The sequence below is a fragment of the Dermacentor variabilis genome, chromosome 9, assembly GCF_050947875.1.
Source record: "Dermacentor variabilis isolate Ectoservices chromosome 9, ASM5094787v1, whole genome shotgun sequence".
NCBI classification, from domain to species: Eukaryota; Metazoa; Arthropoda; class Arachnida; order Ixodida; family Ixodidae; genus Dermacentor; species Dermacentor variabilis.
Genome location: NC_134576.1, coordinates 36,898,166 through 36,970,254, shown reverse-complemented (window position 1 = coordinate 36,970,254; position 72,089 = coordinate 36,898,166). Strand labels below are relative to the sequence as shown.

Below are 72,089 nucleotides of genomic sequence, written 5' to 3'. Positions count from 1 at the left end.
CGAGTTGCGTCAAGCAGGACCATAGAATGTCCTCGAGCACCTTCGTAAGAAACTGTCTGTCCCACTCGGCTAGAGGTTGCCGAGGGGCCCCATGTTGGAGAATGACTTGTTGAAGCAAGAAATCGGCAACGTCAGTCGCGCAGCTGATGGGAAGAGCACAGGTGTTTGCGAATGGCATAGTCTGTAGCGACGGCGACCCATCTCTTTCCTGAGACAGACAGAGGAAACGGGCAAAGCAAGACAAGGCTGACCTGATAAAACAGCTCATATGGAGCGTCGAGAGGTTGAATATGGCCAGCAGGTTATGTAGTAGCTTTTTCCGGCGCTGGCAAAGGTCACAAGAGGCAACGTAAGACGCGCCGAGCGGGACACGCCTGACCAGTAGAACCGACGGCGTGCACGATCGTATGTGCGCGAAACGCCGAGGTGCCCCTGTGTTGGCGCGTCATGAAGCTCGGCCAGAAGAGTCGAGTGGAGGTGTTGCCGGAATTATAAGAGGTCTGGATCATCAGAAAGCAAACTGCGATGATGCAAAATGTCATCGTGTAACATAAAGCGGCGGAGAGAGGCATGAGGAGCTTGAGAGTTGAGACAGTGGAATAGTCTTGCATAGGACCGCATCACGGCGTTGTTCAGCAGCAATAATGAATAGTTCGGAGATGACAAGCACTCAAGGGCTGCAGTCGCTCGGTGCATGTTCCGGTTGGTTGGCGGAGTGCTGGGAAAGGTACTTGGAATCCCGATGCAAACTGCCGTACCTGCAGGTTACTGTATATGAGTACTCTTGAGGCCGTAATGCTTAGCGTCCAAAGCAACCCGTGGGATCTTTCAGCGAAGATAGTCAGTCGAGAGCGTGATGGTCATCAGTGGCGACGGTAAATTGCCAACTATACAGATAAAGGCGAAATTTCGAGACGGCATAAATAATAGCGAGGCAACCTCTCTTTGTAATCGAATAATTGCGCTCATTGGCGGAAAGGAGGTGGCTGGCATACGCATTGACACAGTCCTGACCACGTAAACCTTGAGCGATCATACAGGGACAATCATACCGTCAAGAGGGTCGTCAAGCGTGGTACTTGTGTCCGGGCTTGCAGGCAACGACTGTGGAGTATCCGTAGACAGGACGAGAGGGTCGCGTTCATCTAGAGGTGATACGCTGCCCAACATGATGCCCTCGGGAAGAAATTGAGTTGTCCCTCCAAAGAGGAGAATACGCAAACACGCCCGTTTTCCACCAACAGTCACAGCAGAGTGAGGGAGCGCAATACACCGCGTCAAAAAATCATCGAGAGAAGAGGGATTACATAGTCATCGTCACAAACAGGGGGCTCTGTGGTTAACGTAACATACATAATGCCGGAGTTGGTCGCAGGCAAACATACTCGAATGAACATAAACGTGGTGGCGACTCGGTGTTGAGGTTGGGTACACAAAGAAGATCCAACTGTATAAGACAATATGATCTGTCAGTGAGGGCAGAATGGGTACTCAGGAAGTCATGGTCGAGGACGACGTGATGGGGACACTGTTGTACAACGGTGAATAGCACTGAGGTGGTTAGCGAAGCTCACACACACAGTGCACATGCCAACGATGGACGGTGTATCCCCGTCGGCAAAATGAACGACAGGTGACGTGGTGGGCATAAAAACCTTGCGAGGATGACAAGAAAGGCTTGCGCTCACGATAGAGTGTTTGTCCCATTGTCTATAAACGCCAAAACAGGCACGCCGTGCACTTCTACGTCCAAACAGTTTTGTCGGGCACTCTTTTATGATGTCGTCGACGATCGAGCAGTCCTTATATATCAAGAAATCAAAGGCGTGATCAGCGACGTCTTTAAGTATGCGACTGAAGTTGTCAGCTGCAGGCATTTTGTCATCAAGCGACCGACACGGAGCTAACACGTCCTGATTTTACACGACGTATGGTTCAGTTGATGTTTGGGTCGGCACCATAGTTCCTTCTTAGCGGCTCGCTAGCGCCCGAGTGGTTCCCGAAGTGCTTCTGCAGTTTTTGCTTGCAGGTGTCCCATATAGTCACTTCTTCCTCGTGTCCTTGGAAGCAAGCACGAGCCGTCCCCTTGAGGTAGTAGGTATCGTTAGCCAGAATGATGGTTGGGACCCACCGGTTTTGCTTGCTGGCTCCAGTTTCTTGCTGGCCCCAGCCAGACTTTGACGTCCACGGTGTTAGTACCTGAGAAGGCACCAGTGTCTCGGAGTCGGCCCAGGACAACTGATGCCGTGGAAGCCGAGGATCAGCCAGTGGACCGCTCAGTCGACAATATCGTATGACTAAAACGATATCCGCTGCCAAGCTTCATGGTGTTCTTCGGATATACCTCCCAGGTAGCACAAAAGAGATACGTAACGTTTTCGTAGCGTTTATCCAAGACGATAAAAACGGGTTGAAGAAGACACGAGCGAGAGAACTTCGGCGGGAAAACGTCGTATATCTCTGCTAATGTCAGGCTTAATTACTTTCTTGAGACGATCTAGAACAGGTCTGCAAGACGTATTCGAAAAGGTGGTTTAGAAATAGGATTGGGAAAGACATAAGTAATCCTTTGCCAAAACTTTTCGTAACCAATTTCTAAACGTTGTTGTGCCATTACCACAAGCCCGGTTTCCGAATCTGCAAGATGGAGAATTTTCCTGCGAGCGCCCTTTGGACAAACCCGGGGCTGCGCCGAAAGGCACAGCGCCCTAATTCTCCCTTGACAAGTCAAGATGCTGAGCCGTCAGGCAGTGGTGTCCTCCGGAGAAGCATCGGCGGGCAACATGTTCAAACGTGTCGCCAAGTGCCAGACAGCCCGGCGCCGTACCTCCCCTTCCCTGGAGGTCACCGCGCCCGCCAACTTTGAACGGGGTGGCCAGCGTGGTCGCTGGTTGGACCTCTTCCGACGACCGTCGAGTGCTCACTTTGTATTGGGCCGTTTGAGTGACAATGGTTTCTGGGGGCTTATAAGCCGCGGCGCGCCGCCTGGAAAACCGGATCCGCCGACCCACCGGGAGCAGAGTGCCGCTCTCGACTGGAGTGAGATGTGTCACGCGTTTTCGCCGGACGTCGCCGTGCGGGAACAGTCGCGTTTGCTGTGAGCTCTCGGCCCCAGTGCCGATCCCTTCATGTCCTGTATAATGACCTGTATATAGTGTATAAAGTCCCTTTTGTTATTCTCACCGACGCCTGACTCGGAGTCTTCGCTACCAATGCTCTGTCACGAAACGGGTGACGAGCGCTACGGGACCACCTCAAAGTCGTAACAGTGGATGGCAGCTACGGGATTGACCGGTATCAGCTACCTCGGCGCGGTGAGTGCCTGAAGTTTACCTCAAACACCAGACTTTCTCTGACACAGGTTATAGTAGCTTAGGGAAGGATTTGGTATTGCATTGTGATAACCTTGTGTGTTTCAAGCCTAGTAAGAGTGTTTTGAAAACCAGGGGATGCTGAGGGGGTAAACAGGGCAGTGTGTGAAATACTTGCATATGTCTTACTAGTAGCATTATAGTAGCGTACGGCAGGCATATTCAAAAAGGGTAAACAGCAGGAGGACAGTGTGAACGATGGAGAAGTACAAGGTGAAGGAACTTCTCGAAATTTGTGAGGAGTTGGGCATTGAGTTGGGCTCAACCAAAAGAAAGAATGCGATCCTTGAGGTCATGAGGACTGGGGACGTAACGGCTGAGGAAGCCGCAGAGGCCTTGGCGGGTATCAATGAACGTCGGGAAAGGGAGGAGAAGGAACGTTGCGAGGAGGAAAGGAAAGAAAAGGAACGTCGCGAGGAGGAAAAGAGGGAGAAGGAACGTTGCGAAGAGGAAAGGAAAGAAAAGGAACGTCGGGAGTGGCAGGCAGAAAAGGAACGTCGGGAGTTGCAGGCAGAAAGGGAACGTCGCGAGCACGAGCTTAAAATGAAAGAGTTGGAGACTCGAAATAGCTCGCCGGCGCCTAGTCTCACTGCTAACGTTCCAAGAATACGCGATCAACTTCCACCCTTTGTCGTCGGAGAGGATATGGCCAAATACCTCGTGAAATTTGAGCACGTGTGCGAACGGAATAGCATTGAGCGATCCCTCTGGGCACAGAATCTGTTAGCCTTGCTTCCTGGGGAGGCATCAGACGTAATAACTTGCTTATCGAAAGAGGCGTTTGATAGCTACAGTGATGTGAAGGAAGCGCTACTGCGGAAGTACAAATTGTCGCCCGAAGCTTTCCGGCAGAGGTTCCGGTATGCAAAAAAGGGCAAGGAGTCGAATGTTGACTTCGCGTTTCGTCTAAAAGCCGATCTGGTGGAATGGCTGAAGGGCGAAGAGGTTTACGACGACCGCGACAAAATCGTCGAATGCATCGCGTTGGAGCAGTTCTACCGTTGCATTGATGAGGATGTCAGGCTCTGGCTGCAAGATAGGCTAAAGGAGGTTAAGCTAAACAAGGCAGCAGAGTTAGCGGAAGAGTATTACACCCGCCGCAGCTTGCACAGCAAGGCAGTGCGCGTAGAAAAAGCAGATAGGAGAGATGGGTTTTCCGGGAAGCCCGACGAACGGAAGCAAATCACGCGTCGCGAGTTTCGGAAAGACGAGTCCCTTACCAAAGAAACTGTAAGGGAAGGACAGAATACGTCTCAGAATGCTAACGATGGTCCCAAGCAGCGAAACGATACGACGCGTTCTTTTGAAAAACGGAAGCCGTTAACTTGCTACAATTGCAAAAAGCAAGGGCACATCGCTGCGAGCTGCCCAGAGAAAATTGCTTTTGCAACAATACGGGAAACTAACAAAAACATACGACTCTTGGAGCCATATATGCGGGAAATTAAGGTAAACGGCAAGAAGTGCCGAGCACTTCGGGACTCTGCAGCAACTATGGACGTTGTTCACCCGTCTTTCGTCTCCTCGAGTGATCTTACGGGAGAGTGCGCTTGGATACGGCAAGTGGCCGAGGAGGAGAGTGTCTGTTTACCGATCGCAACGGTTATCATTGAAGGAGAGTTTGGGAAACTGAACACAGAAGCCGCTGTGTCTGCCGCCCTCCCGGAGCACTTTCCCTACCTCTTCTCAAATAGCTCGGAACAGCTGCTGAAGGATCAGGGCAAATCATTCTTTGCCGACGTGGCGTACATGGCCCTCACGCGATCCAAAGCGCGCCAGCTGTCGAGGGAACTTGACTTTGAGTCGGTGAGCGAACAGAGGTGCGGCACACGGACTGATCAAGGTAACTTGAGTGGCGAGCAGGCACGGGGGAGGCAGAGCGCGGAGGCTAGCCTGGTCGAGCGTGTCCTGGAAGTGACTGGGAGTGACACGTCCCGCGCTAGCCGCGATATGGACACGACGCCGCAGTTAGGCGACGCAGGCTCCATACTCGCTCCGGTTTCCGCCAGCTGGCAGGAGCTAGCTGCAGTTGAAAGAGAAACTCTGATTCGCGAGCAAAAGGAAGACTGTTCAATAGCCGATCTGATGAAGAGCGTCAAACTGGGAGTGAAAAAAAAGAGGGTTTCATTTTACGAGGAGTCTGGCTTATTGTACCGCCGCTACACGGATAAGCAGGGTCGCAAATATGAACAGCTTCTTATTCCTCGGAAATATCGCCGACAGTTACTGGAACTCGCGCACGAAAACGCGTGGGCAGGGCATCTAGGCTTGAAAAAGACCAAGGCTAGAATGGCTCAGCAGTTTTATTGGCCGTATTGTTGGAAGGATGTCGAACAATTCGTGCGCTCTTGCGACACCTGCCAGAGAATCGGCAAATCCACTGACAAGTGGAAGGCACCGATGAAGTTGGTGCCAGTCATATCCGAACCTTTTCGGCGACTAGTAATCGATATTGTAGGCCCTCTGCCAGAATCAACGAACGGTTGTAGGTATGTTCTGACCGCCCTGTGTGTCGCGACCAAATTCCCCGAGGCAGTACCTCTTAAGGAGCTAAATTCCTCCCAGGTCGTGGACGCTCTGCTCTCAATATTCGCACGCGTCGGGTTCCCTTCCGAGATTCAGTGCGACAATGGCAGCGTCTTCACCAGCTGCCTAACTTCTACTTTTTTGGAAAGATGCGGCATTAAGGTAGTGCACAGTTCCATCCATCACCCGCAATCTAACCCAGTAGAGCGTATGCACTCGGTGCTGAAGCGAATATTGAGAGCCCTGTGCTTTGAGCGTCACTGTGACTGGGAGGCCTGCATTCCCGCCGCTATGTTCGCCTTGAGATCGGCTCCCCATGAGAGCACCGGCTTTAGTCCCGCGGAGCTTGTATATGGCCGGAGCCTAAGAACTCCGTTGCGCATGCTGCGAGAGTCTTGGGAAGGCAGTGACGACGACCCAAATGTAGTCTCGTACGTCCTTGACCTCCTCCAGAGGCTCGGGAAAACCAAAGATATTGTAGAGAGCCACATGAAGGCGGCGAAAACCTTGTCAAAGGAATACTACGACAAGTCAGCAAAAAAACGCACCTTCGAAGAAGGTAGCCAAGTGATGTTGCTGCGACCGTCGAAAAAAAACAAGCTCGAGGTTCATTGGGAGGGGCCCGCAAAGGTTGTAACTAAGCTTTCCGATACCAACTACGAAGTTAAATTAGGGAAACGGCACAACAAAATTTACCACAGTAACTTGATGAAACCCTACATTCAGCGTCGCGCGATTATAAGCATGACGATAAATGCTGACGATGAGGAAGGGGCCGAAATCCTGACGACGGCTGATATGAAGGTATGTGGTTTAGAGCTAATGGTGGAACAGCTGACGTTGGAAGCGCGTCTAAAGTGCCGCCCAAAAGGAGGACTTAAAGGGAATCATTTCAGAGTTTAGGGAGGTTTTTTCGAACCGTCCCGGAAGAACAACGGTCCTAGAGCATGACATCGAGTTAACCTCTGATCAACCGATCCGCAGTAAACCGTACCGTTGTTCGCCCGTGCAGAAAAAAATCATGGCTGAGGAGATTCAGCGCATGCGTGACTTGGGGGTTATAGTACCAAGTGAGAGCGACTACACGTCGCCCTTGATACTAGTCCAGGCTCCAGGAAAAGATCCTAGGCCATGTGTCGATTATCGGCGTCTGAACGCCATAACCCGAGATCAGACATATCCGATACCGAACCTGGAAGAAAGGGTAGAGACAGTGTCGAAGGCAAATTATATATCTACCCTGGATCTCGTGCGAGGCTATTGGCAAGTACCCCTTACGGAACGAGCTAGCCGCTATGCCGCCTTCGTTTCCCCGCTTGGAACGTTCCGGCCACTCATGTTGAGCTTCGGCCTCAAAAACGCGTCGTATTGTTTCTCTAGCCTGATGGACAGAGTGCTTCATGGTTTAGGCGAGTTCGCATTGCCGTACCTCGATGATGTTGCCATATTTTCGGACACTTGGGAATCACATCTGGAGCACTTGCGAGTCGTGTTGAGCCGGTTGGAAGAGACAGGTCTTACTGTGAAACCAGCTAAATGTCACCTAGGTTGCGGTGAAGTGACTTATTTGGGCCATGTGGTGGGGCGCGGCCGGCGTAGACCGTCCGACATCGAGGTAGCTGCTATTTTGAACTATCCCCGGCCAACCACGAAGACGGATATACGGGCCTTTTTAGGTTTAGCTGGATATTACCAACACTATGTGAGAGACTACTCTGACCTTGCCAGCCCGCTAACCGACGCACTTCGGAAGTCGGAGCCCGTTAAGGTGACGTGGGACTCAAAGAAAGAAAATGCGTTCCAAATGCTGAAGCGAGCATTAAGCCATAAGCCGGTTCTGACGGCACCAGACTTTTCGAAAGGTTTCATCATTCAATGCGACGCGAGTGATCGCGGCATGGGAGCAGTACTATGCCAAGAAGATGCTAGTGGTCATGAACGACCAATTTTGTATTTAAGTCGCAAACTAAGTTGTAGAGAAGAGGCATACAGTACCTCTGAGAAAGAGTGCGCCTGCGTTGTGTGGGCCGTTCAGAAGCTGGCTTGTTATGTCTCCGGTTCTAAGTTTGTTGTGGAAACAGACCATTGCCCTCTAACTTGCTTAAGTAGCATGTCCTCTAAAAGCGGCCGTTTGCTGAGATGGAGCATGACCCTCCAGCAGCACAGCCTCGTTGTCCGTTATAAGAAGGGAAGGTTGAACGCGAACGCTGACGCTCTAAGTCGTGCATTCTAGGCCTCGCTTCTTTCAGTGGCCTACTCGTTCCTACTCGTTACTTACCTTCTCTTGCTTCGCGACGACCTGTCCTGTTCACAGGGAGATCGGGGGAAAAAATGAATGACCTCATTGGCTTCCTCAGTAGTATGTTTTCGGTCCAAGTGATTTCAAGGGGACCATTCTATTTGTCATTGTTATTGCTGATTATTAATTGTTCCTGATCTTTGGTGTGTTGTTCATTTGAAAAAGGGTTGTTTGAGCCTTGTATACTAGATCGTACACCTGCCTCTTGTTGCAGCGGGAGCAAAAAGGGGGATAGCAATTCAGTTAGGTTGATTTGGATTATAGCCTTGTCTGGTGTTTGACGGGAGACAGAGGGCACTTGTTCGTGTTGGGTGTTGCCTTTTGCCGGTCGGTTTTGCAAGCTGCAGAACGACTAACCGGGACCAGTGGCGAGAAGCAAGGGCTTAGGAACGACCCAAGCGGAGCTGGTTGAGGTGCCTTGGCGACAACGCGGTGAGCCGAGCTCCTGTCCTGGCGAGTGGGACCTGGGCACGTGAAGTGACCTGGCGTCCCGACACTGGACGTAAACTTGGACGAGCCTGACGAACGTGCGCGCCTGGCATCCGAGCCACGTGGAGGCAGCTCGTCTTCCCGGCGCCTTATCTGAGGGCGGGGATGCTGTTGTGCCATTACCACAAGCCCGGATTCCGAATCTGCAAGATGGAGAATTTTCCTGCGAGCGCCCTTTGGACAAACCCGGGGCTGCGCCGAAAGGCACAGCGCCCTAATTCTCCCTTGACAAGTCAAGATGCTGAGCCGTCAGGCAGTGGTGTCCTCCGGAGAAGCATCGGCGGGCAACATGTTCAAACGTGTCGCCAAGTGCCAGACAGCCCGGCGCCGTACCTCCCCTTCCCTGGAGGTCACCGCGCCCGCCAACTTTGAACGGGGTGGCCAGCGTGGTCGCTGGTTGGACCTCTTCCGACGACCGTCGAGTGCTCACTTTGTATTGGGCCGTTTGAGTGACAATGGTTTCTGGGGGCTTATAAGCCGCGGCGCGCCGCCTGGAAAACCGGATCCGCCGACCCACCGGGAGCAGAGTGCCGCTCTCGACTGGAGTGAGATGTGTCACGCGTTGTCGCCGGACGTCGCCGTGCGGGAACAGTCGCGTTTGATGTGAGCTCTCGGCCCCAGTGCCGATCCCTTCATGTCCTGTATAATGACCTGTATATAGTGTATAAAGTCCCTTTTGTTATTCTCACCGACGCCTGACTCGGAGTCTTCGCTACCAACGCTCTGTCACGAAACGGGTGACGAGCGCTACGGGACCACCTCAAAGTCGTAACAACGTTTTTAGGACGTTATCAAAAAGCTGGTCTAGAAGCGGTCTTGAAAGGTTTACGATCATCTGAAGCTAATTTTCGCGGGTGACAGGCGCGATCAGACATCGTTGTTCAAAACACGCGTTTAGTTTAGCCTCCCGCGACTGGCCTATGCCGAGCAGACGTCGTCAGCCGCACCCGTTGGTACGGCCTAGGCCAATCGCGTGAGGTGAAACTGATCGGGCGTTTCGAACAACGATCTCCAATCGCGCCCCAGATGAGTAGAAGCGTCGGTGTTGACTGTAAGAGCCATGGCGCAGTGCCAAGCACTGTTCCCCGCATGGCCGGCGCATCCTCTACGAAGTCGCACGAAAATGAGCCTGTTAGGAATAATAAATCCTTAATACCGCCTTTAGTAAGCTACGATGCTTACAAACACAATGGGAATGACATCCTGCAAAGAACAAATGGCCACGTCTTGGCAGGTGGCCAGACCAAGCCCTTCAAGCCAAGAGTGCATGAAATGAGAGCATTGTGACAAAGCAAAAAAACTTTATTAAAATTTAATGCTTATGCAAGGTTCGAACAAACTGTGTGAGAAATGCAAATAGAAGTAAAGGTACACCAACAATGACAAAAGTCGCAGAAAGGATTCGTAATGAACTCGAAAGTGAACATTCACTAGCACATAAACAAAATTCCAAGTACACATACAAAAATGAACAGAAAAACCTGGAGTGTACTAAAGTGCCTAATTTATCATAGTAAAGTGCCTAATTTATCTTAGTAAAGTGCACGTGCTATTAGATGGACCAGAATTATGCAGAAGTGACATCGGAGCGAATGGAAGAAGTAGACTGAAAAATGCAAGAGTATGAATGGGATGGCAACTGCCTCCAAGCAATGTTACCACTCAGCTAGAAGCTTGAAAAGAGCACAAAAAGAAATACCACCCCATACCATCATAAAACAATCTTGTGACAGAAATAAAAAAAATGGGAACAATGCAAAATTGGAAATATTGCCTTTAGTATATATCAAAGAAGGTAATGGCGAGAAAAAATAACCATACAACAAACAAGGAAAAAGTGAAATTAGTACCTAATACTTAAACGGGGGATTCAGTGTAACAAGTGAACACTACTGTAGTACAGCGAACGATGAGACAGTAGTGCTGCATCTTGCCACTCCAGAACGTGAGAAATGAATATGCAAGCCTCATATTAGAAACTTACATAAACATGGAAATAAATTGGAATGCACTGGAAGCTGCATTTGTGTAACAAGCGAAGCAGTGGTCATAATAAATATTATGTGTTTTATCTAAAAAGCCCTTTACAAGAGGCAAAGTTGTACCTCTCTGGTAAAAACAAAGTTGCAACGAATAATTTGCAAACCAGTAAATACATTAATTAGCACACTGACATGTCACACTTTGCGCACATCTCCAGTCTCCTAAAGTAAAAAAAAAGCACTCTGAATGAGAAAAACGTTTAACACATGTAGCCCAGAGTAAATTCTTTGCCAGTTCACTCACACTTTCACATCCAAAAACATTTGCCACAAAGTCCAGGCACAGTTCCACTGATGTTTACCAATTCACCCCCACTTTCACGTCCAAAAATATTTGGCACACAGTCCAGGCAGAGCTTCATAGATGAACACCTTGAGAGCACCCTACTGATTATTGTGCAGTCCCGCTGCTGGAAATAGAACTGCCGCACATGCTGGTAGTGGTTTCAATGTAGACACACTTGCTGCCCTGGACAGCTATGCTCAGATAATTGCACTGGGGCTCCATTTTGTCGAAGTAGACACATTGACGCACTACGCTGGTAATTGAAATGTTTTGAATGCACAAGTATTGGCTTCACCAGAGAGACTTGCCCACATACCACCACTGGCATATATATGCACTTGCTCTTCACTCAGTAGCATTGAACTTAAAGTGTTCCCTATGTGGAAGCCATGTGTAAAACCGGTGTCGCACGACCACTCTCGATCGCGATCACGCCCGATCCGGATCGAAATTATCAATGCGACTGGCTCACTCTCGTAGCTTGCGCAGAGGAGCCAATCACGACCGAGAAATTCGATTTGTAACGGACTGGATAGCGGCTGAAAGAGCCCCGTGTAAAACCGGTATCAAATAATGCACAGACGTAGGCTAGAAAAATGTGTTGCACAAGGACAAAGAACTGCGACATGCCCTGTTGTGCGAAGCGCGCGAACAGAACACATGTATATATATATAAAAAAAAACTGCGAGAGCGCTTCGCGAACTCCATGTGCACACATGGCACCCGCACGAACTCAGCAGGCCGCCGTAAAGCGCGAAGGGCGCACAGCGTACATTCCGTCACATTTCCCAAACTGCAAACAATCGTACTACCTAAAGCATACAAGTTATTTTACCAAGGGCATACTCGACTCACGTATGCAGTATCCACAAGCGAGTTATGCAGCGTACATGCTGTATCCATTCGCCAAATAGTAAAATTGATAACAAGCGCAAAGCTACAAGGGACTCAATACATTACTACCATTTGAGGCGTCAAATAAAATCGAATTTGGCCGTTTCATATATTGGACACAATATATGGACACATGTGGTACCCGGTAATACCATGAAATACCCATCACGTGGGTAAAGAGGGCGAAAACACAATCGAGAACCTGAAGCGCAAACGATAAAAGCACAGTATGGTACACGCAAAATTCTGTCAGTGCGCTGTAGCGCGAGGGAAGAAAATAGGGCGAGCACTTGACCTCACCTTTTGGGATACCGCACTAGCACTGAATCATTTAAAAGAAAGCCTGTTTGAACCAGTTCCCTTGTCTGCAACACTCTTGCTAAACGGGAGACTAAAATACCACGATGACGGCTCTATTGCGGAGATCGGCAAGGTGCGCATAGACAGAAATTTTGCCGCTTTTCTTCGCATTCTGCAAAATGCTTTCTTGTTAGGATCACGCATAGCGGCCGATACCGACGCTAGGGCCACACAGGCACGATTTCTTCCCTCTAACTTTCGTCCTTATACTGCCCTTAACGCCTTAATTACAGCGTCAGTGAAAAGGCGCCTCACATAACATGACAATGAACTTGAAGAGCTGATTAGTGCCTTCCACTCCGCGCCCTCCAATTGAAAACACTACTGATTTCCAAATTAAACTACACAAACAGATCGCACAACCCAAACTAATCACAGAACGTCGTTTTCTTGACGGCAAAACCCTGCAACACTTACATGGCAAAGGGCAGCGGCAGCACATTCAGAACAGCCGCTATCATACCACAGCGCAATGCAAGTGCGATAACGCTATTATGCCCGGCTCAAATAGATCGCACAACCCAAACTAATCACAGAATGCCGTTTTCTTGACAGCAAAGCACTGCAACACTTACATGACAAAGGGCAGCGGCAGCAAATTCAGAACAGTCGCAAACAGACCATAGTGCCATGCGAGTGCGATAACGCAACTATGCCCGGCTTCACGAATAACGTGGCCGCCTTGGTCACATAACAATTGAAAATACTACTGATTTCCAAATTAAAACTACACAAACATATCGCACAACCCAAACTGACCACAGAATATCGTTTTCTTGACAGCAAAACACTGCAACACTTACATAGCAAAGGGCAGCGGCAGCACGTTCAGAACAGCCGCAAACACACCACAGCGCAATGCGAGTGCGTTGACGCGACGACGCCATGACGACGCGACTACGCCCGGCTCGCCCGGCATCACGAATCACGTGGCCACCTTGGTCACATGATTTGACGATGGTATCGCCACCTTGCGCAAGGTTGGATCGCGTTGATGGGTTGTTGAATATTGTAGAAGCCGCTAAAGAGGCTGACGCGCCGTGGCGTGGCGGTGGCGCCTTGAGTCGTTTTCAAAACGTATTCACCCCTCGTTTTTAAGCTGCTTGGCTTCCAACGTTATCAAAACGTATTCACCCCTCGTTTTTAAGCTATCTTGTTTGGAACGTCTTTGATGCGTCGATTTTGGTCAAAAATCCGTTTCAGACGTTGAATCCCTTAATACGACGTTTTCAAGACTTTGTGTGCTACCTGGGCTATCGCTTCCACCAAAGATGTTACGGGGAGATGTAAAAACTGTTCATGTACAATATAATAGTTTTATACAATATATAGCAGTGAAGGGCTCATTCTCAGCGTTACTACGCACCAGTAAACCACGCATCGCGGAAGCCACGCAAAAGGAGGCGAAATTAGCGCGAACTGCGCCGGCGCGCCGCGGCATGGCACATCATATCCAGAGGGAAGCGTGAGATAGAAGCGCAGCTGCAGTACACATTACCCGTTTCGGTGGTAGCATTATGGTGTGTCGCTGCATTAAATAATTGCTGAACGCAATGCCATCGATACTTATTGCGAAATGGATTCGTCCGGATATTTCTTTGCTTTATGTTCTGTTAGCAATTACGTATGTTTATATTTCACAACATTTTCATTTTGGAAGTTGTGGTATTTGTGTGCAGTCTTATTTAATTAGGCGATGTGCGGCCAGGCTCCACGGTGGGTATGTGCCGCACTTTAAGTATGCAGAAGCAACATATTCAACCCAACAAGGGCCCCAGTGAAGGCATCGAAACAGTATGTGTTTACCATTGTAAACCCACAAAGGCCCCACACATCTTTTTTGCTACGCTGAATTGGATGCCTCAAAATTATGGCTTAAGCATTGCAATGTTAACGCAAGGAGCATAATATTGTTTTGATGCGCGGAATGAGTCATTAGTGGTGGATTGTTTATCGAATTACAGTAAATAACGACACAGTTTATTACTCAGTTGCTATATTTTTCTTATACGAATGCACTCTCAGTGGTAATACATGATGAAATTGTGATATTTTTATGACGATCAAAATGTACTGTGGATCGCAGAAGTCTGCAGGGGATCTGGCATTTGGTGTTTGTAGGAATAGTGTGACGCAGAATGTTTGTCTGGCTCTATTTTTGTTTTATTTGCTGTGTTATGTAACAACCCATGCGATTATCAGTCCCTCGAACGTGAAGCAAATCATTTTGTTTTTTAGTCTATCATTAAGTCTATCATTCGTAACCAAACCGAATAGTATACATAAAAAAATATGCGTGGGTTCGCTTACCACAAACCAACTAAAGGAACAAAGAAAGTGATTGTGGCAAGACTAATCTCCCGGTCATTGTCGATGGTAAGGCGCTTAGAATTCGAGCTATGCAGTGATACACCATATTTCTTAAGGTACGTCTGTGTACTATCTGTAGCGGTCTATAAGACACTGCCGTTGTTTTGGCTATATGGGACATACTCGGGTATCGCCCAATTTTGCTATAGCAATCATTTCCTAAAGTCGCCTATGAGCATGGCGGGATGGCAATGACTGCAGGAGGCCGGCGTAGTCACGACGATGGAATAATTAGGAAATGACGTCATTGTAACAACAAAGGCGTTGCGACAACGGCGACTTGATGACAGTGAGATGACTGCTCCTAGATGATTACGATAATATAACGATGCCATGAAGACAACAAGATGACGGCGATGACGTGACGACGACTGTATAACGACAAACAGACGACAAAGCCGAAATGACAGTGATTGTACAACTATCACATCATCACGAAGGCATCACGACGGATGCAGGATAGCGACTGTCTGACGACGATAGCGCCACGACGGCGGCCTATTCACAATTCATTGAAGACAGCACATGATAGAATGACAAAGGACCGACGTCGTTGAATCGACGAAAGCGATATGACAACAACGTCATGACGGGAATGCGATGACGTTACTGAAGTGATAACAATGGCCAAACGACAGCGTGAGGTTGACGGCATGACGAAAATGGTATGACGACAACTGTGTGACGGAGATGGTGTGATGGCGATTGTTTGACGACAGTCGGATGGTGAAGTTCGAATGACGATGAAACAATGACCCCGATGACATTTTGCCTGCGGTATGAAACGAGTGCATGACAACGACTGCATAAGAACGATGACGTGACAACGGTGTGATGACAATTGGATACTGTGTATAGGAACACAATGGCACGACGATGACTGTATTACGAAGCCTGAATGATGACGATGGTGCGAAGAAGACGACATGACACGTGACGACGCGGCACGACCACACCCCAAGACGACGATGCTATGATAGTGGATATGGCAAATCAGTTCAGAGGAATCCCGCAAGGCGGGTGGATGACATTTCGTTCCCTTTCATAATACTTCCTCCACCTTGCGGGATTCCGCAGAACTGATTTGCTATATTTTGTGTCCCTCTGCTTCGAGTTGTCGGTGAATTCGCCCTCGCGCTGCGAACTGCTGGCATCCTGGTTAGCTCAGATGGTAGAGCGACCGCCCAGGAAAGGCGTTGGTCCCGGGTTCAAATCCGGCACCAGGACAAATTGTTCGTCAACTGCTAAGCGTTTTTTGAGAAAACCTTATGGGTTTCCTTTGTAGCTTCGCGCTACTTTCGGGTGGAGGAAAATTTCTTCCCTTTCATGAAAATTGATGCATGACAGTGGTTGTCTGACGACGACGCTATGACAACGATGACATTGCATGGCGTCATAATTACATTTGAATGACTACAGCTTGATATGAGAGAGTGACGAAGGATTGACAAGGATTCAAAGTCGAAGTCAGTATGACGAAGACGCACGACGAAAGTAAGACGATGAAATTAGAATAATGACCATGGAAACGACCACGACGCCGTCGCAACATCGGAAGAATGAGGACGACACAATGATGACGATGGCATGGCTGCGGTACGAAGACAATGGGATGACAACCAGGGTATGACGACAATGGCGTGATGAATATTTTATCACAAAGCCTATATAATGTCATGGCAATGACATTACGATAATGGGATGATGACTAGTGTATGACGACAATGGCGTGGCGAAGACTATTAGAAACTATATATGATGATGATTCCGTGATGACAATGTCATGACGAATTTCAGGCGAAGAAGCTGGAGCGATGACGATGACACAACCACGGCGCATCACGGCGGTGGTGTGGCAACGAATGCATGATGACTGAATGACAACGATGCTGCGACGACGATGGCATGGCGAGAGTCGGAGGACAAAGTTTGATTGACGACCACGCAATGGACACGGTAGAATCACGACCGCGAGCACATACCTAGTAACCCAAGCTATCAGACAACCTGGGTTACTGGGTTGGCGCAGAAGGCTATGGCGGGTCGAGGTAGCGTTTGGGCCAGGAATCCTCCCGGCAAAGGGATGAGTACGTGTGGTGAACCGCCGTGGTTGCATAGTGGCTATGGTGTTGACCTGTTAAGCTAGATGTCGCGGGATGGAATCCCGGTCCCGGCAGTTCGATGGGGGTGAATTGCAAAAACACTCGCGTGCTTAGATTTAGGTGCACGGTAAAGAACCCGAGGTCGTCCAAGTTATTCCAGAGTCCCCCACTGCGGCGTGCCTCATTATCAGATCGTGGTTGTGGCACGTGAAACCCTATAATTTAATTTTAGTACATGTGTTAGTTGCAATGAAGGAAAACTGGTTTATTTTGCATGACTTGCACTGGCTCCAAACATGGAAGCCCACTCCATGTAGGAGCATATTGAACGACTGAGTTCACGTTAAGACACGTCGGCCACTCTCCCTCTGCACTAAAGGTCTCCACTTTCTGAATAGTCGTCTTTCCTGGGAGACTAAACAAGGCAATCTGATGACTATATCTCGGCTAATAACAATTACCAAATCACTCGCAAAATACCTCCCATGATGCCGCACCGTTCCGCCAGACTCCCCCTCCAATGCTGCACCTTCCCCCCCGCATATGGCGCAAGCACATAGCAATCTGATAAATCGAGGCCGACGCTGTTCCTACGGTAGCCTTAGACATTGGCCCTTTTCATCGACTACTTCAGCTTGTCAGGGTCAGGTTGAGGTAGATAGCGACCTTTGCGGTAGTTGTCACCTCGAAGTGAGCCTCTTTCTTTGAGTATCTAAGTCTATTTCAGGCCCCGCATCGTGTGTGCGCGCGCTGATGAAAGGACTGCCTTGTGGAAAACGTCCAAGGAATGCCCATAACTGCATTGAGACGTAACAAGACGGGACGACGACGGCACTGCGATAGGTCAGATCACGAAGCAGGAATGACGGCAATGGAAAGAACACTACGGCATGACGACCTAGTGGCCCAAGCTGGTAGACAACTTGAGTCACTGTGTCGGTGTAAGAGACTGAGAGAGGGAGATAGGGAGTATAATAAGATACGAATGGCAGGGAGGTTAACCGGAAGATAGCTTGTACCCTGCACTGGAGGAAGGGCAAAAGGGGACAGAGAGCTAATGAAGAAAAACATACACAGTGAAAGTCAGGGAGATGGAGATGAAAAAAAAGAGCCCACCTCACACAAAGGAACCCAGGAATGTCAGAGTCGTTGGAATAGGTTGCTTGACCGGAGGAGCTTCAGTAGTGCCTTCGTCGCCTTCTGGCGTGAAGAGCGCATCAGCCGGCTCTCCAAGACTGTCTGCTCAGAAAACGGCCGATCACCGAGACGCGTCCCGACGGCGTTACGTGCGACTGTTTCTGGGAGCTGTAGCGAGGACAACATCACATAGCTTGAGCATGGTCTGATATATTGAATGCGTAACCTAATAAAAAAAAACGAAAATTCCGGCACGACGCTGCCCGGTGCGCTAGAACAAAAACTGTTACGTGAGGCTTGGATTTAATTCTGACCACGTGCGGTTCTTTAGCACGCGCCTAATATGACGAGCGCTTCTTTTCCATTCCGTCCCGTGGATAAATAAAGCTGCTTCGAAAAAAGAGCCACACAAAATAAGGTAATCGCCACTGAGACGTTGTGGAAGTTACTTAGAAGAAACATATCGTATTGCCAACAAAGCGGTAATTTGAACGCCGTCTGTTCTGACGTTTGTAGTAGTCAGTAACGGAGATATACATATAGAAGGTGCTTTCCACCATAAATTGAGGTGGGTACGCCTGTGTAAGCCGGGGATCGATAACCTCACCTGAAAAACAAAAACGACGTGGTTTCTTAGCAGCGTTTGCAGTTGATGGGTGCCTCCTGCCTTTTCTTGCAATCAATTAAACTGAGGGGTATTTCGGGGCAAAACGACGAAATGGCCATAAAACACGTTGTAGTTTGACACTCATTGATTTTTGACCGCCCGGGGACCTTAAACGAGCACGTCAATCTAGTACACGAGCGCTTTTGCATTTCGTCCACACAAACATGCGTCTGCCGACGCGGCCGGCAATCAGTCGCACGCGCTACCTCGCGCTTTGCAGCACAACACCACAGCCTCTATGCAAGCGTCGCGGGTCGTTTCTAGCACTCTATGTTTGCTGGTTTAAATATAGCCACCGCTTCTTTTGACAACAGTTTAGCATCTCGTACTAAGTATATAATTTCTTGTTCTGTTAAAAGCTTAACCTGGTAGTTAGGTCCTGAGGTGTCCATTCCTCTGTAATATGCGGTTAGTGCGACGAAACTCATCCAGCTTTCCCTGTCAGGCCAGAAAGGTGCGTTGAAAGGCTTCCTAGATGGCATGCCATCGTTCAGAGACCGCTTTCAATTGATCCTAGCATGGCGGAAATATTTGAATGCAACCCGCTTCCGCTGTTAACGCGGTTGATTAAGCGGTGTTGCTCAATTTGATGACCTATTCACCGGCAAAGCGAAGAATGACGAATGCGTAGACCCACGGTAACAGAGGACGACAGAAAGCAGGCGATGCGTAACCGCTAATTATTGACGGACTAAAGAAGGGACCGCCCGGTAACTTGGCGCTATCATCCCCTCTTTGTCAGACTCTCCGAGACAGCCACATCACGTCTTTGTGCATAGCATCCATTCACGAATAGATCACAGCACGTTTGTTTATGTGGATGCAAAAGCGCTTTTGTGTGCGCGTCCCTTTGGGTGCATTATATGGCATCACGTTACCATACACTGGTTGGTTGCGTTTCAAGCACAGAACAGCCACATAACGACGAGTACAGAGTACTTTATCGGTATTCTAAGGGTAAATATATATATAAAAGAACTAGGGCACAATCGCTGTTTCCACTGATTCTGTTCGTATGGAAGCATATAAGATGTTTTGTTTGGATCTGGAGGGAATAACTTAGGTGCCAATGGGGGCCTTTTGGGCACAATGCGCACGTACGTGTTAGCCAGAACGGGCTCTCATAATTGCTTTCAATGGTTCTGCGTTGTCGAAAACGTGCCACCCTGTGACATCCATGCACAGGGCACCACTGTGCACTGAACAGAAAAGGAATCGGGAGCGCTTGTTACGCCGTATGCAGCTCCTTTTGCCGGTTTCGTAAGCGAATGAGATTTGGCTGGCCGCTCCTGGCGTGTAACGCCGTAAGGGCTGCCGGGATCTTACCTTTTTAGACGGGAATGGGCAATTAAGAGACCGCAACGACGGTTTAAAAGGGCGTCCGAATGTTTTGCTGATCCGACTTTGAGCAGCTTAAATTGTAACCGGAGGGACATATATCAGAAAACAATTTTCTTCGAAATGCCGTTCCCGTGAAGTTTTTATTCATGGAATGTTTTCAGCCTTTTCTATACGTAAGTATCATTACGATGACGAAGGTTCGTGTTCGCTTAAATCAGCTCGTTTTGTAATTTACTTGATACAAAACACAGCGTGCCGTCTTCGTTATATAAACGTCTTATAATTTGATGGTGTTTATCTTTAGTTCTTCGGTATCCATTCTGTTTATTAATGAGTATATTTCACTGTGAATGCTTGAAAAAATGTTACAAGGTTGCGTTAAAGGGGGAAAACAAAAAAACAAGAGCACTAAAATGCTGCCAATAGAGCAACGTATCTTGTTAGCTCCTTTAAGCATTGCCGTTATGAACTAAAACCCAGATGTCATAATGATTTTTTTACACGCGGTAAAAGCCATGCTCTTTTCACAATCAGCTAAGTGTGCACGAATGCAGAGTGGCCAATTAAATGGCGATGTGCTGTTGAATAACATCAACTATTTCTGCACACAATTTACCTTCGAATTATGTCAAATTATAGATCATGGTCTCCCCAAAGTATGTCATGGACTGCGGAAGAAGCTGTAGTAATTTTATTATTATTTATTCATTAGTACCTCAAAGGCCCCATTGAAGGGGTATTACATGAGGGGGTGGAATTTCAGCAGTACATTGCTTCTATGGACGATCTGAATGACGATGAGTCGATCTGATCAACGATGGCGTTTGGTAGGTCATTCCAGTCCCCTGCTGTATGGACGAAAAATGATGACAGATGCGCAGAAGTGCGGGTAGGGGTAGGGTAGACGGCCTTCCCGTGGCTTGTGCGATTGGAAATGCAATGTGCGGAGCTGAGAATGGAGTTCAGAGATGGATGATAAAAGAATTTATGAGACAGACACAGTCTGGAAATTTTTCGGCGGTTCGCTAAAGTTGCGAGCGGAGCATTACGTTTTAGCTCGGTTACACTTACATGATAGGAATAGGCTGAGAAAATGAAACGAGCTGAGCGATATTGTACAGATTCAAGAGAAGTGGAAAGGTTATTTTGATGAGGGTCCCAGATCGCGTATGCATATTCTAATTTGGGACGGATAAGTGTTAAGTAAGCAGGGGATTTCACTGATCGGGGTGCTAGTCGCAGAGTTCGTCAAAAGTAACCAAGGACGCAATTTGCCTCATTAGTAACCTGTGATATATGAAAAGACCAATTTAGATCACGTGTCAAATGGATGCCTAAATACTTGTAAGTTGATACTGAAGCGATTTCTGCATTCCCGATTAGATATCTTGAAGATGGTTGTGAGTGATGTCGGTGGAATGATAGCAGAGATGTTTTTTCACATTTAAGGACATTAGCCATGAATTAGACGAGGTTAGTACGTGCTGAATGTCAGACTGAAGAAGCAAAATGTCATCGGTGTTAGTAATAGACCGGTAGATAACGCAATCATCAGCGAATATGCGAATGTTGGAACATATGTTAGCAGGCAAATCAATATTATATATGAGAAAAAGAAGGGGGCCGAAGACGGTGCCCTGAGGTACCCCAAATATAACATAGGATTACCAGCCGATTATCAGCCAGTGCGGCTGGTAATCGAACGCGCAACCTTTTGCCAAAGAGCAGAAAGCCGCATGCACAGAGCGAATGAAGCACGTTGTCATAAAATAGTAAATATAGTCGCAGATAGCTCGAACAATGTGCTGTCACTAAGTGCTTTACACGTGCCACACGCGCAGGGTATCGCTTCTTCTAATCAACTATCAGCTGCACCCCCACATAAAGCAGGAGAGCCCCGTGATCTGCTTAATACGAGGAGCAACGAGCAAGCTCAACAACTTCAGTATGAAGAAAACTATCTCGGGCCTGAAAAGAAAAACGATGCTATTTTTCAACACCATCTCCCCTCGCATTTATTCACTTCACCCATTGGCCTGCATGGCTTCTCATATCTTCCTAAGAAAAATAATAAAAAAACAATCGGGGCCATTTCACTCTGTGAAGGCGGATGACCAGCGGAGCTATATGTATGGTGATAAATATGAGGGTAATAAATATGTTTATTGAGAATGAGACACATACCATATCGAATTTCGTTTTTTCACGATCTTCTTTATTAAATTGCACATTCTTTCTCAATGCTTTGTCGATCCCTAACCTTCTTTTTAACCTTCTTTTGTTTGCTTTCTTTATTTATTATTTGGTCACCACGGTGACTATTACTTTATAATGGCTATAATATGCGGCCAGTGGCTCTACGGAAACACTGGAAAGGTTCTTAGCCAACGTGAGGTTTATACACGACCGATGACGCGTCATGGGCACACTGTGCTTGTGCAACACTGAATGCCCAACCTTTCCGACAGAAACACCACGAACCACTTTCCATATGTCTATGTTGAAATCACCCACAATTTCGACGGGAGTGGAGTCGGTAGGGGTGATCCAACTAAAGGTGCATACGCTTGGCGTGTGCGCCACGGTCTCCGTCCGTATTACGTGCCGCCCGCCGCCGCCGCCGCCGCCGCCGCGCACTTTCCCGCTTCTGTACACGACGGTGTTCTTCGTAGGCGCGCCAAGGTCGATCCAAATAAATCGCGAAGCTTCGGGCGAAAAGCGGTTCAGTACAGATTGTCACCGACATCAGCAAGGGGGGTTATGGGAGCAGCGATTGAAGCGCGACTGTGTTTGGAGGGAACCAACATTGGGAAAGAAAAAAGCGTTTTTTTTTAATTCAAGCGAGACAGTTAGATTCATTCAACGAAAATAAAATTCCTGGTCAATCTTATGTATTTGTGACGAGTTTAGAAAATACAAGTTTATTCCATATTATTAATAATAATAAATACATTTATTTTCAGCGCCCATCGTTAGAGGGGGCGTTGACGCCACTGTCACTCGCTATGCAATGCACGTCTTGAAATGGGCAGAAAGACGCACTCGTAAAGTTCACCTGTTGAAATACGCCCCCCTCACAGTTTGTGCTCTCTTGCTTGTCGAAGTTTGTCTGAATTTGGTGACGCGGGTAGCTTCATCGCTTCTCAATCTGTTCAGTCAAAAGTAGTGAGTTACGACCGCCAGATAACTGTTTTAGTTGTTTTCGTGCGACTGCGCCGGCGGACGGGCTCGGCGCCCGACGATAGGATCAGCGCTCTGCACCTAAAGCTTTCGTGGGCCTCCAAAGAAAGTATGTTCTGTGCAGGGGTGCGATTTCTACAGCCGTACGGCTGGCTTTTCCTGCATCGCTTTCCGCGCTGAAAGCTCGAAACGCTCATCAAGTCGATCGGCGGGGCATTTGAATATACAGCTCCGTCTTAAGCTTGCCGTCTTAATCCAAAAGCAGACCAAGAAAACAAATTTCGCGCCTTCGAAAACAAAATGACGTCACTTCTGCTTTTAATGGACATGGCGTCACATTATTTTTTCTTCCGCCGGAAGTGTTTCCACCACATACAGATGGCGCTAAGCCCCGTGAACCGCCGATGGACTGCCATGTTTTGAACGTATGGGCTTATTTGGAAGCCTCGCTACCAGGTATATTTACCTTGGGCGCGCCCTTCTTCCGCAGTCCCCACTGCACGCGGCCTGCCCATTGGCACGGGTGGAAGGGAACTGAGATACGTTTACGTGGTTTGCCTACAGGGGTCTTGACGTCAAACCGCATCCCATGCAAAACAGCGTCTATGCCAGTTTTACATTTTTTTACGATATTTTTTATCACAATACGGTTTGACACTTCTCGCGAGTAAATGTAGCTGAGGATTACCCGGCGATAAGCTTTTGCCTTACGGTTTAGTTCTTTTAGCTGTAGGGTGACTGCCATCTTTTTTGCCTACGCACACAAACCGATAGAACCCAACGTGTTACAGCTTCCCTGTAAAAAGGGTTAAGAAAAAGGAAATTGTTGCATTGCTAGCCAAACAACTGTTTCATGGTAGTTTGCAGAGTGTTCAACACGTAAAAACTTTAGTTTCCTTCAGTTGTTACTTCCACTTAAACCACTGGAGCTAGATCGACATGATGAGTTGGCTGGTAAAGCACTTCGAAAGTACACTCTAGCCGGCGCAACAGAAGTTTTATGTACCGGGTCATTAGATGAGCAGGACGCCCCTTGCGGCCAGTACTTGTGGTTTTTTAAAGGGATACTAACTTCCTTCGACTCCCCAGACCATTTTCTTTTTCTTGCAACTAACCGTTTTTGCAGTCCAATGCCGTGTAACAGAGTCTCGAAGCCCTGGCTGTCACAAGAGAAAAGTGAAAGAAACTGGCACGTTAAACTTAAACTGGCACTTAAACTGGCACGATAGAAGGATCTGCGTGGTCGTGTCCTCATGGCAAGATAATTAATTGACCTGCTGAGCTGGAAGACACTGGTTTGATCCCACGATCGTTGACGACTGTCTTTAATGTAATGTAATTGAACTTAATGCACATTGGATGCATATAGCAGAAAACGCGAGGTGTGCGTATGTCTAGCGGGTCACAGTCTCAGCGAAATCGTAAGTTCGCAACAGATAAGAGGTATCGATAAGTCATTTTAATAAACCGAGCAGCATTCGTCAATTTGCATAAGTTGGCGATCGTTGTCGATGGTTCCTGCACATGTTTTCTTTTTTTTTTTTTGCTATGACGGCAGGCTGTTTTCGCATAACGCTTGAATACTATTTTCCCGTAAAGTCCTGTCTCATACTGAGTCACAAAGCTGGCGACGCAAATCTTCAGAGTCGTCTTTATAGAGTGGCCGTCAACACATCTCTTCAGAATGCAAGCAGCGATGTCGATTTCGCGTAGAAAGGTTTGGTGGCTCAGTGATCGTGCCGAGGATTTTGGCTGCCCACAACACTGACACGCGCACTGCCTTACAACATGTTCAATTTCGTGACCATTTGTCGCAACCTAATTAGTCCGTTCTTCATGATAAGGCTGTCAGATCGCACTGGCCGATCTAAGGGTTGACAACATTTCCAAACTATCCAGAATAAATCACTCCCACTGAATGATTCCAATTGGTCAAACTGGTGAATGTTCTGGCGTGCAAAGATGGCTGCTTCAAATGTTGTTGAATCGAGTTGCTCCAGCGCATGAAGGACATTCGTTGCCCCATACTCTCACCATTTGGCTGCGAATTGTTTCTGCGCAACTACATTATTGCCACAAAGGAATTGTCACCCTCCGCTACTGAAAGCTTTATTCGTGAGAGGCTGCCATGTTTGACTGGGTGATGGGGAACAACGGTGAAGGTAGAAGTACTGATAATGCGGCCATGTTTGGCTGAATATATCCGCTGCCTTGAGGAATGAGAGAGGCGATGTACGATTGGTGGTTATAGCCGTGTTGCAAAAATTCGTTACCACACTGTGTAACGGTGTCGAGTCGGATTATCGGAGCTCGTACTTCTCAAATTTTGTTACCATTTCTGCTAAGTTTCGTCAAGCCTTGACCGTCGTCAGTTTTCTTCGTACGTGTCAACAATGGCTTTAAACGTGTTTCCCTTGTTTCTTTTCGTTCGTGCTGCACCTTTTCCTTCCTTGTTTTTTTTTTTAGAGCACGCTCAACAGCGTTTTCATCTAATTTGCAATGACCCTCCGCGGTAACCTCCTGCTATGGCGTTTCGCTGCTGAGCTCGAGGTCACGGGTTCTGTCCTGGCTACGGAGATGACATTCCGATGAGGGCAGAATGCAAGAACACTCGTGCATTTAGATCTAGCTGCATGTTAAAGAATGCCAGGTGATTAAAAACTAATTCGAGATATCCCACTACGGCGTGCCTCATATTGAAATCTTGGGTGTGGTAAGTAAAACCCACAGATTTCTTGTTAAAGCATTTATTTGTCTTCATGTGTGCCACAGTTTTGCTGAGAGGAGGCGTCTGCGTACTTATTTTATTTGTTAGTGGCACGAGCGTCGAGTGGCGCTCTTGTTTCTTTCGCCGCACTACCGGTTCACCTCCTAAGACTACCGGGGACGAAATTCAATATAAATCAGAAAGAAAAACAATAGTACAGTACAATATTCACGGGTTTCATTATAGATATATGAGAGCATAGGTTTAGTTACAAGTTGAGTTACTGAAGTGCCTGGAATAATTATAATTAATAAGAATTCACTGATTACCGCACACCAAAACACAGAATTGTAGATTTTAAAGACCCGCCACGTGAGTACGACTTTGGCGAAATTCTTGGAAACCCGGATGTACAAAGCGGAAGTAGTGATGTCACTAATGAGGTCACACAGAAGAGTGTGGCATGGTATTTAGCGGGCTAATTAATGGAAAAGAATAGCCTCCGAGTTCGGTTCGTGCGTTGCCTTCGCCTAAAGTTAACCTAATGAAATGAACACCCACGCCGAAGTGCGAGTGCCACAAAGAGACACCTGGGTCAAAGATTATGGCCGCCTAACATCTTATTTATTTATTTATTTATTTATTTATTTATTTATTTATTTATTTACCCGGCGTAGGAGTGGACATAACCCAGCCTCTCCATTTACACTCATTACTCAGACATTTCAGCACTTTGTCCAGACTGTAACGATCGCAGTGATATTAGACACATTATCTGGAGGTACTCCTCTTTGCAGGGAAAGCATCAAGACTTCTCTGAAGATTACATTTATCCCGTGCTCAAGAGCCCGGTCCTACTACATCAACTAAAGACTGTCCAGAAGGCCCACGACGCGTAGGTGAGGCTTGGCCACCACGTCTTTATACGTGGGAGCTGCCCGCTATCCTCTCCTTATAAAGCAGGGCCGGATTCGTTTAGGACGTCAATAAAGTTCTTTATTTATCTATTATCCGCTGTGATTGCTTAGTAGCTATGGTGCTGAGCTGCTAAGCACGAGGTCACGGAATCGAATTCCGGCCATGGTGGCTGCTTCGAGGGGGGCGAAAGCACCCGTGTACTTAGATTTAGGCGCGCGTTAAAGAAACCCAGGTAGGTCAAATTTCCGGAGTCCCCCACTACCGCGTGCCTCATAATCAGATAGGTAATTTGGGGCGCAAAACCTCATAATTTAATTTTATATTTTTATTTTACCTTCAGGGATTTGCGCATTACCGAGGGGATGGACATATTACGGACCAATATTGAAAAAAGAAAGAACTGTTGATACAAGATAATAACGAGCATGAACAATGGACAAACAATACAAAAATGTAGCCCGCCGTGGTTGCTCAGAAGCTATGGTGTTGGGCTGCTGAGTACGAGGTCGCGGGATCGAATCGAGGCCACGCAGGCCGCATTTCTATATAGTAAAATGAGAAATCACCCGTGTACTTAAATTTCGGTGCACCTTAGAGAACCCTAGGTTGTCGAAATTTTTGGAGTCCTCTACTACGGCGTGCCTCGTAATGAGAAAGTGGTTTGGCGCGTAAAACCCCATCAGTTTTTTACAAAAATGTACAACTGTGAATTAGAAAAATCAGAGTAATTTCAACAACAAAAAGTAAAGCAAACAAACAGGGTAAAACAGAAGAACAAATCGAGTACAAATAATTAGGCAATGTTAACGATGGTTTTCAAAAATCTCTTTCAGCGCAATGTATCCGTGATAGCGGTAGCTGCTTCGGGCAGCTGATTCCATTCGTCGATGGATCGAGGTAGAACTGCATATGAAGAGGTCACAGTTATACAAAGAGAAACACCAAGTTTCTGGAGGCGGTCCATTCTGTATAATATGAAGTGAGAGAATTTAAGTAACCGTTCACGAAGATGATTGTTCTGATAGCAAAGTTTACGAAAAAGAATGAGCCGGGTTTTTTTACGTCGAATGGTAATTTCTGGCAGGTTAAGCAGCCAATTCACCACGGTAATACTGGCTCTGCAGTCATAATTGGATGAGATGAAGAGTACGGAACGATGCTGCACCTTTTCGAGTTGATTTATCAATGTAGTACCACCGGGAACCCAGCTAGATTATGCGTATTCAAGTGACGGGCGAATGTAAGTGGTGTAGGGAAGCTTTTTAAGTTATGAGGTTGCCACGCTCAAGTTTCTTCTAAAATAACTAAGTGAACTGTTAGCGTGGGCGATGATCTGCCTTACATGATGGTTCCACGGTAGGTTACCACAGATGTGAACGCCGAGATATTTGTAAGATGAGACAGACTCAAGAGACGCATTATCAAGATCACAGTGTGCACATGCTAATGATGTATGAGATACGGGCGTTGATTTGCAATTTGAATTGTTTGAATCTACATTCCACGTATAACAGCAGGCAAGTACAACGTTATTTAAGTCGGTCTGGGGTCAAGCAACACCGTCTCTGTTACCTATTTTATTGGTTATTACACAGCCATACGTGAATAGGCAAACCTTTGGTGAAATGCTATTGGGTAGCTCATTCATGAATATTAAGGCAAGTAAGGGCTCTAATACAGACCCCTGGAGAACACCCGATAGCACTGGCTGGAGTGGGGAATCAACAGTATTGGCAGAAACAAACTGAGTACGGTTAGAAATTAAAACTTGAATCCAGTTAAGCTCATCAGGTTCTAGATTTAATTGACTAAACTTAAAGATTAGTAAATGATGACTAACCTTGTCAAATGCTCTAGAGCAATGTAAGAAGACACAGTCTATTAGAATCCAAAATCAAGCTAATGATGCAGACCGTTAGTAAAGGCAAAAAGGTGTGTTTCGCAAGAAACATTCTTCCGGAAAGCATGTTGTGAGGGTGTAAAAAACTGGTTCGACTCAAGAAAATTAACAAGGTGAGTGAATATAATGGGTTCAAAAAACTTTACAAGAAACAGATGTGAGTGAAATTGGACGGAAATTTGATGGATTATCCGTTACCCCAGACTTATGTACTGCAACAATCTTCCCTAGCAGCAAGTTTTCCGGAAGGCGAGAATGCTGCAGGGACTGTGAAAAAATGCATGCCAGAATTATAGAAGAGCATCCAACAAGGTTTTTCAAAAATGTCGTACTGATACTATAAAAGCCACATGATGATGACATTTTAAGTTTCTTAATGACGACACAAATACCTTCAGACATAAAAAAAGGCGTTCATTGGTAAGTAATGAGGAAGTGACAACGTATGTTGTTCATTGGTGACTATTGGGCATGAAAAAAGCTTTGATAAATGCGTGCTTTAGGACAGACGCGCATTCTACGTCAGGCCCGGGATGCCCTTTCCGTCGTTAGCAATGACACTGCGCTGCGCTCATTGCCATTTACGACACTCCAATTGTGTAGAATTCTTTAGCATTGCTGGAAAGGCGCGATTAAAAAAAGAAATGCATTAGATCGTTTAATTTGAGATAAGCGACTTGTGGTGGCAGGTTTGTACGCTGACCAACATTTATCAGACCGAGATTTGATAGCAACGCGATAAAGCCTTTTCTTAAGGTTAGAAAGACAGTTTATGTATGGGTTGTACCATGGGGCGCTCGAATTCGAAAAAAAAAAAACTTTCCTGATAGAAATATATTAAAACTTTAGTTCTGAAATTTTCGTTTTGAATAAGTCCCAGTTGCTTTGCACAGATCGTTCAAGGTATAATCGGAGAAGAACTCTCCTAAAAAGGAGCACAATTCATTGTTAATCACGCCGAAATCAGCTTTTCTGTAATTGGGTGTTGTTTTAAGATGCTTGAGTTCAAGTGAGAATGGCAGTGAAATCTTTGCTTGAATAATTTCATGATCACTAAGACCTGCCGTATTAGACACGCAAGATAAGATTTCCGGTGGCGACGTCAAAGCAAAGTCAAGAATTGAAGTCGTATGATTTGTAACGCGTGTAGGAGACGGAGCCAGCTGCCTCAAAGCGTAATCATAGCACATGTGAAGGAAATGGTGCACTTCAGGTGAGTTGGGCGATGACTATGAGTGCAAATGTGACCATACAGTGCACGGAAAGTTGAAATCACCTAATAGGATTACTGGCGCTCCGTGTAAGAGATGTTCACGTGTATAAGGCGATCATGACGGTGACCACAAAAAAGTGGAACACCCGGAAGGTTGGCGATAGCATACACGCATGACAACCTTTTTTAAAGCAAATTTGAGGCAACAACATGCTACCTCCAAACTAGTCTTTATAACAGCGCAGTTTTCAATTTTCACGTTTACGGCGAGAACAATAACACCACCAGATCAATTAAGCTTAGCAGAACGAAATATTTTGCATTTTATTTAACAGCAAAGCAGCACTTTGTTTAGTATTCTATCAAAAAGCGAAGTTTCGGTAAACCAAACCATGTCAGCGCTAGAATCGTTAATCACTGCACACATTTCATCTTTCTAAGACAAAAGGCTGCGAACGCTAGTAGAGAGCAGGATCGGGTTGCCATTGTTAGTGTAAGCGCCGCCACCCCTGACTTTCTCGTAGCTTCGCGAGGAAGCAAATGCTGGCAAATGCGCGTACAGAAAAAAGGTGCCATGGTGAGGAGTTAGCAGCATTGGTTGCGCGTCGGGGTGGTCCTTTTTCATACACGGCGTCAGCAATGCCATGTAATAATACAGGACAGCTAGCTTGCTTTGTTGCATATTCTTTTCTTTTGTGCCCTGTTGCATTGTCACACACATCAGGATATATTTAGAGCGAAGCTGTTAACGGCTACTTTCCCCACTGTCATGACCGCGTGTAGAAAAAATCCCGAAGAAAGTGCAATGCCGAGCCGATCTGCGGCGGAGTTGACGCAACGTTAAGCACTCCCAATACGTGGGCCGATACCAAAGATAATACAATACCAGGCCGACCCCCGGCCTAGGTGTAGCAGGCGTTGGGCACTACTCATACGTGGGCCAATGCTGCAGATAATGCAATGCCGGGCTGACCCGCGGTGGAGGTGCAGTTCGCCATTAAGGGGCCCACATACACAACTTCGCTGGTCATGCTTCTTCACAGAGTGCAAGGGCACTGTGTTTTTGTTGTTGTCGTGGTTCTAGTTCTTTTGCGATCTTTACCCTTCGCTGTACATCAACTTGTATCGGTAACAGTATTAGCCAGTCAACTTCTGCACATTTTCTGCATGTGGTAAGTAACGACATGGTAAGACACAAAAAAAAAATCGTTCAACTTCGATGCACGTACAGACTGGGCGCCCACGGCACTGACAGATTCGGTTGTTGACAATCTCACGCCTTCCCTCCCCCGCTGCCTGCCCGGCTTCATTCGCTGGAGAGTTGGCGACCTTAAGCTGGCTGAAGCACGCACGTGCTCTATTTAGGCCCTGAAATCAAGGCATTGCCAGGTGCGTGGGTTGGCTCTATGTATAATCTCGCTCCATGGGCACCGGCTTGATCAGAAGACAGTAGTAGTGCTTTCGATTATATTATAGTCAATGGGATGGAAACTACTTGGTTTCCGTTTTGCGCATACAGCACCTCGAGCCAGCTTCTTTTTTGTTTTTTGATAACTTGCTTCTTCCAATGAATGCTCTTCAGCATTCCACTCCCCCTTTTCATTTTTGTATCGACAGCTAGCCCATGATAAGCTCAATATTCGTTGCAGTTTTGGTTTTCGTTTCGTTTGTTACGGTAATCATGATGGTGGGGGTGCCGCAACTGTCGTATAGACGCACGCACAGATTTTGACACGGAGGGATGTTTTCCGAGCAAGAAAGTAAGCGATTAATATACGTTTTTTTTACATGAAGGATTGTCGTCTCGCCTTTGTGACGAGTCAACTAGAGCGAAGGTGCCTTCAACGCAATCGCGGCTTTTGTCTTATCACAGTGCTGCCACACTACGGTACACGCCACACTTCGATTGCGCAGCTCGCAGCCTCCGAGCAGTGGCAGTGCGCCGTCGCGATGAACGAGCGAGACGGAGGTGTCACACAAACGGGAATTCCTCTGCCGCAAGTCCTTTACGACGACACGTCGTTCGAACCTGCGCAGCACTGCCGTTTCTCCTGTTCGCGGTAAAGGGATAGACTCGCTTGAAGAAGGGCACGACCCCGAGGACAATTTCCAGCGATCGCTGCGGTGTTGCGTGGCCAGTACGGCTAGAAGCGATCGTTGCAACAGTGCTTGCGCTTCCATTCTTCCTCCACGAGCCTAGAGCGGGATGGCCGACGACTCTACGTGGCTGACGACGCGCACGCTGTTCGGCTTCGGCGGCGCCTTCGACTGGCGGCCCACGTCTTTCTTGGAGCCCCTGTCGCCCGAGAGAGTGTGCAGCTACTGCGGGCTCGTCAGCAAGTGGACGGCGCTGCTTCCCTGTTCTCACACTGCCTGCACTCGCTGCTACAACAAATTCGACCGATGCGGTCGCACTTGCGTGCTGGACAGATCGTCGTTCGCCGGCCGTCACGTCTACTGGGCCTCCTTTCCCGACGAACACCTCGCTGAGCTCAGTGTAAGTGCGCAGGCGATACAAACGAAGCGTTGATGTTGCCAGGTGTGATCTTCCATGGATGGCTGCTGTCGCGACAGCTACGCGTGAGATCCGCGTATTACAAACTAGTGCCAAAGTGTACGGACCACTGAAGCACGCGCGTGTCAATTTGAATTTTTGTTTCTTTGACGTGAGACTTCTGTAGTTTCTGTTTTTTAAGCGACGCGCTCTTCGAGGCCCCTGGCGACGCGCGTCTGTCCTGAGACTAGTGTCAATATTGCACTGATACCAGGTTTGGGCGACTGGGTTGAGATCATTGCTTGCCACTGGGCTGCGCGCATTGCGTAAGAACCATTGAATGGAAAGATGACATGCGGTACAAGAAAATTGACGTGGTGGCGAAAAAAAATTCCATCCTAACGCAGCTTTCGACGGCGGCTGTCTCTGTGCTAGGCGGCGCGGAAAGGTAGTTCAGTTCGCGTGGTCCGTGAACTATTGCTATCGACTGTGTCACGCGTTTTATGTAGCGACGTTGGGAGGAAAAGTTTTGCGGGATCTAAGAGCGCGTGCGAAGCTGCAGTTTTGTGAACTCTGGCAAAGCAAGTGACTAGTATTGTTCATAGCAGGCACAACTGCGCAACGGATGCGCATACGCAATGTCACGTCTGCAGACGCAGTGCTTATTTCTAAATTGACCACTGGTGTGCAATTGTGTGCCTGATTCCAAATGCCCCAAATTCGATGTTGCTGTTCACGTCATTTCTATTGAAGTCATGCTCCGCGTGGCTCGATTTCAGCTCCCTTCATATGTTCCAGTTCTCGCCCCTTGAATTTGGGCCTTATGCATTTGCTGTGCCTCCGTCAAATAAAACGCGCGGGCGTTACCGCCCTTGCAGTTGAAATGTCACTTTGGCAACCGGTGATGTTTGCACCTGATAATTGCAATAAGAAAAAAATTCTTGCATGAGACACAGGTAATTATCATATCGAGTTGTTAATATCGCGTGAGACGACCGAGCATGCGGCATGTGGGCATCTGGCAACGAAACGAAGCAGTGAAACTGGCGAGCATACTCATGAGGCACTCTCTAATGCAAAAGTCAGCTGCTGCCCCTTCCCTTCAGAAAGACACATTTTGTACTTCTTATCAGCGGCGCCTCCTTTCTGTACCGTCACATATATGGAAACCATGCAGCAAGAAGTATTTGAAAATTCGCTTCTGCTTTGTCTGTGCTACAGAATGTTTTGAACAATCCCGCATCGACGCCCCTGCATATACTTGGCCTTGTTGCAGCGTCTTCACGTGATTTCTTGCACGAACAAGAAATCTGGAAATTTTATTTGTGCGATAACAAAAAGGGCAGTGCTTTGCTAAGTGAGACCAAGCTGACCGTTCTAGTACAAGAACAAATATTTGCTATGGGGGGAGGCATGTGTCTCGTGCAGCAAAAAGTCTAGAGATTACTGAGCACGTCGTAATGAAATGGCCAGATATTCAGCCAGCAAGAGCCGTAGGCAACGTCCACCTTCCAGAAGTGATGGGATTCAAAGCGCACGTAATCATTAACTGGTCAGCGGCGGAGATAAGCAATTTATGCTTAGAGTATCAGCGTTAAAGAAGTGCGGCACAGATGTAACCGGGGTTGTTAAAGGTAGAGGTTACTTTGCAACACGGAAAAGAAATGAGCGAAATGCTATACTGCAATATAGTTAAACATAATTTTCACAAACAGGTTAGGTGACTATTTGTCGCGATTCCGCTTTAAAGTGTATGACATAACAAATGATCATCAATCGTCGAGGATTGTTTCTGAATGCGTACTCGCATTATATGCCAATATTGCGTGTTCCGATGTGCAGCGTGACTGCTTACGTTACTACGCTGTTGCATGAAAGCCGAAGCGAGGCACAGGGAATGGCGAGTGAAGGAGGGGCTGCTTGCAGGGACACCACCATCCGCCATATTGGCTATCCGTGATTATCTCTGGAGACGTTATGGTCTGAACATTATTTCTCACGAAATAGAAGCTTTGAAAAACGAACTTTTCCCTGCTTTCGTAAGGATGGCAAGATGTGGCGGCGATGTCACACGTTTGCTCACAAAGCTTTTGTGTTCTGTCAGCCGCAGTGCAATGTGTGGCCTAAAAAAATGAAAGGTTACAATGTTGCGAAAACATTGTGACGTTCTCAGATGGTCATGCCGGCTTCCTGATTGATTGCAATATCTCACGTGAGTCATGTACCAAGTAGAGTCTGCTCAATTCTGGGCACCACTGTACCTGCATCGCATTAAATGCCGTAGAATGCCTTTGTGATAGATTACATTATTTACAGCGTCGGAAATTTATTCTCAAGAACCCTTTCTTTTCAGGAAGTGCAAACGTCATATGACAATTGAACAGATACTTGTTAACTAACGTACGATGCGAGAATGACAATTTGTACGTTAGCAACAGCGGCTTTTTACTCTGCTGTAAGAAAATGTACGCAGGCACGCAACTGTCAAGCTCTAACAGAACGAGAGAAAGGAAAAAGAAAGACAGGGAGGTTAACCAGAGATTCTTCGATTGGCTACTCTGTACCGGGGAAGGGGCAAAGAGATGTGAAAGGTGAGAGCGACAATGTACGCAAAAAAAAAAAAAAATCTCAGTGCCCTTCTACGCTGTGAAGAAGAATTACCAGCGAAACTGTATGTGGGCCATTAATGGCGAACTGCACCTCCGCCGCGGGTCGTGCAGACATTGCACTACCTCCGGGATCGACCCCCGTGTGGGGAGTTTCTTATGCTTAGCACGACACGAAAATTTACTTGAACGGTACAGGTATGCAGCGTCGCTGTAAAAATCCCCACACACATACATACCATACAGAACTGTTTCTGTGGGCGCTGTCGCGCAGCCTGCGAAGGCTTTCCTAATGTTACACGGTGTCACCGTCCCATCCTACGTCACACAGTGTACTCACAATTTTTCAGTCCCTTGTTTTTTAGATAACGCGGCACTGCCTTAATAGCGGTATGCGCTGATGTCACGTAGGCCAGTTTCAAGCTCCAATATTTTGGTTGAGCATAAAGGGTAAAGGCAGTAACAGTGCGGCGCAAAAACAGGTTTGAGTGCTTGTCACTGTATGCTCCTGCATTCCTGTCACTGCTTCGCGTTATACGCCATTAAAGCATAATGAAACAGTTTGCAGTGGCGTCCTTGTGGCCGCAATCTTTGAGTATTAGCACGCCGAGGAGCTGCGCAAGCAAGAAACGTGACAGTGCGACAGGCGCGTCTTCCTCTGAGCCACAAATGGATTACAGTGATAGCCAGCTCGAAAGGATGGTCCACTAAGAAAGCAAAGCAATGCACGCATGACATCATAGTGCACTGACATCTTCGTCGTCCCATTTTCGCGCACTATTGAACGGTGAGAATCTGCTCCTGTGATGTAACGTGAATACTCTTTTCGTTTCCTTCACTGGCATGACTGATTGACGAAGTTAATGACAAGCGGTGGCGTGGTCACTGACACTGCTCAAGTCACCTTGTATGGCGCACGCATGTGTGATCGCTTCGCGCCCAGCTGAGTGAAGTCTTGCAAACTCAGCAGCTACAATTTGTAAATTGCATTATGTACCGTAAATTAATTAAGGAGTTGATTCGAGAATTTATGTTGGCTATTTGAATGTTTCAATTTCTGGTACCAGTATTAGCCACCTCTTTGAATAATCGAACTCAAGAAAAAGAATTGGGCTATGTCCGAGCTGATCTAAAAAAAAAAAAAACCGAAAACTTAAAAATTATCATCCCATATATATATATGAACAAGCGAAACCGAGGGGCTTGTTTTTGTTAAGCACGACCTTATTTACCCTTTTCACTGCGATCCAGTGGGCGCTGCTATGTGTGATCACGAGGTGACGCGTCCGTTGCTAGCCTTAACCGCTTCCGTTGCCTCCGCAATTAGAGATTGCGTGACGCCGGTGCGATTTAGCAAACTGTTTCGGGAGATATCGTTGACGGTGACTGGGCGGACGACACAAGCTTTGGCGGCAGCGGCAGCGAACATACAAAAGCGCTTACTTCAGAAGCTGAATTAGCTATGTCCAAGCGGCGTGAGCAGCCTATATGGTACTTGCTTTAAAAACCAGCCTAAATATGCATTACAAGCTATCCATATTTTCGGCTCATGAATCGAAACAGGATTAGCGTGTTTTTTTCTTCGTTCTTTGTTTGGCAAACATTTTGAATCAGCAGCTTGTGACATTTCTGACTCCGATTTCCTTGTGGTGGTGACTATCTGATTATTTCTGTCTAATCGCTCGCGGGTGTACTCAGTTCGGATAGATTTGTTCTTGTTGTGCGCAAGGTTTGAAATATAGCCGTTTTGTACGTTGTAATACCTTGTAGCAAAGATGTACTATTGCTAGTAACTCGCTTGCTCTTGTGGATAGTCACTAAACATTTAGCTACGACCATTCGTACGCTATCGGTGTAGTCCGTCATTTATTGTGCGTATATGATGCGAATATATTCAGGTGTGTGCCCCGTCACTCACTGACACGTTGGCGATCGAGTGGGCGTAATTAAGCTTCCGTACCAGTTCGTATAGATGTGTGTCGATACTCTGCGCAAAACTTAGTCTGACGGGAAGCGGCGCTACTCCTTTTGCCATTGTTTAACAAGCGGTGTTCGCTCTTGCCGACGTTCCGGGGCTGAAGCACTTTCTTTGAAGGTTAGCGATACAACGCTGGTGGTTGAGAAAATTTCTGTATCCTAGAAGAAAGCCGTACATATCGCAGTGCCGGTAACACGTACGGACAGTTGCAGCAATGGTCCGCGAACTTGGCTGCTCAGATTCGTTCCATTCCTTAAAATGCCAGTCACTATTTTTTTGCTGCCAACTACTGCACGCGTCTACAATCCACATGATTCAATCGGGCATGATTGGAGCACAGTGCGTTAGTGAAAACCGTTGCATTTCCAACAGTTGATCGCACAGAAGCAAGGCGGAAGTGGTTTCGCATTCGTGCGCTGTCGCTGAGGCCACATGTGGCGTCATGTGTGACCCATGTGTGGCGCCGTCTGGTTTCTGTAGAACAAACTGCTCTGAACAAACAAAGGATCAATAAAGCCAACACGCAATGAAGCCTTGGCTTTATTGCCTGTTGGCTTTTTACGATTGTGATCACACATGTACATGCATACATGCAAACATACATACACGCGCATGCGCGCACACATGCACGCACACACATGCATACGTACATGCATGCGCACATCTGTTAACGAACCAAGGACTTCGCTGTTGCGAAATCAGTGTTTTCCTGCAAGGAATCGAATCACGATTCGGAAGGTGCGCGATTATATTAGTTTTCTATCGGCTGCTGTATACCCATCACTATAGTGTTGCGAATATAATGAGGGGGCCCTTCACCATAATATTTTCCTATCGTGAATCATTGCGCCGTCGCTAACAGTCGTATCTCTACCGGGTCAGGCACAATGCGACATAACTGTGCGGCAACTCAGTGCTTGCATTTTGACCCAACTGTGTTCTTATTGCCTTGGTGCAGGCTCCGATAATTTGCTCCGTGACAACTAAGCGATTAGTTGTTTCCTTGTCGTGATATTTTGTGAAACAGCGTCTCGCCAGAGTTTATCATGCAAGCTTACCTTCACGTTCCCTAAGACACTAAAGTGAATTAAGCCTTATGAGATACGAAAGGTGACATAAGCGTAACGTTTTTCGATAGGATTCGCCGAGTTTCATTTGTAAAAAGAAGTGTGCTAAAAAAAATGGTGCACCACCGAAACTGCAATTTAATGGAGAAGAAGCTGTGTACACCTTTTGCGATTTTTTGATGGCGGATACAATTTTCGCCTTTCACTGAGAGGGCAGATACTATGGACGATGACTGTCAGTCATCGGCATCACAGTGTCGCGCCCAGCAGTGACGCTACGCACCTTGAAGGCTGCTATTTCCCGCATTGACAGCCTCTTGTTTCGATAGCCAGCTGCACAAGCATTCTAACGGTGACTGGTATTCGTTTCCTATACCATCATTTTGCCGGTGCACGCTACTGCTGTCTAGTCGACAAGACACAAGTCCATTAATCGCAAGCCACTAACCACTAGGCTACAACCCGTTAGTCTTGGATCTATGCGACGCTAAGGTTACTTTGATAGTGCCGCAATACGGTAGTGACCTTGCGTTTGTTGGGACGATTGCCGAAACATATGCGAGAAGTGAAGGCGGCAACAGGAGAAGCCGTAACGCAAAGAGACCGCCTTGTGTGTGCTGGTACAGGCAGCATAACAAAATGCCGACATACACGTGCGTTGTGGCACCTCATAAATTCACTGCTGTGAAGCTGTTAATGCGCCAAGCTGCATTCGAAAACGTTATATGTGCGTTTTCGGCGCCTCTCGGGTGAACCAGGTAGTTAGCCGAGCTGATACTTAGAGGAAATGCGGGGCATGAGAAAGAGTAATCTCCTGAAACTTTCTTAGATGAGCTAAGGAGGCGAAGGGCGGACGTTGTGGCTGATGTGCTTGTGAAATCAAGTGTGTGAGTGAAGTACGACCTTTTCTACAAATTTCTTGTACAAATGCTCGAAAGCTCTGTCTGCGGTCAGCGTTGCAAAAACAGGCTCGTCGAGCCTGTTGCGAGCAATGTTTCAAGCCTGCCATTTAATTTCAGCCTATACTGAAATTCCTAATACAACTCCTCGACAGACGTGGCTTCGCTGGAAATTGGGGTGTTATTCTGCGTATTCGCACAAATCTGCTAATCCTTCCCCACCCACGTCGCTTTCAACCGGATGCCGTACCTACATTGAAGCATTTGCGTAATCGCGTTCGCTTTTCGCATAAGCATTGCATTGGATTGCATTTGCGCCATTTTCCATGATCATTTGCTTCTTTAACTTTTCGTTTCCGTAATACTTACGTTAACATTCGCTTAACCATCAAAGAAAGCTTAAGCATCAAATAACACAATTTGCCACATGCGTCGAGATCGACTTATTTTTGAAGATAACATCGAAGGCGCCAAATGAAACAACGGACGTAGGAAGGAGACGTAGGCTCCTTCCTACCACGTAGGCTACGTGGTTGTCTCGTGTCTCCTTCTTTCGTCCATTGTTTTATTTGGCGCCTTCGTTGTAATCATGCATAACCAACTCTCTCCCCAGCACGTGCTCAGTACAATTTTTTTTAAAGATGAAACCCAGCGAGTCACCCAAGACTGACAATTTTCACGTTACCTAGCAGACCTTTGCCACTGTGAGGTCGACTTGTATATGTTCCTTGCATCTACGAATCGTATCGCCTCTGCCAATTTTCGCTCCGGTGGTCGGTAGCACGTCTATTGATGAAGAAAAATTCGTTAGCGGTCGTCGCACTCCATGGATCGCTAGAAAAAACAAACTTCTATTCTGCCTGCTTGGCTTACCTAGTTCATGGTAGAGTGTATAAGCGCGACTAACGATGACGCAGAAAGAAACAGATACAGATAGAGCGCTTCTAGTTCGCTGTAACGTCGTCAGCTTTGTGTAATTTTGGCGATATCGCATGTTCTATGGCATTGGTGAAGCGTTTACCGCAAGTTTATACGTCTTCAGAAAAAGAAAAAAAGAAAGTGCTGGTTTAGAGCGATCAAAAGTTGCTTTAACATAGCTCTACATGCCATCAGTAGGTCCGGAGGGTAACTTTTATTTTCCAAAATGAGCCACCATAGGAACAAATAATTATTTGCGTTCATTATCTTTTTCGTCGTTCCTAAAGTTCTTTTTGTATCCCGTAGCTCGTCCGTACGTAGAGCGCCAACTCCAATTATAATAATAATTAGCAACGTATTGCCATCAATTTCTGCGCAAAGGATTTACACTTACAACAAGACAAGAGAGTTGGAATATTTGACCGCGAAATTATATATGTATCCTACAGCCAGAAGAGTACGAGTTACGTCATAGCTGGGAAGAAAGTGTAAAAAATGACCGTGTTAATCGTTGGTACTGCATACACAGCGCCTATAGACTACGCTTGCTGAAAACACCAGCACCAATTCAACGTTAACATTGGATCGCAGGGCTTTCGGAACAAGCGTCGTCGCGCAACAATAAGCCACAGCAATCACGATTAGTGTCCAGCTATGATACTCGTCGCGGGAACTCAGTGGCTATGACGTTGCACAGCTAAGCTCGATGTCTCGGGTTCGATCCCAGCCGCGGCACTCGCATTTCGACAGAACCAATCTCACTATCACTGTCGACGTTAATGCGATTACCATTGAAGCAATGCAGCGACTCACCCCACAGACGACGACGACGACAGCAAAAGCAAAACGAACATTCGCTTTTTTTTTTTTCAGGAACTGCTTTAAATAGCTGGCAGTTCTCGGCACCTGGCCGCTCGTACTGTGACCGTAGACGGCGCGTACGCGTGTGTCTCATTAAGGAACGCGCACTGCGTTCGCGGCGGTGGCCGTAAAATAAGCTGCATCGCGGTAAAGCTAACCGAAGTAAACCGGTCATTATGCAACGCTTATCAGACCTTCGCCTAACGTGCAGTCCTCCACGAATGTCTAAATACGAAGCGAACTGAGCTGGGCCTTCGCTGCCTACAACACAAATGGGTTTGATTTATGTATGTTCGGGTAGCCGCCTAGCGCACAATGGCAATTATGTTGGGGCTGTGCTGCATGACACCGTTCTTTTCTTAATAAGCTATTAGCATTCTCTGGAAACTTTTTCCCGTCGATTTGGATGACCTGGTAGTTGGCCCACAATCAAACGGGTACAGCATCGGTCTGCTGCGCTGAGGGAACTCGGTTTATTATCCACCGTCGGCCCAACTTGAGTCACTGGTTATGTAACGGGGGGTATGCGGTGATACTCAGTGAATTCCTTCATGCCGACTTGGGACACAGAGCATTTGTCAGTGTGTATATGCGCTGCTCTTCGATAAACTTCTTTGATGCCAACTTGCGTCACTCGGTATGTGTCAACAGGTATATGTCGATTTGCATAAGAACCATATAAAACATAACATGAACAATTACCTACCAATCATAAGTTAGATTGCTAATGGCATTGAAGTCGCCAATTGCCTCCAAAGGACGAATGCACCGACAATTTTTTGGTGGTGCTATTGACAGTTTTTTAGATTTATGGCCGCCCCCATGCAATCAAGAAGATTGATTGGAGTATGGGAATCTCCCGAAATAATTGCGAGTTGGGAGACATGCATTAGGATGCGTCTACAAGTGTTCTAAGGTGTGTACTCGAACCATGTTCCCACATGACATGTTCTGTGCACTAGATGTGGCAACATTTTCTTTTTAAATATGGGTCATTTTATCTGGCGCAGCAGTTTTCTCATTATCTTTTTTTTGGTTGCTGAATATAATTGGACAGTAGGTGGGCTACAAGAACGATTCTCGCAAAGGATTGTGGGGTATACGGCGCCTTCTGCAGCCTATCCCGGTTCGAGAAGCTCTTCTAGCGCCTTCGTGCCATTCACTCTCTTTGCTGTCAATTTCCGTGTGCTTTGTCGGCACTTGCGGTTACTTTGATAACAAATCTTCCGCATTATATTTTGTGTGCAGTGCAGGCTAAATGAATGGCCAGTGTATTCACCGCTGGGCAGTCTAGGTGGTGCGAGCTGTGATTCCTTCATTAAGGAGTGTAAGCCTTTGGACTGTTGTATATTGTTGCGCAGTATTTATCTTCTGGCACGTGTTTTGTGCCACAGAAAAGAGTTCTTGCACGTCACACTCTCATGTAAACATCACAACGTCCAATTTAAATTTTAAGTTTTGATCTTTCGTAGTCTTGAAGCGATATACCTTCGCGTTGCAGTGCTGGTGAATGTGTGAATATAATTTTCTTGTGACCATGAATTCGAATGAGTCGGGTAGTTCCTGCTTTAATTACTGCTTTACGGGAGTGTTCCTTCCTTCGTGGCACACTGCGCACACAACGCACTCGCTCATTAATTGGACTGGAATCTCGGCATTTAGCGTACTTCCAACATTGCAACGAGTTGTGTGGTTACTGGTGTTCGCATCAATGCACCGCTTCTCTTGCACCCGTCTCCAGCACTGCAGTAAAAAACTTTGCGCAAGTCACTGGAATATGCTTGCAGATTAGTGTTTTTCGACGATGATCAAGTGCACCCCACCCCACGCCCCAAACGACAATGCGCGACGTCGCGGTTACATTCGGTCGCATACCAAGCTTTCCCGTATAAATTCCTTGACCAACGATGGCAAAGATTAGCGTTCCTCGGAAACACCTCAGGCGGTGTTGGGAAGGGAGATGGTGGTTGAGGTGAAGCAGAAGAGAGGTATTTTTGCAGCTCTAATGGGAGCACGGCTTAGTGTCTGTGGGGAAGGGGAAGTGGGAAGCAAGAGGATGGAAGAATACGGAGATGTTTAGAGGGAAAAGATCGCGTACCATGGCAGGAATTGCAGTGGGCGCAAGCCCGAACGCTAACTCCGTATTCTCAAACAATCCTTGACTCTAAGCTCTTCCTCCACACCACCGAACTGAGCACGGTGCCCTCCTTGGACTGAAGGAGACGCGAAAATTTCTTGTTCACTGACCTCTCGCGTGCTAAAGCATTCGGTTTGTCTTTTTCACAATTTTTAACACTATATTACTGCATGTTAGCGCATTTCTTACATTGTATTTTTTTTATATGTATTCACATATGTATTCTAATTATTCTATAACCTTCGAGTGCACTCTCCCCCTTACACAATGCCTCTAGGGGCCTGTAAGGTATGTTTAAATAAATAAATTGTCGTGCAATGTCAGTGGAGTAGAGTAACCCCTTCTATGGAGGGGTGGCATTTCCGTCTAGGTTATTGAGTCGAGGTGACGTGCTTAGCAGATGGGCGTTCTAGAATACGGGGGCTACAGTCTGCTGGTTAGCGAGGTGTCCTCCAGGAATTCCAGGATTGCCTTGAATTAGAATACGTGGGAGCGACACGTTGGCTTGACACAGCCCGTGAGGCAACTTTCTCAGCGCTGCAGAGACAGCCCTTCGGCGCCTAACAAGGGTCTCGCATACGTTGGTCCAGCGACCCGGCACGCTCTCGCTAGGGACAGTGTGCTGGTGGGATTAGGAGCACCGCCACATCCGTTTCAGGCGTCGCCCCTCAACGGTGCACGAGACGGAAAAGAAAAAAAAAACGTCAGCATTTGTGGCCTAACGCGCACTGTTCGATTCGCTCGAAACACTGTATGCACCGTGGTGCGACTTGCGCACAGTTTGAGTGCACCCTCGCCCAACTGCGGAGCAAGAGCGCTAGTGTTGGCACGCGCGACGGTCACGCCAGTAGCAAAAGGCAGAGCGCTACTACAGAGACAATTGAACGGAGCGCGAGAGTGCGTCCTTTTCGTGTCGTCATTGTTTGCGGGCATACGCAGTGCGTATGTCTCGCGCGTCTGCAAACCTTTTAACCCACCAATTACGAACCACGCTTTCATCGTCGATACCGGGCCGTACGGCAGCGCCTACGGGGCGACCACCCCTCAGGTATCCATGCAATTGTCATCGCAATAAGAAGCTAGAAGAAAACTACAAATTGGCAGACAATATGCACGTGACCGGGATAAGAAGCCTAAATAGATTTCGTGATGAGAGAAGAGAGAGCATGCGAAATAGTGAAAAGGCAGTTTGAGCAACTTATGATTACACGCGAATTGGCAATATTTTTGTTTATTGTTCACGAATTACTTGCTGCAAAGCTTTGTTAATCTCTTCTAGTGTTAGATAATATTGCAGTTAACCTTTTATAATTGCCCACTATCTTCCTTATTGCTTCACTTTCTGCACTTTGCTTAAAATTAACATGTACCAAATGCCCCATTTGTGCGTACCTCGCTGTTATATACAAAATACATCGTTCAGTTCGTGTGCGAACTCTTAAAAACCTTCCTATATACGTCGTTTTCATCGTCGATGGTAATCAATTCAAGGAAACTGTTATTAAAAATGTGTTACAACCGTGCAACGAACTGCTCTCGTGAAGCCTCAGCTTGATACAAAATGAATGAAATAAAAATTTCATGCAGGTAGCAAAACAATGGGCCCATTTTCCCAGTTTTGTATGGTTGTGACTTCTACACGCAATGGCACACTTCTGTTAGGAATATAACAGGCCTATTGCTCTCAACAGTGTAAAATATAAATACATGAAAATGAAGTAGCAAGCTCAAACGTAATTGCTGGATATTTCTGTTATAACTCAACATTACTGTGCTAACTATAATCATTGTTTTTTGTGCGTGTGGTTCACAGATACGCTGCTGGAACGCTGACAGGGGCTGTGACATCATCGGACCTGCGTTTTATACAATGGCGCATTTCCAAAGTGAGTGCGAGTACCACGCGCTCGACTGCAATTTCTGCGGCAAGACTGTACTGCTACGAGAGTTGGACCAGCACCTGGCCTCGAGCTGCCTTCAAACTTACCCGCTCAACTGCATGACGAAAGGCGGCGTGGAGGCTCAACACGAAGCACCGAGTGATTCCACAAGAATGCCGTGGGATTCATCGAACTTTAGTGGGAATCGCCCCATAACCGGACCGTCATCGTACGAAAATGACACTGGTCAGCCTGTGGGAAATGGGAGGCCTCTAACGAAGGCACTTAAGAGACGCCTTCGCAAGAAGAAACTCGTCCCTGTCGCTTATAAATGCAATAAAGCAAGCTCCAAAAGTGTCTGCAACTCCATGCGAGTGATCGTAGTTGGCGCCAAGGAGGGTGCTGCACGTTCGGCCCGTGCGGACGAAGTTGTTCGCGAAAGGCACTCCATAGCCACTGAGTCCTGCCCGCGCACGAATTGTGCTAGTGCGAAAAGAAACCTGGAAGAGGTGAAACAGCTCGAGCAACGCGGCCTTTCAGCGAACATCACTGGGGAAGAAAATCCGCATGTTGGTAGTTGTGACACCACCGACGGTGATTTGTATGCCATCGGGGAGGCGTTGGGACACTTTCTTCGCTGCCGGTGGGAAAGCATCCTGAGTGTGAACGGTCGGCACGAGGACTACGTTTACAGGCCGGATGCCGGAAGAGAAGCTACGGATGTTATAAACACCCCGACAACCTCAATGCTCACACGTGGGGCAGAGATTAGGCAAGTTCGGTCAACATCCCCTGGAGACGAACCTGGCGAAGACGAGGAAGAGAAGTGTGGCAGTTCAGGAGTTAAAGAGGCGTCCAGCGCCGGCAGGGTGTCAAATGAAATCGCAATGGACTGCAATGGCAGCTTGCTCCCGTTTCCGCCACTCTTGCACCAGGACGTGATGCACCGCAACCGCGAAATAAGCGGAGAAACATTGAAGCACTTCATCGATGACGTCAACGAAGATGCCTCACCTGCGCTCACTTCAAGATCGAAAACGGTTAGCAGGTTGCAGACGACGAAGCATGAGCATTCGAACGGCTGGTATGCGCAGTGCGAAGAGGCGGAGGAGACATCGCGACACGCTATTTGCAATCGTGCTGAAGTAATCGAGGACTCCCAAGATCGTAGTGCACTGCGGGAATGGGTGACGGGTAATTCTTTTACATACGTCATAGACAGCGACCTGCAAGGTGTCCAGAGAATTTCGAAGCCTGTTCGCTGGAGCGTCGAAAATTGGTCTGCTCTGAAGGCCAAAGCACTGGCCGAGGGCGTAGCCTACTCACGCTGCTCCAGAGATACTTGCCCGTTCTACGGGTACAAAATCACTCCCGCATTGCTGATTGAAAGTTCAGGGGATTTACTTCTGGTGCGACTGGCTCTTTTTGTGCTCAAGGGAGCATACGACAATTCCCTGGTGTGGCCCATCAAGAAAAAAATGGTGTTGACCTTCATGCACCCGTCGGACAAAAGCCGGAGGCTGACGCTGAATGTGAACACGACCGTTGACGGAAGAAGTGAGGACTACATGCCACCGAAGGACAATGAGACAGGCCCCATATTGAGCCCGGCAAGCATTATCGCGACGCACTTGGAGGAGAAGGGGCACATCGTAGATGATAAGGTAGGGTTGAAATTTAGAGTCATGGAGGTGCCCAGCAGCAAATGACAACACTGAAGGGACGAATGCTTCGCATGACTCAGCTTTTTGTGACTGAATAAAGAGTGCTTTTAGCAAGAACGGGTGAGGTTTGATTTTAAATGCTGCTGTCTGGTCACCAGCGCAGGCTTCGTTTCTAGAATTGATTGAGAACATCAACATGCATCGCATGGACGAGCTATCAGAAAGATGGTAAGGTGTTAAGAGTCGATGCTGATGCAAACTGTGTTGGTGATAAACGCATAGCAATAGAGAATTTAGCGACGTAATTATATGATGTCGTTCCTTACTTGATAATATAGTGGGGTAGCGGTATGTTGCAAACACAAACCACCGACGTTGCATGGTGCTTCCACGAAAGGATAAGATCAACGACGGCACTTCCAGGGTAATCTCCACGCTGATTCAGTGGCGAGGAGATGCTGACATCAGGATCCAAGTGCCGTTTCCCGACCGCAGCGGCTTCACGGTGTCGTTGCCCTGCGCTTAAATTAGTCCAGATACCCCCCATTGCTGCGCCCTTCATAGCGCATCACACCGCTCGTAAATTTGAAAACCTATACGGAGGTTGCTGATTAGCCCTATCCTTCCAGCTACGTTGACAGAACGGACTATTACCACATGAATGATTTCGCAAGATATATACCGATATAAATAGCGCAAAAGTAGACAACGCAATAATCGACAAGGACAAACGCTGACTTGCAGCTGGCTTTTATGAGCAAGTCATGTGCAAGTGGGGAGCCGCCTTCGGCTTCGGTCTTTTTCTCGAAGATCTGTAGCAGTCCTGACAACTTGCGCAAATATATGTAGTTGTGATCAGGTGCACAAGGTTATATATTCATGCTTCTTTCTATTACACGTGAGTTGGAAGTCAGCGCTTCTCCCTGTGGTTTCTTGTGTTCTGTGCCTGCTGTTGCTCTAGTTATTTCAATATGGAATGCTAGCTATTGTCCAGTCTCCCACCTTTCTTCAAAATATACTGCGTTGAAATTGTTGGCGATGTCTCCCAGGAAGAGATATTCTTAGCTTGTAGCACTGGGAAAGCGATGAATGAGCGAATGCCACTAAATGGTGAAAAAAGTTCGGCGAGCTATGCGCAATTCATGCAGTGAATCGGCGCTTGAATTGAGTTAATTGGCTTCGTGTAACATCTTTGCACGAGCAGGAAGCGAATAGCGCAATCTGTTTACAAGTTATTTACAAAATACGCAGGCGAATACGAGAAAGACAAGTCCCCAGGGTGGCGTCGTCTTGCGCTCGAGCTCTGCTTCCTCAATGCTGTGCAAAGCGTTGTAGCCTGCGCCCTACCGGTGCGGAAGCCCCTTTCCGGTGCGCGTGAGGTAGAAAAATACCGGTGTAGATTAAGAGGTGGATGTGGTTCCCCTTGCAGGGATGCTAGGCAGAGCAAGTGGGAGCTTTAACCAGTCAGCTCTCGTAGGTGATTTCGGTCACGTTATAAAAAACACAATAGGGAATGCCGTATCGCAGAAGTAGCTTCTTCGAGGATGAAACGCCGGGCCGGTTGGTCGCAATAAAAGGACGAGGTCGATGACGAAAGAAAAATAGAAAAATCAGTGGCGTTTTCGCAGTAAATATTTACTACGAGAACACCACTGATATTTCTATATTTCTCTCGCATCTGAGAGAAATGCGTTACAATTACGTGGCACCTCTTTGAGGTCCGAAGTCCGCGATTTCAACCTCGTTGACCCCATTGCATAGTGTTGTTCCGGAGCTCCGTCCACACACGTCGCGCCTGTTCGTGGAACGAGCAAGGTAAACATGACTGGTAGCTAAGTCTCCATAGAAGCCCATACGCTCAAAACACTGCGGTTCATCGGCAGTTCATGGGGCTTAATGTCATCTGTGTGAGGAGGGACTACTTCCGTTGGAATAAAAAATGTAAAAAAATAAAAATAAACAAAATAAGAAATAAAAACGCCATATAGGTTAAAAACGAAGTGACGTCACCTTGTTCTCGAAGGCGCGAAATTTGTTTTCCTGACCTGCCATTAGAGCTGTACATTCAAATGGCCCGCCATTCCACTTGATGACTGTTTCGAGCATTCAGCGCAGAAAGCAATGCAGAAAAAGGCAGTCAGTACGGGTTTCGAAATCGCGCCCGTGTATAGAGCATATTTTCTCCGGAGGCCGACGAAAGCTCTAGGTGTTGTGCATGTGGTCCCATCGTCGGACGCGAAGCCCGTCGGCCAGCGCAGTTGCGTGAAAACAACCAAACTAAAGAACTGTCTGGCGGTCGTAACTCGCTACTTTTGACTGAACAGGCAACGAAACAGTGAAGCTACCCGCGTCGCCAAGTTTCGACAAACATCGACCAGGAAAGTGGCACCACATCTTAGGGGGGGTTTATTGTAGGAGGTCAACTTTACGAGCGCGCCTTTCTGCAAGCTTCAAGAGCTGCATAGCATTGCGAGTGATAGCGGCGTCAATGCCCCCGCTTACGATGGGAGCTGAAAAAAATGTATTTGTTGATCATAACAAAATAAAATAAACTTGTTTTTTTCTTTACTCGTCATGCATATATAAAAATTTGACAAGCAATATTATTTTCGTTGGACGAATCTACATATGTCTCGCTTTAATAAAAAAAAGAAACGCTTTTTCTTTCTTTCCCGATGTTTGTCCCTCCAAACATAGTCGCGCTTCAATCGCTGCTCCCAAAACCAACCTTGCTGATGTGATGTCGGTGAAGATCGGTTCTGAACTGCTTTGCGCCCAAAGCTTCGCGACCTATTTCGATCGACCTTCGAGATAAGTGCAACTGATATATATATATATACACACACACACACACACAGGGTGTCCTAGCTAAAGATAAGCCCGAGTTTAAGCCTATGTGCAAGCCAAGTATCTGGACAGAACCAAGGTACTGTTGCTTGCGGTCAATTGGAGATACTCAGATTATATTTTTCATTCTAGCTAATTACGTAACGAGTCTTACTTTATTAATCAACCTCTCAAATATTTGGATGAAAAGTGTCAATAATAAAAATGTCGAGTCACAAGAAAAATTCCAGATACATCTTTCTGTTGCTCTTTATGTGCAACGTAAGTGTTTTTCCCAACGTGAAAGCAGCCCGCGAATGCACGCAAAATACCTCAAATTTTGCGCGCATTTGCGGGCTTCTGTCTAATTGCAGGCTTCTCTCTCTCTATTTGCAGGCTTCTCATTTGCGTGTAGAGCATCGCACGCGTTGTTTGTTCATCCATTTTTTCTCATTACTTTATCATTTCTTTAATTCAATTAGTAAATACAAGTGGTTTCCCCTATGTTTTCCTTGGTGTCAATATTTCTTGGCGTCAAATAATATGAATAATAAAAATCGGGCCCATTCCTTCTCGTCTATATATATATATATATATATATATATATATGTACACACACACACACACACACACACACACAACGATAGCGGCGTACGGAATGGGCGATCGTGGAAATATATCGGCGGGTCAGTCGTCTGCTTTTATGCATCCCTCATCAAAGGTTCTAGGGCTGGTGCCAGTGCGGTTTCCAAGAACTACTGCACAATTCGTGCTGGGCATGCAGTCTGATAATAGATGGTTCGGCGAGGACATACAAAACAGATAGCACGAAGGATAACATTCGCGTAAGTTCCAAATCAGGCCGGCGTGTCTTGCGCTGAGCGATAAGGTTTAACATTCGTCAGTCGTTGAACAGCGGCCAACGGAGAAAGATACACATGCGCAGGTGTCAATTTCCCCCTCTTAAAACAAACATGATGATGTGTGGTGTTTTATGGCGCAAGGGCCAGGTTTGGCCAAAGAGCGCCATGACAAGTGGTAATGTTGACGATGTGTTGTTGATGACGTGCACAATGAATTCCTGATGGTAGATGTGACATGGCTGTAAAAGGGCCTAAAAACTTCCGCTTTATATAGGTGCTAACTGACGGTGACTAGGATGTGATGTGGGCTATGGCAAGGGGCTTTCGTTAATACATGATGCAATAAAACATAACACTGACACCAGAGTTTCAAGAGAGCCCTTGAATGCAGGGCTGTTAGTCGTGTACTAAAAGTTGCCTGGCCAAATGATTTTCAGGGTGTCCGTTTCGGCTAAAAACTCTAAGACTGTTTGCAGATTAAAAAGCGGTTCATCGCTAAGAAAAACTGCACGTTGAAGGGGTATATTCTCGCGATAAGTAGCAGGGAAATATTTGTTCCTCTCTGTTTCTAATGCAGGGCACTGAATGAGAACATGGATGACTGTGAGACTATTGCCAAACTTAACACAATTTGGAGGATCGCCCCCAGTCAAGAGATGAGAGTGGGTACCGTATGTGTTCCCTATCCTTAATCGGCAAAGAAGGACTTCCTTGTACCTTGCTATTTTCCCATTTATCCAGTTCCCCAGTTTTGGTTTTATTATGTGAAGCTTATTCATTACTTGTGAATCCCACTCACCTTGCCAATGATTTCTTAATTTACTGCGTAGAAAAGGCTTTAGGTCTGTGGCAGGGATGGGGATATTTGAATCTGCATCGCTAAAAGTTACTGACCTAGCGCTTTGGTCAGCAGCTTCGTTGCAATCTATACCTTTGTGACCAGGTACCCAGCATATGACAATCACTTGATTGCACATATATAGGGAGCACAACAGACTGTAAAGCTCACTAAAACTGAGTTCTTATATTTTCTTGGACCAAGTAGGGCTCTGACTACTCTTAATGAATCTGTAAACACAATAGCCCTAGCAAGTTTTGTGAGCCTTATGTTTTGAATAGCCGATAGTATAGCGTAGGATTCCGCTGTAAAGGTACTTGTGTGTGGATTTAGTGCCCCGGATACTGAAAATGAAGGTCCCAGAGCTGCGTAGGAAACTCCTTTAGTGGACTTGGAAGCGTCTGTATAGTATTCTGTACAGGAGTACTTCTCCTGAAGTTCGGGAAAATAGAATTGTATGTGTGCTTTTGGCACCCTCTTAGATATTTCTACGAAAGAGACGTCGCATTCAATGGTCTGCCATACTCATGGTGGGAGCAGGCGAGTGGGTGCCATTAGGACATTCTCTGGGACTAAGACACCTGTTTCTTATGCCAGTGTTATCAAACGAAGGTTCAACGTAACTCTAATAGCTGGGCGGTTACGAAATAATCTGGCTGTAGACACTTCACGAATAGACGAGTGACATGGATGCTGCACGTCTGATTTAACCTTGAGAGCATAGGAAAAAGTTAAAATGTCATTTGGAGTTGTAATGACCATTCATTACACTCCACATACAGGCTTTCTGTGGGACTTGTCCTAAAAGCGCCTGTAGCCAGGCGTATACCCAAGTGGTGAATGGGACTAGGCGGAGCAGAGCTATATGCTACTGCTCTATAGTCGAGGCGGGACCGTATAAGGCTTTTGTAGAGGCTCAAAAGGCATATCCTGTCACTTCCCCAGGATGTGCGGGACAAGAGCTTTAGTAAACTCAGTGTCTTCAGACATCTCGCTCTCAGATACCTAAGGTGAGGGACAAATGTCAGCTTCGAGTCTAAGATGACTTCTAAAAATTTATGTGCGCGGCTGACAGATAGCGGCTGTCCATTAAGATGGACAACAGGGTCAGCTAATATACCTCTCCTTTTAGAGAATAGAACGCATGTGCTTTTTGGGGGTTTAGCTTGAATCCATTCTCGTCAGTCGACTTAGATATTTTGTTTAGGCCAAGCTGTATATGTCGCTTACAGATAGAAATATTGCATGATTTAAATCCTATCTGTACGTCATCCACATACACTGAATAAAACACTGTTCGTGGTATGACGCTATAGGGGGAACTCATTTTTACGATGAAGAGCATGCAGCTCAGCACACCACCTTGTGGCACACCTGTTTCCTGCGCAAATTGACGAGATTGTACTTTACCAACCCTCACACGGAACGTACGATTAGCGAGGTAGCTTTGAATCAGGTTCAAGAGATTGCTTCTGACACCCAGACAAGCCAGATCACGAAAAATTTCAAAACGCCAGGTTGTTTCGTATGCCTTTTCCATATCTAAAAATACGGCTAATAAAAAGTGCTTGTGCACGAAGGCATCTCGAATATTCGCCTCCATGCGGACAAGGTGATCTGTCGTACATCTACCCTCCCTAAAACCACACTGCAAGGCGTCTAGTATTTTGTTGCTTTCAAGATAATGAATTAGGCGTCTGTTTACCGTTTTCTCAAAGAGTCTGCATAGGCAGCTTGTCAGGGCTATAGGCCTGTAGCTGCAGACCAAAGTTGGATCGTTGCCCTCTTTGAGAATAGGAGTTACGACTGCTTGCTTCCAGGCAGATGGAATGTAACTGGCAGAAAATATGGAATTAAAGATTGATAGTAGTGTTCTGTGTGTTTCGGCGTGTAGCTTTTCAATCATCTCATAAACTATTGGATCGCCTCCAGGAGCTGATTTATTGCAACAGTTCAGTGCAGCCTGAAATTCCACCATGTTAAATGGTCGGTTGTAAGGTTCATTTTTATTTCCTTTCTGGTTCAGAGGCTGTCGTTCCGCTTGTCGCTGATATCTTAGAAATGTATCTGAGTAATGGGATGAACTCGAGATGTACTGAAAATGTGCCCCTAGCGAATCAGCTTGGGCCTCAATAGTGTCTCCTTGTCTGTTTACTAAAGGTAGAGGATGAGTTTCGCAGCCTTTTATTTTGTTGACCCTATTCCAGGCTTTCCGTTCGTCTGCATATGAATTGATGCTACTGATGTATTTTTGCCAACTTTACCGTTTAGCCCGGCGTCCTGTTCTTCTACCTAGTGACTTTATTTTCTTGAAATTAATAAGATTCTTGGCAGTTGGAGATTCGCGAAGGTGACTCCAAGCCTTAGTTTGATTTTTACGAGCTTCTTTGCACTCCGCATTCCACCAGGGAACACGTCGTTTGAAGGGCGATCTATTTGATTCAGGGATACATAGTGACGCCGCATCAACAATAAATGCTGTCAGATATGCCACGGCGTCATCAATAGAAAGTGTAGAAATGTCTTCCCAAGTCATGCGGGTGAGTTCTTTATAACGTTTCCAGTCGGCTGACTCGACTTTCCAGTGGGTGACGCATGCAGAGCATTCATCACGTTTTCTTGATTTTATGACAATTGGAAAATGATCGCTCCCATTTGGATTTTTAAGCACGTTCCACTCTAAATACGGTACGAGTGTACCAGATGCGATGCTTAAATCGATCGATGAAAATGTTTTGTTTGCCACGCTATAGAATGTAGGCTCTTTATTATTTAGTAAGCATGCACCTGTAGTGAAGAGGAAGCTTTCTACTAAGCGTCCCCTGGCATCACAACGACAACCTCCCCAAAGGGTGTTGTGTGCTTTAAAATCTCCGAGGACAATATAAGGTTCGGGCAGTTCATTCATAAAGCTTTGGAATTCTGCTTTTGAAAGAGGGTAGTTCGGGGGGATGTATAGTGAGGAAATTGTTACCAGTTTATCAAACAGTATCGCACGGACTGCGACTGCCTCCAGGTGTGTTTTAAGCTGTAATTGCTGGCAAGCCACCCCCTTATCCACAATTATTGCCACACCGCCAGACGAGGCAAGGGCGTCGTTGCGGTCTTTTCGGTAAGTGGCAAACTGCCGGAGAAAGTTCGTGTGCGAAGGATTAAGATGCGTTTCTTGGACACACAGTACCTTTGGATCGTACTTATTTAAGAGTTCCTTAATGTCGTCTAGGCTGTGGAATAAACCCCTGACATTCCATTGTATTATCTGTGCATCCATAATGTATGTGTGTTGTGCTGTGTGTCTAAGAAATACAGATTATATAAGCTCACGAGCCTTTCGAGGCCCCATGAAACGAAATCTCTATCTTCCGGACGCGCTCGAGGGAGCTGCGCCGTTCCTTGGACGTCTGAGACGCCGGATTTGTACTCGTATCCATCACCTCGTCTGAGGCGGTGGATAGTGCCTGCGGAGCGGGCACGTTCGCGGGGGTGTTGGGCCTATCTGCACGGGCAGTGGCCCTGGGTTCAACAGGCCCGAGGTTCTGCTGTTCTTGCTTTGCGGGGGCTGGAACGCCTGGTGCGCATTTCAAGCGTTTTCTCTATCGTTGTGGCCCCTGAAACAAATTCTGCGACAGACTTGGGTGGGTTAAGTATAAATACGGCCAATAGTTGTTTTTTACACTCCGCATCAATAACCGAACTTTATTTTTCTTCAGGCTTGTCGGCATCCGCATGGCAGAAGAAGCGATTAATCTCTTCCGTGAAAATTGTGATGTTCTCGTTCGGTAGTTGCACTCAGGTAGCTAGGAAAACTTCGCCATTTTCCTTTAGTACGACACTCTTGAAGATATTCACGAAGTTTTCACGAAATAGGTCCGACATCCCTAGGCTGGTCTCTCTGTTCTCTAAGCATGTCCTAGCGGCGTCACCCAACGAAAAATAGGCATGGGGCAGCTTGTCGTCGCCGCTCCAATTGTTTAACGCCACAGTCCCCTCGTACGTCTCCAACCAGGTTTCAGCGTCTTCGTGTCGGTAATACACGGAAGGTCGCCGGCTCCCAAGATTGTTGCAGCAGCATGCGGAATGCTGGGGCTGCCATTAGGGTCGTCGACGTGGCCTTGATCGCTGTGGTCTTCTATGTACCGTTGCACACGTTACGCGTGCGAGCTTGTGAAGAGAGAAGGCAGGGATGTTAACCAGGCAAGCGTTTGTTTAGCATCCGCATGCTGTTCTAGATGCGAACGGGAATATCAATGTGAAAAATATATGCGCGGTGAAGGGCGTGCACGTGTGTAGACTGAATTACACAATAAAACGCTTCTGTCAAAAGAGCGTGAAAACGGCAAAAAGGAAAAAAAAATGTCAGGAGTCCAATGCCACCCCTTTCAGTGCATTACGCAATCAAAGGCGCTTGCACTGGACGACTGTTCTTAAGAAAACATGAGAGAGTCTTCACTGTATTCTTGGCAGATGGCATATGTGGACGGTCACCCAGTACCCTCTCTATGGACAATGAAATATCGTGTAAAGGCTCCATTTAGGGGTGTCTGGGTTACCATTATAAATGAAATCCAGGACCGCGGCACAGTAAAGTGCCGATGCTCTATTCGGAACTGCAGAAGTCACTTGCTGCACTGTTAGTAATTTTATTTAATGCTGGATCAGATCTCGTGAAGACAAGTTGTTTTTTCTAATGCCAACACAGAGGAGACGTCTCTGGTCGGTGCGTACTAGGCAGAGGTCCTAGTCGCAGTGAAAGGCTTAGCTTTTGCACTCCAGTGCACCTTATATGTTCATGACTTACAGGAAGAACGACGTATGGACGACGCGAGCGCTTTTGTTCCCATGTTTTCATTGTTGTCGTCCTTTCGCTGCTATAAATCACGAATCGATTCCACCTCGATCAATAGCTCATTTTTGTTCGCTTTGTACGTTCGTGTAAAAGCATTTACAACGTCTTGCATGCAAACACTATGCAGAATGGCGGCTTCTGGAGTACTTTATTATGCTGTGCCACACAGTGTGGCTGGCCTTGTGGTTGGCGCTACAAGAAAAAAAAACATAAAAAACAACCAATCTCCCTAAATGTGTCGCGGGTTAGGTATCCCGATGAAAATGACTACGGGTGCACGGAACAACGCCCTTCCCACTTACGTTCTTAATATGATTGCATTCCTATTATCAAAGCGATAGCTCTTCATTTTCACACAGATTTAGTTGCCCTGACGTACTTACGCGCAGCGCACGTTAGCTGATGTGCGTCGACAGAAATTTGCCTCCAATGACTGCTGTGTGCCACTGGGCACTGGAAAAGCCGAGAAGGGGGGTTATCACCGTTCTTCATTACGCAGTCTCCGACCCTCATTGCCTATCATCACGCAGTGACCTTATTCTAAAAGTTTGTATGCCGAATTTTCATGCTAGGAGAGAGAGAGAGAGAGAAAGCAAGGATAGGAAAGGCAGGGAGGTCAACCAGAAGAACATCCGGTTTACTACCCTGCACTGGGGTGGGTGAAAGAGGGGAATAGAAAAAGGAACAAAAAGGGAGACAGTAAGCACTGAGTGCGTGTGGGAGGGACACTATACATAGGGGCACCATAAATGGTCTCTTAAGCCGGTGCACTTCAAGTTATGCACTAGTGCACGGATCGCTTTTCGATCTAGTGACGGGTGTGGCCACGGTCCGAGTATTTTTGACTCGGTGAACGGTCTCGAGTACAGTCGGTGTAAAGTTGCCTGCAGAGAGATGCGTTGGACATTGTGCTAAATGTTGTTACGAATCCTTGGTCCCAAAGAACAGCGTCGACAGCAATCACGCGCCTACCTCTGTCCTCTCCTTCGCAGAACCTGCATCATTCACGACTGCAAACGAAAAGCTTTTTGTAATGGAGTGTATCGGCTGTTACACATTTTTATTGTTGTTGAAACTCCCCCTCCCATCTGTAACACTTTGCGGATTTGAGAATAAACAAAGAATTAATTAATTAATTAGTTAATTAATTAATTAATTAATTAATTAATTATTTGGATTATATACAGATATGAATAGACAAAAAAGAGATCAGCGGATCCCAAGAGCTTTTATTGGTGTTTGTGAAAAACTGCGTTGCTGCTTAGCGACCATATGCAGCATAGAGCATGTGATTAATTTAAGCACTTCCACTCACAAACACCTCGTTCAACATAAGCGTAAACTACCGCAACGGCATAAAGACGACCACGTGATGATGACGCAACGACGACGATGAAATCACAAAGGCAAGACGAGACTAATATTTCTACGGCAAAATGGCCCCGACGGAACTGCATGATGACGGCTACATGAGACCATGGTAGGACACGCTGGAGTGACGACCATGATATGACGATGCTGGAGTGGCGACGATAGTGTGACGATCATGGCGTGCGATGACGGCACGCCGATAATGAGATAGCGACGTTAGTACAGCAATGGTGGTAAGACAACAATGGTCTGACAATTATTGCATGACCACCATAAGATGGCGACGCTGCAGCGACAATGACGTATAAAGACGATGGCGTGATGACCGTGGGATGACTATGACGGTGTGATGATGATTCTGTGACGATGACGGTGCGAAAACCATGCGATGACGGCGCTGGAGTGACGACGATCATATGACGACCAGACGACAACGCGATGCCGATGCTATAATGATGCATGTGACACGGCAACGTCGTCACTACGACGATGGTGTGAAGAAGAAAATAACGGAGCCGGAATGTCGAAAATAACACGATGACGACGGCATCGCAAAAAGGCCATGACGGCAATGAGATGACCGCAATGGAATTACTACGAGAAAGGGACGATGATAGAAAGACCACGACGGTATAAGGGAAACCTTGTTAAGACAACGTGACGACGGCAGTGACATGGCAACGATGGAATGATGACAACTGAATGAGGACGACGCATCGAAGATGGTGACGTGATGACGAAGATATGACAAGATAGCGACAGTGACACAGTGGAAACGCTGTTATGTCATGTCATATAACAATGACAGGACAGCGAATAAATGATCGCGATTGCATGAAGGTGATGAAATGCAGGGACAACATGGCCACAATTAACATATGACCGGGGTAGTTGGAGAATTATGGGAGAGGCCTTTGCCCTGCAGTGGGCGTAGCCATGATGATGATGATGATGATGAAATGACAACGGCGTGTTGGGAATTGCCACCGCGGGACGCCTTAATGCATGTTATATTGGTTGCATGTTTATACTACATCAGGTCTCGGCCAATCGGCCGCCTTAACTCGCACTATACCCGCTGTTCGGTTGCACTAGGTCCGGTACCCTGGGACCACCTCAACTCGCACTGTTTCTTTTGTTTATACTAAGCCCGGTACCGACTAACGGGGTTACCCTAATTCTTACTCTTTTCGGTGTCCCCTTGGCCTATGTCCGGTGCCGGCCAAGCGTCAGATTGTTCAGCAGCCAAAAGGGATTATAATGTTACGACGACGATGGCGTGAAGATGACATTACTTTCAGCAAGACTCACGTATTCGGCAAGAGCTAATCGACAAGATAGCAGCGGGAAAGTCGAAGAGGCACAGAAAGCTTCGCTTTGAGAAATAAAGGACATTACGACTCGCCCCGCAAATGCCCTCTGCGGCCTTCATGCGCCCAGCACGGGCAGATTCAAAACAACCAGTACTAAACCCTCAGACAGGGGCCGATAATTTTTTCATTCAGGAATTTTACGAGCCTAACCGCCTTATTAAGGAGCTTTCCCTTTTGGGTACCATCTGACGTTCGATAATGTGCGCCTGTGCAGCAACCGTCTGTATCAGTACAACGTTCTACATAGAGATGTTCTAGTAGTGCCGAGCTCATCGGTCCCGAGGATGTGGCGCTAACTAAGGCCAACCAACTTCAGCAACAGCTAGTCGGTCTATCAGAGAGCTCAGTCTCTACACGTGAAGGCGAGGTTAGGTGAACAAACCTGAATTTTTATTTGCGCTTCTCATTGAGAAATGGACGAGTTAAACACACATGACGCCGCAAACGAGGTGGTTAACGCTCGTGCTATCATATCAAGAAGGTTCAGCCGGCTCTGCGCATGCGCACGGTGTCTCTCCGTAGCCTCAAAGATCGGAGCAAGGCACCGTAACAATCTTGAAGGTCATAGCTGAACCTAACAGCTGTCACGTTGCCAGCAGAAGGTACTCGCGCGTTCCGTCTAGTCACTTTGTGGTTCGCACATTCCGTGCCGTCGGAGGTGTACGAAATTTGCTGGTGTTGGCAAAGACTCGTTTGCGACCTATACCACAACGCACAGACAGGTCAATGAGAAAGAGAGTTTATTTAGGCTATCCTGCAGACTTACCCGACGTACACGTACACAAGCCCACATACAAAAAAATTTAATAACATGAATACACACTTGAAATGCGCGTTGCAAAAAGAAAAGAACATACAATGCAAGCAAGGAGGGCGACGGCTCCACGCTGAGCACTGTGTCGTGCTCTTTGCACACAAGTGTTTGCGTTCCACGGCATCGTAAAACAAAGAAAAGGGCTTCTTGCTGCCACATTCTTTTTGTTTTCGGACGCTTTGAAGGTTACACCACTAGAGGTATCCCAAGGAAACAAAAGCAAAAGTGACGAGCATACTTTACCTGCACGCCAAGCGCGCTTTCAGGAGACCTGTGTGTTGAGTTTAGCGTGGAGTTATTGGTTTGCGAGGCGCTTTGAGTACACGTATCACAGCATTCAGCACAGCACACAGCACACAGCACACGTAGCACAGCAGTCTGGTCTGATTTTTTCAATGGTGTTTTCGAAGTTGACAGTCCGTTATTCCGCTCCGTTATTCGGAAGCTGACACGCGACCTTTACAAACTTCGAACGAGGAAAAGTGAGAGAGGACCGTCTTATCGTTTGGAGACACACGCAGGAGCCGCTGAGGTACGCACTAAAGTAACAGGCACCGCAAATGTAAAGGAACGTTCCTTGCTTTTAGATCTCGCACGGGTACGAAATGACAGCGAAAAGACAGATGTCTCGTCGAACAAAAGAATGCTATAGTGTCGGCGACTGTGGTGATCGTTTAGAGTGTCGACTCATTCCAGGTGAAATTCCGCAATAAAAAAGTAAAGTTTTTTTCTCAGATGCAGCGTTCTCGCCCTTCTGTACCAAATGCCAAAGCGTGGTGTCGTAACCGGTTTGTTTGCCACGAAAGGGGCAAAATCAACGGGGCAGGAAGCTCGATGTCCCGCTAATATCACACGTCGAGGGCACACGACTGTCAAATAACGAGGAACCACGTGTTAGCAATGGCATTTGCAATAACGAGAGCACAGTGGCGACGCCATTCCTGACATGCCTTATGTTGAGAGATCGGATGGCGCGTATCTTGTAAGAGACCTACCCTGTCCCGAACTGCGTGTCAGGGAGATGGCTTATGGATGAACGAAACTTTTGCTTAGAGTACGTTATGCACTGACAATGGTGGAATGACACTGCAAACGGTGCAAGGTCTTTGCAACTGCGAGACGTTCACGTCTGAAACGCGCAATACATAGAGTGGGGAAACGCCATAATCGTACAACACCTATGGAACAGAACAAATGGTAGATACCACATCGCGATAATTAGCGATTCTGAAACGCCAAGCGCAAAGTAGTACGTAAATCGCAGTTTTATTTTGCATGTATACCTGTGAAAATTCTGGGTGACTTTATTCGGACAGAGTTCTATCACGATAACAATCACGTAAGAATGCTGTAAAAATGAACCATGAGAACAAGGCAGTCCTTCTGAAATCGGAATTCGCAGACATATCATGCAGCGCAGCGCGAGATCGATTTGTACTGCTCATAACGACGACAGTTGGAAGTTGTAATAATTTGAAAGACACGAATATATTTCTTGTGGAACATCAACCTAACGCCAAATGTCTAAACACGGCCCCTGAAGCTAATAAGTTTAGATCTAGTATTTACGCAGATGGTCATCATTGAGGTGATAAATAGAAATATAAAGGAGCTGAAGGTATAAAACCTGATATCACCGTCATTACGTTACTGCGCGCTGAGAGTCTGCTATCAGAAAACTCACGGAACAATTTCGTAATAACTTGAGTCACACTCCTGCCAGGGTCCTAGATGGACTAATCATATTCTAGGATATGCCAAAGTAGGCGGTCCATCACTTTTTGCACCAGCACTTTCTGAACCAAAATTAGCTAGCCGGCATAGCAATTTTTTGGTAGGTGCATTGATGTATAAACACGGCACTCAGATTGAGAGGAAGCAAGTGAAATCAATAGAAACGATGTTTCTGTATAGTTGCGTAAAATGCTTAAATAAGGGACGTAATTGCGGCGCGCCCGACAAGTTTTACGGTTTTTTTTTTTCCATCGCCACCGTCTTATAGAACGCACGAGAAAGTCTGGCGGCTCTCGCCGACAGCCAGGTGACCTCAATTCGACCCCTCCTCCCAGTTCCTTCTTTCTGTCTCACACCCCAACTCTCTCTCTCCCACCCTCTTCTCCGTTCGATCCGAAAGGGAGTCATCCCCACCTTGTCTTCCGATTTTTCCCTCAGCAGTTTCCTTTTTTTTTCATTATGAGAGGGAAAACACCGCCGCGAGGGCACAGGCACACGCTAGGGCGGACGAGACCCGACGGCGACTGCGCACTGCGTAGTAAACCTCCCACGCAACCGTCCATTGAGAAAAGCGTAACCCCGAAAGGCGAAGCGCACTTCCTCTTCGCAGTTAGGCGCAGCGCGTTCTCAACGCTACAGTCTCAAGAGCCAGCGGAGAGCCGAGTGATGCGCTCCTCCGCGGCAGAGAGTAGTTCCAGACGGTGAAAATCCGCTCCAGCCGCACGTGACGGATGTCGCTGCAATGAAAGTTGCGGATTGAAGAAGGTGAAAAGCTAACACCTTTGGAACCTGTTCTGTTAGGAAAACAAAGAGGGGCGCTGCTGATGAAGCGGAGAACTGCAAGTGCGATCGCGCAGATTTGGTACTCCGGCTGCAGCTGCTCCATAGCGATGCCAAATATCTAAGCACGACGTTCCAATGCATGCAACTGGGATGCACAAGTGGGCGGTCTCCCAAAATCATTCTCTCCGACGCCTCCTCAACACTTTCACCGTCCCTCGGCATCTATGGCCGTTGCCATGAGAACGGCCATTGGTTGCCCTTGGCAACGGGGCTTTGAGACTGATCGATGGGACCACGATTCGGAGCCTGAGGCGAGGCAGGCTTGGGTCGACGCTGCTGGCAGCTGATCAATGCGTGGCCCATACATCGTAGACGGGAAATCACGTAGTGCAGCAGCTGTTACTTCTGCAGCGAACGGATGAACTAGCGGCACGCACCCGATACACGATGTCGCCATCTCGTGGTGCTAGAAGCACACTCAACTTGCTTTCAGGTCTTCTTGTTCCCGAGGGTCGCTTATCCCTTCTCAGTCATAAAAATATTTCTTAGTAACAAATTAGCAAAAATATTACTTTGCGCAATTTAATATTCATCGGTTAACTTTCCACCAAATCATTATCAATCAAAGCAATATCCAATAGTAACGATTTTCCTTTAGAAATTGTCTACAAGTGCTGAACGCATAGCAGTTAAGCAAGAATGAAAATGTGTGTAGCACATGGATATGCCTAAACTTCGCCGTTGTGTCTTCTTACAATACAATTGTCATTGTAAATTCATCGTGTTCTACAAAATATTAAGGCGAAGCTTTCTTTGCCTACTTTGCTGTTTTTCGCGTAGCTGCTGCTGGTAGTGTCTGCTGCTGCGTCGGTCAATATCTCGGCGCATATATTTGCGAATTATCTGTGCGAGCCGAATGTAGGTACCAGAGAAATGCTTTACATAACCCTTGTGCGCTGACCGACAAATACGTGCAAGTGCACCTTTGTTGTGCGTAAGCAAAAATATTAATTACTATATAACATACGAACATGTAACGTCGGCCCACAGCTATTTCTAAAGCACTCCGACCTGTTAATAGAATGGCGCGTTATAATAAACGTATTCGTTGATTTCCTTTTCTTCAATTAATTTTTTCCGTATGTGTCAATAGGCGTGTGAACATTGTTGGCCACTCTTCTAAATGAGTATGTGCCACTTTGTCACGAGAGGTACATAATCCCTAAATGTAGCGAGATGTGCGCTGTGCTTCTCTGTGCTCCATACGCCTCTCATAGCCATTCTTGCCCATACAAGGATCATACGCCGCACTTCGTCCTCGTGACATTCGTACTTCGAGATCTCCCATCGTCCATCTGCCAGACCTGCGGTTTGTTTCTCGGCATAGCGTGTGAGCGGTGCGGTTCGTAAACAATCGACTATTGGTTGAGAATAAAGTGCTAACCGTTGGGGTGAATAAACATAAACATTGCACGAGATTTCACGTTGCGTAGGCTGAAAGAATACAGCATTGTACGCATAGCCCTTACTTGTAAGCATATAATAAACTAAGGCTTTGCTTCCCAATAGATTCCAACACCGTTTAGGATATAGAGAAAACAGTCATTCCCATTGTAGTTGAAGAATCGCGGCGCCCTCTGGTAGGTTTAGTAGGAAGCTCTGTGGAATAGAGCACCGTCTGAAATTTACTGACGGAGCGATACTTGTGGTTAGAAGAAATGTTTGCCGTGCTCATTCATGAGCACATGATCGCACAGATTGTTTGTAGAAATGTCACCTTCACTCCAGCTGTGATTTTGTTGTGAGAGTTTGAAACATTGATCGGTCGCTTTTCGTGGTTCAATTTTGTGATATGTTTTTCCTTCATTTAACTGACCGTCATCTTTTAAACCGTAATTGACTTTCTTGATTATTACTCGGTTTCAGGCCTCCTTATAACTCACAATTTCTTTTTCATAATCCGATTGAGGTGTTCTTTACCTGTTTCCGCAGACGAATGCGAAACTGAAAACTTCGTGATTATTTTTTGCGGTATGTTGCAAGCAAGAATACTATGTATTCTGGTGCAAAGTTGTACTCCTAAGCGTAATTCATAGTGAAAAACTGCAACCAACAACGTGAAGGCTCACCCGCAGTCTTGATCTTGTTTATAGCTCGCAGCCTTGGGTCACAGTGACCACCCGGGACGAAGATAATCATGGAGATGATTCGAGCGAGCGGTATGCTTGGCTGGTCCTATGCCATAAATCTTCTGCGCTAATGATCGTTCCCAGTTATGAATATTCTTTTTCAATCCTTAGCACGTAACCCAAAGAGCATAGGCATATACTTGTACTAAAACGCCAAACACCTTGTTCTATGTCAAGAAGTGTTTCAGAGCTTGTTGATAGCCCGCGCTTCCTCTATATTGGTGCTTTCACCGGTGCCGGCTAGACACACGATTTATAAAGCCTTATAAACGGTGAGAAAGCATTTGATTTGCTTTTTGAATCGTTGGTATGCATAGGCATGATAACATTCCATACTGCTGGGAACAACAGAAATAAGTCTATAAACTTTTCTTTCGCTTTCACAACTGGAAATAATCCTAAGCCATGGTAGGTCAGAGTACCATAGGTGCTCTGACATACCATGGGCTTAGGATTATTTCCCTTTGTGAAAGCGAAAGAAAAGTCTACAGTGGCTAATTCAAATGTCACGTAGTTGAAATGTTGCAACAAACAATTGCAAGGAAAGGAAGACTTTATTTGTGGGTTTATAAACTTTATTTATGGAAATTGTCTGAGGTGGGCGGCGTCCTCAATACAATATGCCGCGGGCGTAAGCCGATCGCTTGGCCCTGCTTGCCGGACGATGCTGGTATACAGGGTTCGGGACTCTCAGCAGGGCCTCCAACTGCTCGGCGGTAACAATATAAAAATAATACCGGGGAAGGGAAGTGTAAAGGGAAGTGATAGCGTTTTTAAAGCTTTTTCACACCCTGCCAAATCAGTTCTGCGGAAGCCCACAAGGTGGGGGAAGATTGGCAAAAAGTAAACTTTTGCAGAAAGCGCACCAAGCCCAAATCTGCAAATGTAGCCCGAAACGAGAGTTTCTTCATTCATGCTACAAGTTCGGTAGATATTCATTTTACCCTTCATAGACACACCATGTCTACACATTCACACCTATCTTAGTCTATATGACGTATGTAGATAGGGTGTTGTCTTGTTCAATAATCTTTAATGGGGATAAAGGGTGGTATAAGGGTGCTTCGTAAGTGTAAAAACACAAAAAACTCTTGATACACCCACAGGGTGCAAAATTTTCACTGTACAAGTGCACTACATTCTGAAAAAAGTTTACACGCTTTGGGGTTTATCTCGTCCCAGGGCAATAATCGTCATCTGCCTTGCTTGCGTTCAATTTTTTTGAAAACTCACCGCTCGCTATTTTCCAGTCAAGAATGCTGTGTCACGCTGATAACGCGCAAGCCGTTCGTGACTTGTAAGTACGAGGCTCACAGCCTTAAAGAAAGGAAATGCAAGCAAGACCGCTGACAATTATTGTTGTGGGACAATTACGTCCCAAAGGGTGTAAACTTTCTTGAGAGCGTAGGCGAACTCTAACGGGCAGGGTCCCACTACGAATAGAAGAATACAATAACCTCTGCCTCCATTTAGGTGCAACTCTCTACAAGTGATCATTTTGCTTAGCGCAGAAAAGGTAACTTTTACGCTGAAACATGTTTAAAAATCTAACAGAGACACTTAAGCTTTCTTATGTGTGGGAATGCGAAAGCATTATAGTTCCTTTGGTGAAACGTTTTTTTTTTTTTTTTTTTTGCTGCGCGTTCCTTTTCCGCACAAGCTTTCGCCTGTGTTCTAACTGTGCCACAGTACGGCCAACCTAAAACGCACCAAGCGTCTGAACGCGACGTGGCGTGTGCAATCACGCGCGCAGCAGGCACACCTTCAGTCAGCCAGAACCGTGGAGTCACCGTGGCGTCGTGGAAGTGCCGTGGTCTCGCAACGCGGAGGCCCGGGCTCGATTCCCACGGAGGCCGAATTGATTTACTTCGTTTACAGGAACCTCCCTGAGAAATGGGACATCCATCCGAGCATTTTAGGCGTGTTTTCACTCTTTGCGCCGCCGGCCCTTTTGCTAGCATGGCTCGGTGGCGACGCCGACGACGCCGGATTTTCGTGTAGTTGGGCATATAATTATTTCGCATTAGGAGGGGCAATTTGGAAATGCTCAAAAATGGCGCGAGGGAGAGAACGCTTGGATAGCAAGTGAATAAACGCAAGAAGCCTAATAAAACTTTCCGCCTCGCAACTTACATTTGCTTTCGTATATAAGAAACACTCGAGTCGTTCTCGCACATGCCGGAAGAGTTATGGGTACTGTCTGAGCCACATAGGAATTTCCTGCGAACAAAAGCAATGAAACTGAAAAAGAAGTTACCCCAACTGAAGTCCTACTCAGAGCCTAGAATATTTGCGAAACATGCGAGCTGCTGGGGAGTCTGAGCACGAGAATTTCTATAGGTTGTACTGGACAAACACTTGAAACTTTATATACAAGTTTCCTCACTAATAGAAACAACAGCCTATGGTGTTAGGGTACTTAATAAAGTTTGTTCATACTTTACATGGATAGTCTCCACCTCTCTCGACTATATGCTATATACTACATGCTTAGTGGCTATGGTGATGGGTTGCTAAGCATGAGGTCGCAGGATCGAATCCCGGCCATGGCGGCCACATTTTCATGAGGGCGAAAAGCGAAAGCACCCGTGTACTTAGACTTAGGTGCGCGTTAAAGAACCCCAGCTGGTCCAAATTTCCGGAGTCCCCCACTGCGGCGTGCCTCATAATCAGGAAGTGGTTCTGGCACGTAAAACCCCATAATTTAAGTCTTTTTCAATATATGCCTTTGGTCACGGTTATAATAACTATACTGCATTTCTTGTTACGCATCCAGCACTTTCGCTCATCGCCACATATTCAAAACCAGGCACTACACATAATGCGTTCGGAAACCGAACGACTAACTCCCCGTAAAACGTCCTTTTAATCACTCTAACTGTCGCATCAAGCTTCTATAAATAGCCATCCCAATCTTTTAAAAGCGAAGCGTCTGAAACTGCGTCGGACGCACGCGTGAACAATTCAGTTTGTCCCCTAAAGATACAGCGGGATGGCGGACCCACAAGGAGAACGCTGCTCGGTGACCGGATCCCGCGAATATTCGCACGCCTTCGAAGTGCAGTGGTTGCAATAACCATAGAGCTGTTTATCATACACGCACACGTTCCAGTCACCACATGTGCGAGCCGGGAACCAGCACGAACATGAGGGTAGACTACTTGCCGGTGCGCATTTCGACGGAAATCACTACTATCGCGGAGAACGGCTCGATATTCTAACGAAAGAGGCTTGTAGAAGCGTTCCTAGTAGGCAAGTAAGGTACAGAAAAGCATATCAAATGTATAATGTTTGTCAATCCCACTAGAATCGTCCTTTGAATAAATCATCCGGCAAGAGCCAAACTCCGCCTGGCTGGAAGTACTTGTAGTGTGCGTGCCCGAGTGTTGAGTATGCAGCGATGTTCGCTGTGCAATATATTTGCAGTTTTGTTTTCTATATAATAAAAATTAAATACGCAACGGTGGCTTTGAGGTACCGTCTCTGCCTGAGGCGCTGTGGCCCAGGGTTTATTGTCCCTGCCGGAAGCCTTTCTTTTTCGGTGTAAAAATTTATTTTAGTTTTTACTTTATCTTTTCTTGTTCATTTTTTAAATGTTCGCCAGTGTCTCTGATGTGGCGGGGCCATTTTCTCCGCTTTGATCTCATAATGGCAAGTGTCCGCGAGCAACACGTGCTCAGGGCCGCTCGACCGTCAGATCTAATGCAGCACCGAGTCATGAGGATGAGCATGGTGCATTTGCACGTGTTCTGTAGTACATTTGAGGACACCGCAAGAAATTTACTTAAACGCGTGACCCGACGGTCCGATCGATGCGTGCGATAGTTCGGCAGCGATGATGACATGGCACCTCACCATGTGAAATATAGAGTGAAAAAAGGGCTTCCGCCGCGTGAGGCAAACTCCCACAGATAAAGAAAGGGGAATCGAAAGAATAAAAATATTCGCGAAGTGATGTCGAACCCATGTATCCCGCGCAGCAATGGGAAATTTTACTGCAACGCTAACAATATGGCCGACTTGATACTTTACGTGCCTGCTGTACTAACCACTGACTACGAACTGTTTAGCATTCTTACGCATATTTTTTTTTTATTTCGACATTTCTAAAGACAAATGTTCGTGCGCTTCGTGGACGTTCTAGTCTGACATTTATTCTATAAGGCTTCGCACACAAGCAGGCACCACGCGTTCATTTGGAAAACGAGCGCTCGGCGCGTCGGCACTGATTACCATTGAAGTGAGCTGTTGTACGCGTACTCTCTATCCCGCCTGAGCAGAACTACATCTACAGAGCATTAACTACTTGAAGTAGACGAAGCAGCGTCGAACCATAAGTGTGTATCTCCTACTGATACAGCCGAAAATGTTTTTATAGGTATGTAGAACGATGGGACGTCTAATATGACGCTCTAACTGGCGTTTACGATTTTCAAGTTTCTAATAGTGATTTGCCAAGGAAAATGCTTGAAGCCGTATCCCGAAGCAGCATCAAGAAAGAAATGCCTCGATAGAAAAAGGAAACGGTAGGACAAGAGTCCCTTGCGGCTCTTAAACGAACGAAAACTGAGGGCGACTTCAACAGCGCTCACCGGAGCTCCAAATGTATGGAGACAAGTTGTGCGCCTCTGCTTTCGTTAGTTAACGATTCTGTTAAATTGTGGATTGCGGTTTCGACTTCGACGTGTTCGTGTTGGTGAAGTGCTGCAACACGAACGGGCTTCCACCAGTCACTCAGTCGACCGGTATAGCAGCAGTGCCTTATTTGCGATGCTCACACGCGTTGTCATAGCATCGCGTAGAAGGGCATCGAATCGAATATGTCTTTCTTGCTGCGAAAGCGCGCATCAGCCCTATGGAAGGAGATGAGGAAGTTCATGCAACGATGATGAGCATGTTGATGTGGGCGAGCTGCGTCGGAACGGCACCGCAGCACGCCGCGCCACAACAAACACTAAATAAGCAGCTGTGAGCGGCAAACACATGTTTAGCTGCTCAGCGTGCTTATGTCGGACGTATCCAAACGTGAAACACGGCAAAACCAACAAGAAATGTCGGACGTACCGTTATAAAGGCACTGGCGAATCTGCCCGCGTTTTATTGGGGAAAGCAATTTACAAGCTCTTACTACGTGCTTTCGACGTCGTAACGCTGGTTTTCGCATAATATTTTGAATACTTTTAGCGTCGGAAAAACGACTCGCGGCAACATGGCGACACCTTTGCAATTATCACTTTTCTCGCTCAGATTTTGCTCTGGAGTTAGTATAATCACTTTATAAGAGGAAAACTTCAACTATTTGAACCGAGAATATAATCATTTTATAAAAGGAAAACTTCAACTGTTTGAACAGTGCCACCGTTCCCATTTCATGTCCACGCGATTCCCTTCCAATAATAACCGCTTGTTTACAGTATCCCGCTGAAACGCCATGTATCCGTCAGTATCGCGCTGAGCTTTGTGCTACTCAATTTTGGCATTTGTTAGCGCCTAACTCTCAGGAACATTGCGCTATTAACCTGAAAACACAATCTTCGCGCTTTCCTTGAACTTGTAGAATTCTGTATTTATAAATTAGCATGAAAGCTTTGATAGTTCCTGTTATTTTGATCCGTGACATTGCGCTGAATAAGTTACATGTTAATAAATTGGTTATTAAGTTAGCCCTCCCACCGCTTTCAGTGTTTGCCTGCAGGACCTCCTGGTCCTGTGCATGAAACGTATTCAATGCACGATCGATCGTTCGATCGGTCTGAATGAATGAATGAATGAATGAATGAATGAATAAATAAATAAATAAATAAATAAATAAATAAATAAATAAATAAATAAATAAATAAATAAATCATTTTAGTAACGGGCCCAGGAACAGCCTGGTAGTCTTGGTAATTTTCCGATTCGTATATAAAAGCCATAACTCAAGACAAAGTGCATCATCACAACCAGGAGGGGAGGGAAAGAGATAAGAAGAAGGCAGGGAGGTTAACCACAATCACGTCCGCTTGGCTACCCTACACCGGGGGAATGGGAAAGGGGGAAAACAAAGATAACAGGGAGAGAGAGGAGGGAAGGAAAGAAGGAAATTGCAGTGAGTTCGCTGACGTGTGTGGCCTTACAGAAATTGCATAAATAAAGAAAAGGAGAAATGAATACTGGTTCGAATTCTATCAAGTAAGGACATTCGAGAGAAAAAAAAAAGCGACCTCAGGATATCGGATCTTATATCGCATAATGTATTTCTAACCACAATGAAATATAAAATTTGCGTAGAAACCTTTACATATCGAAATGAATTTATTGGCGTTTATATTTAGATGACTCTATGAGAGCGGATTTATATGCAAGTCCCGCCATTAGCAATCAGACGTCTGCTTAACTTAGAAGCATGTAAACAAGAAACAACTGGCTTTCAGTTACCTAATGCATCATGACAACGAAGTAATGAAAAAAATAATAATAGGGGGACGGCATAAAGCGTATGCTGTTTAGCTCGTTGAAGTTGAAAAACATAGGATTACAGCACCTCGCATTGTTTTAAAGTGATAGAAACAGCGAAAATGACAAAATAATCAATTGCTTTGGCTAAAGCGAGACAATTCGCATACGGGCTGCCTAAAAATGAAGCAATGAAGCAATGAAGATTGGGCAAAGCATCGATTGGGATCGCAAATTAGTAGACAGGTACACGAAATAAGGATAGCAGCTTTATCTACCATTTAAAATTTTAAACATTCGCTTACTAAGTGAACAAACATGGTGTCAGGCGGGCACAAGCATACATGAACACATCTCACTCGATGACCGCGGACACTGTCGGAACGTTGGAGTGAGGAAGCGCGGCCGCAGCAGCCAGCTAATTGACCTGCGTGCTGTCTGTCGCTTCAACGCGAACAAAGCGGCGAAAACACAGCGCACAGGAGGCTATGAGCCGTAGGCGCAACTAGGCCCTATACTCATCGCAGATCGCTTTCAAGTTAGGGTCACGTGGCCGCACCATACGCAGGAGCCGCCGGTGCAGAACAGAACGTTATCGCCTTGGGCATTATCGCCCTATGACAATGTTATAACCCTTAGACATTATACGGGATATCACGGCGGCAGCGACAGTGACGGTGACGGCCGAAATGCGCCTCGAGTGACCGTATAATTGCTATTGTAATAATATTAAAAAGTGAAAAAGAGTACTCTAGCCGAAGCGCTTGCTGGGGAATTCGCGCTTCTGGTAGCAACTACGATTACCTTGCAGCCGTCCTCACTTCCTTTGTTATCTCTCCTTCAGCACCCTAATGAGTGTCATTACTGCTAAGATATTCGAAAGGAAGGAATATTGGACAGATTCGACTAGTGCCTTCTCGAATCGAATACGATTCGAATAACAAATAATATTCGTATCGTATTCGCAATTCCGAATATACGCGAGTTTCTAGCAGTGGCACGTAGTATGCGGGGCGAGCAATCACGCAAAGCTTTGCCACCTCGTTCGTTCGTCGTCCTTCGAAGCATCCCAGCTTGCTTTCGCGGGTCTCCTATTGACAGCGGTGGCCCGCGAAAAACCTTGCGATGAAGCTGGGAGCGAGTTGCCTGCAATACCTGCGGACAGGGGGCGCCTCGGCCACTACTAGAGCCAGGGTCGTCGCGCGCGGCTCCTCGAGTGGACGCACTACAGCGACTCGTTAGTATACGCCACAGCCGTTCCTTTGCTTGCTTGGGTTCAAGCACTGAGGGCACTCTTCCCATTCTTACGCGCTTGTACCCGTCAGCGTTCTTCTCCTTTCCTTCTCTACCGATGCTCTCTCCCTCTCGCTCGCATAGCCACCCGAGGCAGCGGTGGTGCCTGCTGGCATCGACGTTTTGCTAGCGTTTGTCCCGTTCCTCCCCTAACTACATCGCGCTCCCGGCGAGTGCCCGTGATTGTGAAACCGAGGTCCATTCATGCCTCCGACGTATACCGACCAGACAGCGCCAGCTCGAGAGCAACGTCCTCTCCCTCTGTCGCAGTGCAATGCCCTGTCGAGCTTTTTCTTTTTTTTAGAAACTTTGCTATCTTTTACGTCATTGCCCGGCGTTTAAGCGTAACTGCAGGATGTTGTCATCTGGAAAAAAAGAAAACAGGGCAGAAGTCAAGTGAGCAACAAAATGATGAAA

General features: G+C 46.7%; 1 protein-coding gene across 1 annotated transcript; it reads left to right on the top strand.

The window, feature by feature from the left end:
- The first annotated feature begins 31,721 nt into the window (after positions 1–31,721).
- On the top strand, positions 31,722–46,406 carry LOC142592609 (uncharacterized). Its single transcript, XM_075704149.1, has 2 exons — positions 31,722–32,300; positions 44,577–46,406. The coding sequence occupies exons 1-2, from the start codon at positions 32,010–32,012 to the stop codon at positions 46,350–46,352; spliced, it is 2,067 nt and encodes a 688-aa protein (XP_075560264.1). The 5' UTR covers positions 31,722–32,009; the 3' UTR covers positions 46,353–46,406.
- The last annotated feature ends 25,683 nt before the right edge of the window (positions 46,407–72,089 follow it).

Bases quoted from the DNA above. Each gene is read 5' to 3' on its own strand.
- LOC142592609 (XM_075704149.1), top strand. From the start codon at position 32,010: ATGGCCGACGACTCTACGTGGCTGACGACGCGCACGCTGTTCGGCTTC. The intron at 32,301-44,576 runs GTAAGTGCGCAG...TGTGGTTCACAG, and splicing joins AACACCTCGCTGAGCTCAGT to ATACGCTGCTGGAACGCTGA.